Raw genomic sequence first — 63401 nt, 5'->3', positions numbered from 1 at the left:
ATCCGTGTGGTGTGATTTTTGTGGGTGTGGGGAAAGTATCGGCGTAGTGTGTAATTCGAGCGTGTGTGTGAGGCAGCGCGGGTAGTAATTAACGGCTCCCGTGTCCGTGGAGCCGCATGATTTCTGTGTGTGTGGGGAGAGCGTAGGTGTGGTGCGAGTGTGCAGGCGTGTGAAGCGCACGTGTATTCCATCGTAAACGATCGCTGACACTCGCATGCGTGTTTCCACAGGGCATTTTACGCAGTGTGTTTTCGTAGCGACGATTGCATTAACGGTGGGGGCGCGCGTATATTATCATCAATCCGGCCGTCGTTTTGCCCGCGTGCCCGTGTGCTTTGTTTGCACAGCGGATTAAAGCCGACCCAACGGCAGGTGGGGAGGGACGTGTGCATATTCATACGGCTATTTTTTGCGCGAGCCGTGGTGAGCGGGGGTGTGCCCCCGCAGGCACGCGCTAGCATGCAACCACCTCTGGACATTTGGGGTAGTGTACATGGGGAGTGTGAGGGGTAACTCCAGGCGGTAGGGAGCCAGCCACTTTCCATGTTCCACAGACAGGATGCTGGTGCAGGGAGGCCGATCATCCGATCGGCGGCAGCGATCCTCCGCGAGGTGCAATGAGTCAGCCTCGGGCAGGGAGTGAGTGTTTGCGTGTGTGAATGTGCACGCGCGGACGTGTGTGTGTATGTGGAGCTCACAAATCCTTGAAAGATATGGACACATTCCCATCAATGAGCTCCTCCGGCAGGCAAGGCTGCGTTGGCTGGGTCATGTAGCCCGCGTTTTCAGCCACCGCATGTCCAAGCAGCTTCTGTTTGGCCGCATAGAGGGGGCTAAATGGGCACGACACGGGCTAGAGAAGAAATGGAGTGATGTGGTACAGGAGGATGTGGAGCTGAGTGGACTTCCCGACAACTGGTACCAGCGGTGTCAAGATCGGCCTCTGGAGGAGGCACGTGAAGGACGCTGCTACTGGGCATTTGGAGGCAGTCACCCGCCAGCAACAACGGACGGCAGAGGAGCGACGCTCACGAAAACGAGCGGAGCGCCAGGCGGCTATAATACAGCAAGTTGGCACAGAATGGGGTACATCTTGGTGCATCTACCAGTCCTCTCAACCAACCCATGGCACCTGCTGGGTCTGTCCCCATCATCACTCGGCGTCACATAAAGTCAGTCCCCCCCCCTCAAATATAACGTCACAAACCTCTGCCCCCCCCCCCCCAAATATATAAAACATACTTCAAATCGTTTTAAACTATTGTCATTGTCGTGTGTACTTAATGTGCCGCTGCACTCCGATGTTGTCGGAGAAAATATGTATTAAAAAGTATATTTAATTAAGTAGAACGTGTTTATATTTATTTAAAGTTGCGCATTTTGATGTGACGTCGCATTTTGATGTGACATCACATTTCTCAAACCCTCCTCTCGTCACACATCGTCAGAAATGTCTGACCCCCCCAGGTGCGTGGCGTCATGAGGATAATGGGAAAAATTGATGCACAAGTGCGAATTGGGGAACTCGCCTTGATGGGATCCATTTTCGTTTCAAATATGCTCGTGGTTCCATGCCTTGTAGGAACTGTCTTTTTAAAAAATATTGCTGCATAGAAACGCCGTCCGGGACTAAAAGCAACGGAAAAAATGTACTGAGATGGCGTGACAGTGGAGGCATTGGTCAGTGAATACGTGAATGTACCTCCGGGCATGCAAATGCTCATACCGCTAAGGTACCGTAAACGAATAGTCACTACATGCGCCGAGTCTTCGGTTCTAATTGCTCCATCAAATGCAATGACTCGCAGATTGACGTTAGCGGCAGCAGAAAAAGTTGTACAAGCGGACCAGAAGCCGTTCAGGTGTTAAATGTCAGTGAGAGACCAATCACTTGCAGGCAGGAACCGTAATGGCACACATGACACCAGTATCTATCGATACGGAGGTCTCAATAGAAAAGATAGTAGCAGGAGTTACTCGCGAGGTTCCGTCAATGGAAGAAAGTTGGCTAAACCAACTATGTGACGAGAATGCAGAGTTGTCAGAAGTCATACTAAAATAACTACTCCTGCAATTCTCTGATGTATTCATCAGAGGGCAGTATGAAGTAGGGTAGACGAGCATCACATTGACACAGAAGATTCTCCCCCAATTCGGCAAAATTCATATCGTATGAGCCCTGTCGAAAAATCACACGTACAACAGGCAGTGGATGATATATTAGTGGCGTACATACGTTTTCCATCCACCAGCCCTTGGGGTGCTCTCGTGGTGCTTGGAAAAAAGGCAGACGGCAGTTTAAGGTTTTGTGTCGATTTCTGCTGCGTTGGATTTTGGCAACTTCCTTTAGATGAGGCCCAAAACAGCATTCCGCACACCTCAAGGCTTGTACGAATTTAATTGTCTTCCGATCGGGTTAAAATCTGCCCCGGCCACATTCCAAAGGCTCATGGAACTGGTTTTAGTGGGACTAAAGTGGGAGTCATGCCTGATATATTTGGATGACGTCATCGTGTTCACTCGTTTGATTAACAGCTGCAGCGATTGCGCATGGTGTTATCTAGGGTATGCTCAGCAAACTTAAAATTAAATCCGTCTTAATGCCATTTTGATGGAAATGTTGGTGCGATATTTGGATCACGTGGTGAGCGAGTCGGGTGTTGCTACGGATCCCGAGAAAAATGCGTTTGAGTGAAATTGACCAACCCCCAAATATGTGAGTGATGCACGTGTTAACAGCTACAAAACAAAAATGTCATTGAGGGATGGAAGAAGAAATGGCCTTTGTCACGCTGCGCGATCGGCTCACGGATGCTCCACCCTTAGCATAGCCAGAATTATCCCTGCCCTTCATCTTAGACATGGACGCCAGTGATCTAAGTATAGGGGCTGCCCTATCTCAGCTAAATGACGGGGTTGAAGTAGTAATCACTTACGGTAGTCACGTTCTTTCGCCGGCGGAGCAACGTTACTGTGCAACTCGCTGAGAATTTCTGGCAATGGTGAACTTCTTGCAGCAATATAGGCCCTACCTATATGGCAGGAAATGTACAGTTTGTACCGATCACGCCACCCTACAGTACTCCCTGCATATAGACCAGCCGTCTGGTCAGCTGGTGCACTGGCTAGAAAAATTGCAGGAGTATTACTGGTAGGAACCACCTGGTTCCACCAGCCCACAGGGGATTATTGTGTCCGTCCATCTGTCGTGCATCCAAAAATGGGAGGGGTGGGCTGGGTGGAGAGGGTGGAGGGGCTGGGTGGGGAGGGGCTGGGTGGGGAGGGTGGGGCTGGTTGGGGGTTGGTAGGGGTGGGGCTGGGTGGGGAGGGGCTGGTCACCCCGTGGTGCCCTTATTAAACTCAACGTTTAACCTACTCACGCCGGCTTGTGCCCGCCCTCACAGTCGGCCATATTTGCGGAATACACCACGCCGCCGTTGACCCTGGCCATTGACCGAGCAACCCAACGTTCCTACCAACTGCCTCCGCAGGAATGTGTTCGTACACAATTATACACTGTAAGGGTCTGAAACACAGAAATGTTGACGCATTGTCAAGGCGATCTCAAAAGGAACGGTGTACGTGCACATCGGGTGCGGGCAGATGTTAACTAACTGCCCCAGAAATGGCGGCGATGATAACAGTGGTTCAGCCTGCGGAGCCACCATCAAAAGAACTGTACAGGGTCTACGCGCTGGGTCTAACCTATACGGAATGGGGACAGTTGCAAGGTGACGACCATAGCCTGCTACCCTTGCACCACCGAGTGAAGGCTGGACTGTCCGCATCAAACTCTCAAAAATGGACGCACTTCGTGTTGCATGACGGATTGTTGATATGTTGGAATGTGATCGCTCAACGACGATGCCTGGTGGTATACACATCTGACAGCGATGCTCTACCAAGGTGTTAATGAGGCGCAAACCGAATGATATGAATGATATCTTCACATTCCAGGGGTCTTGGCAGCTTATAGACTGGCGCCATATGCCTCCACGGGGGTTTCTCCCTTTTACCTAATTTACGGCAGGGAGCATGAACCTCCCATAGAAACACGGCGTATCAGGCCAGCCCGTGTCCTTACAGGTCATGCTGGACCAACTACATAAGGCGCGGACAGCGGTAATGGCAAACACCTCCAATACCCAGGCCGCAAATGAACGACGCAAAATGCCAGGTAATTGCACACTCCCATGGTCAGTTGGCGATAAGTCGTGGCTGCATTATCCACAGGTCCCACTAAATATCTCCCCTGAATTGCATCGACCATGGCAGGGCTCTGGAAATAATTGAAGTAAAGCAGCCGCAATGTGTACGTGTGCAATTGGGACGTTGCCGTTGGTACATTCACCCGTCGTGCATAAAACCGTATTTCCATCATCACCCAAGCATCTCATCTCCATGCCCTGTTTTGCCGGAGTCTCGGGTATCTGTCAAGCCGCCGCGGCCACCAGCAGCATGATCATGTGCCACCCATAGGGCCGGGTGTGACCCCCAGGACGCATCGGAGCGGGACCCTGCAGCGGATATCAGCCCGGCAACAAGAACCCGTGCAAAATGCACAAGATTGCGCTGACAATGTGTTGTATTGTTTACTTTTAATTTCATGGCTCTTTGGAGACAAATATGGGTCCCCTGCATGCTGGAAATCGGGAAAACTAGTTAACGACGCCAAACCAGAACTAGAATGAGAAGCGGAGATACATAATACAAGAGACATCTATCAGATGCACATGATGAGAATAACCAGAGATGAGGAGGGCCTTGAAGCCATATAATATTTGCTTCTGAGGAATGAACCGAACTCATGTAGCAAAGCAGGAAGACGTTCATGACAGGCCATAGAGAAACAACTCTTGCATGGGCAAGGAGTGACCCAGTGACATTTTTGAGAGAGAAATGTATGCAAGGGAGGACTTACGGCAAAACACCATAAATTCGTTGCCCACCTGAGGGAAAATACAGGGCAAAGAGACAAGATAGTCCCTTGCGATCTATCTCTCAGAATTAAAAAACTTTGGTGCCTGGAAAGTTGAAACGTTAAAATGCCAACCACTGCATATGAATAGTCTTAAACATCATGATATTAAACATTAACTTTTGTGATAGGATGTATTGTTACATGACAATACAGCACATAGTCAGAGGGCTTTGAATACGACTATTTGCATGTTTTATTAACATCCACTTACCCATACACAAGTACCATGAGATCTGGGTTAAGCATATAAACTGTCCCTTCTGCCGACAACCTTGGTGTCCTCTTTGATTCCTCCCTTTCTCTCACCGACACCTGTCGTTTCCACTTTGTCAGCATTAGCAAAATATGCCCTCTCATCACTCAGTCCACCACCAAACTACTAATACACTCTCTCATCTTCCCTCGGTTAGACTATTGCAACTCTCTCTTACTCGGTCTCCCAGCATATGCATTAATTCCACTCCAACAGATCCAAAATGCATCTGCACGTTTCATTTACAACCTACCACACTGCTCCCACACCTCCGCACTTATGCACTGGCTCCCCATCTACTACCGGTGTCTATTCAAGCTCCTTATGCTGGTATTTAAATCTCTTCATGGCCTTGCCCCACCTTACCTCGCTTCTCTTGTCTCGTTTTATGTCCCCTCCTGCCCGCTCCGCTCTCAACCTCTGCTACTCATAACCGTTCCAACCTCTCCTTGTACACAATCCTGTTTCCGCTCCGAATGTTAAAGTGAGAATAATACATCTCTAAGCTAGAATAATTGAGATTATCACGATTGGTGACACCCCTAGACAACGAGAGAGCCTATAATAATCACCACAATAACTGTACACACAAGGAGATCACAAAGACAAAGCTCGCCCGGTTAGCCTCAACAGACTGGAGGGGCACGTGCTGTTAGCGAGCAGCACCTATGAAGGCCGGCACGGCACACGAGAGGGTGGGTGGCCAACACCACGCCCGGCCGCCTTTGTCTCCCCAGTGGCGATGTTTACACATCTCACCAGGTTCTCATTTGAGGCTGAGTCGACCTAGGGGAGGACCCAGGACCGGTTCAGATAATCGTCACCAGTGTTGGCGGGAATCAAACCCGGCTCGCCAGGTTTGTAATGCAGCGCGCCAACCATTACACTATCGCTCCCCAACGAGATCATACATACGCACACACAGTAATATTTTTTTTAACACATTCTGAATTACTCCATACACACATCATAAATTACACTTAATTATGTACATTAACAATTTGTAATACATTTTCACTTTTAATTATTATTTTAGTTTTCATATTTTTAAATCACAATATATACAACAGATGGACTGGTGGGCGTGATAGACCATTGCAACAATTGTTCCCACAATCCTATTTTTATTCTTCATAATTGTGGGAAGTGCAATGTCTGCGCTGCTAGAATTATCCACACCACACGTTGTTAATTACACTTTGCTTATTGCCACACTGTCGACACATGTTGTATATGGTATCACCACGTTCTGTGTTAGTAACCCCTGGGCTACCCGTGCTTTGTACGTCGGTCATTCCTCCCTTAAAGTTAGCCGGGACGGCTCGTTTTATTTCAATGACCCCAAGCCAATGTGCGGCCAAACGTCTCTTCGAAAATAAACTAAGGTCTCCGATTGGCCAAAAGAGGCCTCCACAGGGATTGGTCTGGAGGAAGGCTTTTAAAGTGATTGGAGAAAAGGGTTTAAAGGAGAATAGGTGGGAAGCAAAGTGGAACCCAGATCCATTAGAGGGGAAGTACAGGGATTAGCTAAGGCAAATACAGTGAGGGAACATTCCAGAAAGGGGACTGGAACGATATAAAAGGGCAGAGCACAAGCGGAGGGGATGTTCGAGCGAAAGACAAGCTGAAGACAAGATCTAAGCCTCGGGTCCCATATTGTGTCTGTGTCCCAATAGAGTGTATCTTATTACTTTATCATCAGAGTTGTTACACTGATTATCAGATCTGTCTCCGATAAAAAAAATTGTCTCTGATCAGCCATAGGACAACAAGGCTTGTATTCCCTTGCACTACTCTATTGATAATGATATGTGCGAAAAACACCATTTGAAGATGTCATTACTAATTTTGCAATGAAAAAAATCCCAAAATGTTCAAATCCGGTGTTAATTTCACGTTATGAAAAAAAAAGATTGACATTAACATGACTGCCTCTTTGTATATATGTAGTGCCTGAAAGTACGCGTCACGCGCGGAGGTCGGTGTGCGCGCACGCGGCGTACAGTGGGTGCAAATAAGGACACAGGGCGCTGATTGGCTGGTCGTTGTTGTTGTCCCAAAGGAGGTGACACTTACGACCGTGCAAATCTTTCGGTCGTTTTTTAACCCACTTCCCGTGATCCAATCGAGCTGACATTTTGCACACAGACTCGTTGTGCGTGACAATTTATTTTCGTGAATTTTTTTTCCATAACTTTACACTTTTTAGGAATTTTTTTAAAATATTTAATTACTAATTGCTTAATGGTGGCAGGCAATCATCTGACCCATAGGTGGCAGCCATCTCAAGCCAGAGGACGAGAGGACTCTAGCCGCCACGCATATAAAGGATTTATAGTGAAAAACTTTGTTTTTACGGGTTAATTTTTAAAATCCTTTATATTAAGTTCACTTGCTTGCTTGCACGCTTACGACCGTGCAAATCTTTCGGTCGTTTTTTAACCCACTTCCCGTGATCCAATCGAGCTGACATTTTGCACACAGACTCGTTGTGCGTGACAATTTATTTTCGTGAAAATTTTTTTCCATAACTTTACACTTTTTAGGGAAATAAAAATTATTATATTTAATTACCAATTGCTTAATGGTGGCAGGCAATCATCTGACCCATAGGTGGCAGCCATCTCAAGCTAGAAGACGAGAGGACTCTAGCCGCCACGCATATAAAGGATTTACAGTGAAAAACTTTGTTTTTACGGGTTAACTTTTTAAATCCTTTATATTAAGTTCACTTGCTTGCTTGCTTGCGCGCTTACGACCGTGCAAATCTTTCGGTCGTTTTTTAACCCACTTCCCGTGATCCAATCGAGCTGACATTTTGCACACAGACTCGTTGTGCGTGACAATTTATTTTCGTGAAAATTTTTGTTCCAAAATTTTCCACTTTTTAGGATTTTTTTTTCATATTTCATTTAAAATACCAATGTCATAAAAATGAAACTCTTACTCAAGAAAAACTGAAATGAATAATAAAATAAAACCGATGCCACGCATATAAAGGATTTATAGTGAAAAACTTTGTTTTTATGGGTTAATTTTTTACCCTACCTTTTACCTTACCACAATACAATCACTCTACCCTACCTTTTACCCTTTAGCAGGTAAGGTAAAATGTAAAAAGCAACGAGCCTACCTTTTACCATTACCCCATATAAATTACCCAATTACAGGGTAATTACTAGGGAACTACACATGAACATGGTTTATAACGGTAAATGCTAGGTAGAGCGCTTTAGTCATATAGAATACTCTCGATGATTCCAATTTTACACGCTTGTTGTCGTTGTTGTCGTCGTTGTCATTGTTGTCGTCGTCGTTGTCGTCGTTGTTGTATCCTCAAATCTTGTAACAAAATTTTTACCCACTTCCTAATGTGGTATCGACTGCAAACTTGGTATACTTATGTCATACTGATGGCAACACTATATTCTATCATAAAATCCTTTTTTATATGTTATGTTTCGGCTTGTGTCTAATTGTCCACAGTCAACTGACGTTGATTGTAAATCACCACGGTCTTTTACGTTATGGCCATTACTAGTACATCTCATAAAAGCGTGTTTTTAAAAAAGTTTGTTTTATATATTACTTATTAAATTGAGGCCACGGACTGCGCCACGGAGCTTTTAGTGGTAAACTAGGTACCGTATTTACCGGGTAATACTTCGCGCTACCTTTACCCTACCGGATAATTCTTCCGAGCTACCTTTACCCTACCATTTACCTTACCCCTTGGCATGTCGACATCTTTACCCTTTACCTTTACCCTTTTACCCGGTAAAAAAGGTAAATTACCTTACCTTGCCGAGGCCTAGTGGTAGCATATTAACGTAAGAGCGTAGCCATAGTTGCTACCGCAGCCACACAAATCTAAATGGTTACATGATACGGCAGGGGACAAAGGTACCTTGGGCGAGGGGGTCCCTGTGTTGGCAACGGAGGGACAGGTGGAATGTGGGAGACGTTATTTATGGGTTTCTCTCTGTTGATGCTAGAACAACCATCCCCTACACCTCGGCCAAAGGTTTTTAGGCCAAGTCACTCCAAGTTGGAGGCCTGACTGTTTTCCTAATGTACAAGGTTCAATGTTGATCAAATAGGTTGCAGTACCCAGAATAAGTATGGAAATGGCCGCCCCCAAGCCCGTGGGAACGACCACTTCTTTCTGGGAGTACAGTGATCCCTCGTTTATCGCGGTTAATGGGGACCGGAACCCCTCGCGATAGGTGAAAATCCGTGAAGTAGGATTGGCCCCCTAGGAATTTCCGTATATGTGTGTGTGGATACCAGAATGTTTAAAATATGTATATTTATACTTTATATATATATTTTACTTAAATCTATTTAATTATAAAACCTTAATATTATACATTCACTCTCTCTCTCTCTCATACGATACGTATTATGGTGTTCTACACTCACCAATGACAGTAGTATCTTGAGACTTGACTCCAGTAATGACGACGACGACGATGACAATGACGATGACAATGACGACGATGACAGACCTGTGCAGTTCGATGAATGTGATGATGAATGATGATGGTGTTACTGCACAGGTATAATGAGGCCTTTAAATCAGTTCGAAAAATCCGCGATGCACTGAGGCCGCGAAACTTGAACCGCGAAGTGGCGAGGGATTACTGTAAATCAAAAGTTGATTGACAGCACGCGGTTAAGGGAGGGATGAAACTGGAGAGTCAAGGTCACGTGATTGGCGCTGGCGAATCCCGTAACCATATCGGTCGCGAATCACCGATATCAGTTTCTTGTTTCTGTAGTTTGTGTCGTTTGTGCTGTGACCATCTGGAGGTCATCTCCCCGAGCCGATTTGTGCTGCGGGAAAATTCAAATTTTGCTTAGATTTGACGCTGATCCATCTTTGTGCAGTACCTTAAATTCCCCACGTTATACAGTTATTGTCATTTAGTTTAAATTTCTTCGCTTCATTGCTGTACTTTTTGCTTGCTTGAGTGTGGGGTGGATTCAATTGGTGACGCTGCTCTTCCCGGAATGGGCGCCCAACCCTCTTCCTGTTAGTAACTGCGCTGTGAGGTTTCACTTTCACCCTTCCTGTTTGGATCGTACAGCATTCTGTGATCTCCACACTCGCTGAGACGCTTAAACACTGAGACACTCGCTGATATACTCACTGAAACACTCGCTGAGACACTAACACACTCGCTGAAACACTCGATGAGACGCTAAAACACTCACTGAAACACTCGCCGAGACGAGCAGAACCATGGCTACCCCAGCTGCTGCTGCTGCAGTATCTGATGAGCTCAGCTGCTCCATCTGCTTGGGCGCTTTCCACTGCCCGTCCACGCTGAGCTGCGGCCACTCGTTCTGCCTGCGGTGCCTGGAGAAGGTGTGGAAGGTGGCCGGGCGCTGCTTCTGCCCCCAGTGCCGAGCCAAGTTCGAGCAGAAGCCGCAGCTGAGCAGGAACGTGGCGCTCGCTAACCTCGTGGAGGAGTTCAGCGTGGGGGTGAAAGCGGCTCCGCAGGTTTCCTGTGACAGCTGTCTGGACGGTGAAGTCCCCGCTGTGAGAAGCTGCCTGACGTGCGAGACGTCCCTCTGCGAGTCCCATTGTAAGCGTCACCTGCAGAACGCGAGGTTCAAAGACCATGAGTTGGTGGAGCTGGGTGTCAACATGGAAGCTCGCAAGTGCAAGAAGCACGAGAAGCGTCTCGAGTTCTACTGCACACAGGACGAGTGCCTGGTCTGCACGAGCTGCGCCATCGTGGGGGAGCACGCGGGACACAAGTTCAGCAGCGTGGAGGACGCGCACGAGGCACGGAAGGTGGAGCTACTCAGAGACCGGAGCACAGAGATGGGGTCGCGGCCAACACTGCCCTCTGCAACACTCGCGCGAATTTACAGATCAATTACAATGTATATTGAATCAATAATAGCCATAGTTATTAAGTGTAAAAAAATAAAAGTGAGCCTCATCTTACAATGTCTGCGCTTTGTACGTAGCGATCATCAAATTTAGCTGTCCCGTTTATTCCATGTGATCCGTTGCACCCCCCTTAACACCAGAAGTAAATTCGTGGAAAACGCCACCTTTTAGGTGGTTCGATATTTTGACAGGCGCGGTTTCTTCATTAGGGCGATTGGGCGACGCACCACCAATCTCAGCCGTTACTGTGCCTCTGGATATAGTCCAATCAGCGTCATGTCCGGTTCTGTGGAGTACCGCCTCTTTTTGGGCGATTTCACTCTGGCTGAGAATCGCCCCGTGTGGTCCCATAGACTTACATTCAAAGATGTTTTTTTTCGAAAGGCGGGCGCTGCAATGCATTCTCTATGGCTTCCGGGAGGGCTTGCACTAACGTGCTTACGTCATCATACGTAAGCACGTTTCAGTCAACAATGTTATTTGTCGCCACCTAGTGAAATTTTTAATAAAAGAAACTAAGTGGATTTTTCTTCTTGGTTCTTTCGGTAAAGTCACGTAGAAGGGAAGTAATAAAATAATAAAAATAAAACATAATAAAACAATTCTCACGACGTTTCGGCTACAACGCAAGCAGCCGTCTTCAGGTGAAGAATGAGGCACTGCCAAGCTAGGAGCTTATATATAAGCTGAGTTGGAGGTGGAAGAAGAAGAGAGCCTTAACAAAAGAATGTGCATATCAAGAGGAATTTAGCATATTCATGGGAAATGCGTAGGAGGTGGGCGGGGGGGTTTCAAAGTCATATTATGCCCATGCATTATGCAGGATCAGCAGCACCAAAGGGAGGGGGAGGGGTAGCATTAACAAAGGGAGGGCATGTTAATAGTATGTAGAAGCAATGAAACATGTGAATGGGAAAACGGTGGCAGGAGATCCGCAGCGGAGCAAATAATGCATTCCGTGTGGAGAACACAAGATACACAGTTAATGCCAGTGAGTGGACTGCGGTCTGAAAGTCACCATAAACGTGAACAACAATCAGTTAAGATCCGAAGTGGTTTATTACGTCCTTCCAATGATTGCTGAGCCAGAATCCATCTTCTCGGTTGAAATTGTCTCTGTGTTTGTATATGTGGATCGCCTCATGAACGAATCTCTCATGGTAGCCAGATGGCTTGCAGAGAACCTCTGTCTTGGAGAAGTCAATGTCATGTGAACCCACTGAATTGTAACAGTGATCTGCCACGGCTGAGGTGTTTGTCCTACCGTGTTTCAGGTCAGCTTTATGTTCACGGATGCGGTCCGAGACATGTCGTTTGGTTTCTCCAATGTAACTGCTACCACAGAGGCAACTTAGTTTGTAGACGCCAGGGTACTGTATGTCTGGAACCACGTCTTTTACAGACGGAACCAGATCACGGATTTTATGTACTGTGTTGAATCGTACCTGAATCTTGTGTTTAATCAGGATTTTGGACATCTTTTTTGTGACCCCAGCAATGTAGGGTAAGGTGATGGTTTTGAAAGGCTCCTCAGCAGGATCCTTCTTGACGGTTGGAGTGATGGCCTTGCGGATTGTGTAGTCGGAGGAACCATTACCCTTAAGAGCTTGGCGTACGTGTTTGAGTTCACTGGCAATGTGTTCCTGGTCGGAGATGCATTGGGCTCTATGGTATAGAGTCTTGATGAGGGAGTTCTTCTGGGATGGATGGTGGTGGGAATCCGGTTTTAGGTAGGCATCCGTATGGGTGGCTTTCCTGTAGACAGAATGGCTCATTGAACCATCAGGTCTCCTTTTAATTAGGACATCCAAAAAGGGTAGCTTGCCATCTTTTTGAACTTCCATGGTGAATCTGATGGCTGGGTGTATGGAATTGATGTGGTCGAGAAATTTGTCTAGAGCAGGCCGGCCATGTGGCCAGATGACAAAAGTGTCATCTACGTACCTCTTCCATAAGGTCGGGTGTAGAGTGGCAGTCTGGATGGCGTCAGTCTCAAATTTCTCCATGAAAATGTTGGCTACAACCGGAGATAGGGGGGAGCCCATTGGGTGCCCTCAGTTTGCTTGTAGAAGGTTTCATTCCAGGTGAAGTATGTATTGGTTAAGCAGTGTCTCACCAGGGGGGGTACCCCAGCATTCAGTCCTTGATGAACCAAGTCTTCAATGATTGCGATGGTGTCAGGCACAGGAACCTTGGTGAACAAGGAAACCACATCAAAACTGACAAGCAGGTCGTCTGGGGACAGGGAAATCCCCTTCATTGTCAATAGTAGAGTTTTGTACCACAGAGGTGGTTTTTCCAGTGAAAGGCCGTAGGATTTCAGACAAAAAACGAGCCAGTTTGTAAGTGGGGGAGTTGATAGTAGAGACAACGGGACGAAGAGGTGTATCTTCTTCATGTATCTTTGGCAAGCCGTACAATCTTGGTGGCCTGGCTGCAGAAGGTTTCAACGAGAACTGTTTGGTCTGATCAATGAATGCGGTTGAAGCAGAAATGATTTTGTTGGTTTTGGTGACGAGGCTGTTGGTGGGGTCTCTTTTTAATTTTTGTATAGCTGCCATCGTTGAGTAGTTCTTGAATTTTGTTGTTGTATTCTATTGTGTCCATGATGACAGTGGCATTGCCTTTGTCGGCTGAGAGGATGACAATGTCATCCCTCTTTTTTAATTGAGCTAATTCAAAACGCTCATCTTTGCTGATGTTGCTAGCTGGCATCTTAACGTTTTTGAGGGTTGCAGAGATTTCAGATCTTGCTACGTCTGCAGCGATGTGACTCAAGCCCTTGAGAGCTACATCTACTCGAGCAATTATATCATTAACTGGTATGTGTCTAGGTGTGACTGCAAAGTTTAGTCCTTTAGCTAAAACGGATTTCAGACCTTCAGAAATAGGACTGTTACTGCGATTAATTACGACTTTGTTAACATCTAGCTTTTCAATGCGTGGGTCCGGTTTCTTGTTTGAGAGGCGGTTGAATTTGGAAATCAAGTTGTCCTTACATTTAGTCGACATAGCGGCAGCTGAAGAGGCACTGCCGCTATGTCGACTAAATGTAAGGACAACTTGATTTCCAAATTCAACCGCCTCTCAAACAAGAAACCGGACCCACGCATTGAAAAGCTAGATGTTAACAAAGTCGTAATTAATCGCAGTAACAGTCCTATTTCTGAAGGTCTGAAATCCGTTTTAGCTAAAGGACTAAACTTTGCAGTCACACCTAGACACATACCAGTTAATGATATACTTGCTCGAGTAGATGTAGCTCTCAAGGGCTTGAGTCACATCGCTGCAGACGTAGCAAGATCTGAAATCTCTGCAACCCTCAAAAACGCTAAGATGCCAGCTAGCAACATCAGCAAAGATGAGCGTTTTGAATTAGCTCAATTAAAAAAGAGGGATGACATTGTCATCCTCTCAGCCGACAAAGGCAATGCCACTGTCATCATGGACAAAATTGAATACAACAACAAAATTCAAGAACTACTCAACGATGGCAGCTATACAAAAATAAAAAGAGACCCCACCAACAGCCTCGTCACCAAAACCAACAAAATCATTTCTGCTTCAACCGCATTAATTGATCAGACCAAACAGTTCTCGTAGAAACCTTCTGCAGCCAGGCCACCAAGATTGTACGGCTTGCCAAAGATACATGAAGAAGATACACCTCTTCATCCCATTGTCTCTACTATCAACTCCCCCACTTACAAACTGGCTCGTTTTTTGTCTGAAATCCTACGGCCTTTCACTGGAAAAACCACCTCTGCGGTACAAAACTCTACTGACCTGGTATCGACAATCAAGGGGATTTCCCTGTCCCCAGACGACCTGCTTGTCAGTTTTGATGTGGTTTCCTTGTTCACCAAGGTTCCTGTGCCTGACACCATCGCAATCATTGAAGACTTGGTTCATCAAGAACTAAATGCTGGGGTATCCCCCCTGGTGAGACACTGCTTAACCAATACATACTTCACCTGGAATGAAACCTTCTACAAGCAAACTGAGGGCACCCCAATGGGCTCCCCCCTATCTCCGGTTGTAGCCAACATTTTCATGGATAAATTTGAGACTGACGCCATCCAGACTGCCACTCTACACCCGACCTTATGGAAGAGGTACGTAGATGACACTTTTGTCATCTGGCCACATGGCCGGCCTGCTCTAGACAAATTTCTCAACCACATCAATTCCATACACCCAGCCATCAGATTCACCATGGAAGTCGAAAAAGATGGCAAGCTACCCTTTTCGGATGTCCTAATTAAAAGGAGACCTGATGGTTCAATGAGCCATTCTGTCTACAGGAAAGCCACCCATACGGATGCCTACCTAAAACCGGATTCCCACTACCATCCATCCCAGAAGAACTCCCTCATCAAGACTCTATACCATAGAGCCCAATGCATCTCCGACCAGGAACACATTGCCAGTGAACTCAAACACGTACGCCAAGCTCTTAAGGCTAATGGTTACTCCGACTACACAATCCGCAAGGCCATCACTCCAACCGTCAAGAAGGATCCTGCTGAGGAGCCTTTCAAAACCATCACCTTACCCTACATTGCTGGGGTCACAAAAAAGATCTCCAAAATCCTGATTAAACACAAGATTCAGGTATGATTCAACACAGTACATAAAATCCGTGATCTGGTTCCGTCTGTAAAAGACGTGGTTCCAGACATACAGTACCCTGGCGTCTACAAACTAAGTTGCCTCTGTGGTAGCAGTTACATTGGAGAAACCAAACGACATGTCTGGGACCGCATCCGTGAACATAAAGCTGACCTGAAACACGGTAGGACAAACACCTCAGCCGTGGCAGATCACTGTTACAATTCAGTGGGTTCACATGACATTGACTTCTCCAAGACAGAGGTTCTCTGCAAGCCATCTGGCTACCATGAGAGATTCGTTCATGAGGCGATCCACATATACAAACACAGAGACAATTTCAACCGAGAAGATGGATTCTGGCTCAGCAATCATTGGAAGGACGTAATAAACCACTTCGGATCTTAACTGATTGTTGTTCACGTTTATGGTGACTTTCAGACCGCAGTCCACTCACTGGCATTAACTGTGTATCTTGTGTTCTCCACACGGAATGCATTATTTGCTCCGCTGCGGATCTCCTGCCACCGTTTTCCCATTCACATGTTTCATTGCTTCTACATACTATTAACATGCCCTCCCTTTGTTAATGCTACCCCTCCCCCTCCCTTTGGTGCTGCTGATCCTGCATAATGCATGGGCATAATATGACTTTGAAACCCCCCCGCCCACCTCCTACGCATTTCCCATGAATATGCTAAATTCCTCTTGATATGCACATTCTTTTGTTAAGGCTCTCTTCCTCTTCCACCTCCAACTCAGCTTATATATAAGCTCCTAGCTTGGCAGTGTCTCATTCTTCACCTGAAGACGGCTGCTTGCGTTGTAGCCGAAACGTCGTGAGAATTGTTTTATTATGTTTTATTTTTATTATTTTATTACTTCCCTTCTACGTGACTTTACCGAAAGAACCAAGAAGATGAATCCCTGCAGTCACGAAAGCTTTAAATCGAAATTTAAGTGGATTTTAATAATAGTGAGATAGAAACAAACAAGATGTATTGTAAGAGTCACTTTATTTTTCATTAATATTAAAGAAGTGAAGTTGCCTTTACATGCTTAAGCTGTTAATTTATCCATTGCATGGGTGGACCTTATCCTTATCAATCATCCAGACATTTGCCCCCCCTGAGAGATTTTGCAGGAGCCGCCACTGTATTTTGACATCGAACAACTCTTGGTAGTTTGCAAACCACCCTTTTTTTCAAAATGAGTTTGAGCAGCCCTCTAAAAGAGTTGATGCTGAATCTGGCAGCTGGCAGCATCGGTGGGAACTGCCATGAAGCCACGAGGTTATAATTTCACACCTCGACTGTGTTTAGGACGTGATTATCCAGTGAGAGGGTTGAATCCAAGGTAACACCCGCAATGTCCTGGTGGTTAGACAGATTAATCAGAGAGCAAGTGTTGAGAAGAGTCACAAGGTGTTAGGCCCTGGTGTGACGCTCCCTGTTGCTCAGGTAGAGTTATTCGAATTTTGTGCCATTTAACAAAACCAGGTCCCCAAGTGTGAGATGCAATTGACAAGATTCCGGGGTAAATAGTTGAGAGTGGTTAGCATAGTTGATAAAGCAAATATCTCTCTTGCAGAAATGTTAAGTGCTAATGTTTAACTATGAAATCACGGTAAGCCATGTTTTACAATAATCATTGAATTTAAATGAGAATAGGATGTTTCCCCTTTTTTTCTGGCAACAAAACTGAAAACTTTTTTTTACGAGGAATCATGTCTGCATTAACCACAATACTTGTGGTCAAAATGATAACCCAAAGCACGTATTAAAATGTAAAGCAATGATAACCCAAAGCACGTATTAAAATGTAAAGCATTGTTGAATTTCCAATCATAATAGGGGCTTAACCTTTTCACTAACATTATACAGCCTTTGGAGTACCAACGGTTAACCTGAGGCAATGTATTTAAAAAGAACTGTACACAGGTGATTTTAAACTCGTTTAATTTCAGTTTAACACGTAGGCTTTCGTGACCAATATCATCCATAATATAGTTTTTTTTGGGTTAGATCGCGTAAATATATAAATGTGTCGTTAAGACCCGCCACCACCCGACACAACCAACTAGTAAGGGTTGTCACGTAAACAGACCATGCCAATTTGCCACTAGTACAGCACACCAGTGTGTTGGAGAGTCAAGCCACAAAAATTACAATCTGAGTACGACGTTTCGCCAATAATTACAACTAGCTTCATCAGGCGATCTAACACAAAAAACCTCTATTATGGTTGTTTAATTTTACTGGAAAATTAAGCAGCATTGATTCAATATATGCAAGCTCTGGACCGGGCTTGACATCTTTGGAAAATATAGTGTCTCATCAGCAGAGTTAAGCTAGATTGAACCTAGGCTGATGTGTTGTAGAAAAATATATTTAAAACAATTATTCTTACAGTATTTTTTGTTTTTATAAGTGTATCATATCGTTATCTATGTAATTGCTTACTTGGGCTTAATAACATGGAGTACTTTACAGCGTAATATCTTTAAAGCTCTGCATCAAATGAATGCATTTGATGTGCGTGTCATTGACCCTAAAACTGTAAATAAGACATTGTAAGATTCTAATTTCTACTATATATGTTAACAACAGATTTTATTTACTTGTCTATCGAACAGTGGAGAGGCATTGGCCACTGCGGATGATGCTGATGATGTAGTACTGAGCACGTTTGTTCATCTACCCCACGCAGGAGGAGCTCAGACTCGAGACGACATGGAGAGAAGAAAACAAAAATACGGCAGCGTCACAGACTCAGTCACTCATGGACGACTACCGGCGCGTGCAGGTACAGAGAGAGACGGCAGCTTCACGACTCCTTCTGTAATTCGCTTGTGAATTGTATTCAATTGAATTATTATCATTGATGTGTTACATTTTCCCCATGCTGTCATAATTTAGGTCTACTGCCTCCTTGAACAGAGTATGGAGACAGCGGTGTGGAGATGATGTATGATGTCACGTCGCACCGTGATGAACGATGAGCGATTCTACAATGCGTCATCATATCTCTGCGTAGGAGTCTCTGCGTGGGACCAAGGAGCGGATCAGCCGAGAGTTTGAGCGCAGGAGGGAGCAGCTGAGGGAGGAGGAGAGGGAGGCGCTGGAGCGTGTGGACGAGGAGGGCCGCTCCGTGCTGTCCCGGATCCAGGCGGCCATAACTCGCTATGAGAGCAGAGCACGGGACCTGGAGCAGGAGATCAACCAGCTGCTCGCTGCCCTCACCGTGCAGGACCCACTCTCCTTCCTGCAGGTGGCCCCACCTCTATTCACTCACAGTCTTGGTTTATCAGACGGTTTATCTACAGCTAGTAGAGGGTCACTACTCTGTGAGACATTGACATTGTGGGCAATTTTATTTCAGTATTTTTCGATGCGAGAGGAAAATGTGTTGTCCATAAATAGACGCAGGTTTGCTTAATTGTAACATTCAGACCTGGACTTGTCCAGTGGAACATACCATATTCAAAACTCAAATACATGAGTTGTTCAACATTATTTAAGCATCATGGGACCTCCTTTGCCAGTACCAAAATATGAGAATAGGTTTTCCCCTTTTTTCTGGCAACAAAACATCATATTCTTGGTTCTTTGGTCTAGCACCATTTGAGACGAGGCTCAAAAGAAAGCTCTCTCTGGTGTGAACCAATCAGTTTCAAGGACAATGGATATATTATCAGAGTGTGTGTTTTTGTTTGCATTCTGACCACAAGTATTGTGGTTAAAGCAGACATGATTCCTAGTAAGAAGGTTTCAGTTTTGTTGCCAGAAAAAAGGGGAAAAACCCTATTCATTCTAGATTTGAAGTTTTCGTGACTGCAAGGATCCATACTCTTTGGTTGTTTCGGTAAAGTCAAGTAGATGGAGACGCCGATCAAAACCATCACGTTACCATACATAGCAGGCACTACCAAAAAGATTGCCAAAATCTTAAACAAACACAAGATCTAGGTCCGATTCAGTACAGTACACAAAATCCGTGATCTAATCCCATCTGTGAAGAATGTCATTCCTGACTTGCAATACCCTGGACTCTACAAACTAAGTTCCATCTGTGGTGATTGTTACATTGGGAAAACAAAACGTCATGTCTCTGACCGGATCCGCGAGCATAAGTCAGATCTGAAACACGGCAGAACTAATTCCTCCGCCGTTGCTGATCATTGCTATAATGCTGTGGGCTCGCATGACATTGTTTTCTCCGAGACCAAGGTGCTCTGCAAGGCGTCTGGCTACCATCAGAGATTTGTTCATGAAGCCATCCAGATATATAAACATAGACATAACTTCAACCGAGAAGATGGATACAATTTGAGCAATCATTGGAAAGATGTTATTAACCAAGTAAAATTTAACAGTTCATAGTTCCATCTTATTTACCGGGTTACTAGTCTATTTTACCGAGTTAATTATATCCTCAGCGTTCAGCAGTGCAGCTATTTGTTTTGAGCGCTAGTACCTGTCTTGACGGCAATCATGTAGCCGTTTTGCTCTCCTCTCCGCACCTAACATCGGGTACTTACAGCCCCGCCTACTTCCCCCCCCCCCACCTGCTCAGTCTCAATCACACACACGGTGCTCCTCCTCTCCTCATTTCTCCCCCCACCGCCCTCTCTGACTTATATAAACCCTCTTAACTCCCATTTCAGTAAAAAAAATATTCTTGCTGCGGTTGTCACACCTGATGATTGCTTGTGTTGCAATCGAAACGTCGCGATGTATTTATTTCTATTATATTATTATTTATATTTTCATTTTAGTTTTTATCTTTTTTTCATATACGTGACTTTACCGAAAGAACCAAAGAGTAAGAAAACCCTATTCTTATAGGTCTGTATGTGTCCAGTTAAACCAAACCGTTTTTCACCTTCCTCCATTTACAGGTATTTGTTAATTAACTGATGGAGAATATGTTTTAATCGTCAATGTTAATGTAAAATGTGGGTTTGTGTTTTTCAGGATGCCGTGCATGTGCGTCTCAGGTCAGTATCAATCGAAACTCAAATTCGAGCTCTGTCTGCCACCTGATGGACAAATCAGTAACGGCGTGATGTGCTTTCAAATAAGTGCCATTGTATGTCGCCTGTATTTTATATGTATTACCTCTTGAACCAAATGTGATTCATGCATATCTCGTAATTAACTATTAATAATGCATATCTAATTCATACCATACAACATTGTGTATATTTACATTTTCCACGAATATTAACCATGGCCATGAGTGAATGACTCCAAAATTATTATTAATCCCAGTGTTTGGTCAGAAAAGGACAATTACTGAGGAATTTCTGTGAGGTTTATTGAGCATCCAAGGCTACATGTTCAATAATCGCAGTTTCAATGCAGTGGAGCTAGAACCAGCTGTCTGGAGGAGGGAGCGTACAGAAGGACCATGACTCCGAAAGCACCATCACTCTCTGTGTCCTGTACAGTGTGTAGAGTCATGGATCATTATTAAACTATGTGTGTCTCGTGCTATGTGTTGAGAGACATGGACCCTCATTCGACTCTTTGTCCCATGGTGTGTATAGAGAGATATTGACCTTCATTAGACTTTGTGTGTCCCGTGCTGTGAGTGCAGGCGGTGCTCTGTCTCTCAGGGAACTCAGAATGACCCTGCCCACGTCTCCAGCCGACTGAACCTCGCAAAGGTCATCTCAGTGGGAGGCGTCCAAACGAATCTCCTGGCTTTTGAGTGTAGGTCTCTCTGCTTCACTGATAGCTGTAGGCACTTTCACTGCGGACATAAGATCAGCACGACAAGGCAGGCCTGTGACGTGTATTTAAGCCAGGTGAGAGTTCAAAAGCACTTGCCATCTTGGGAGGGAGAAACCTGAGGTGGATTCAGTGAGAAACGCAGTTACTCAGGTGATGGGTGAAAACTCGGAGAAAACAACGAAAGCCTCAATCATCAAGAGGTGCATCAAGCAGCGGGAAAAGTGTTCCTTGAGAGCAAAATGGTGACCGTCTAAATCAGGGGTCGACAGTCAAAATAACAATAAGATGCAATTTTTTAGAATTCGTTAAAAAACCCCTCAATATTTCAAGAGCCACAATGCACCTGGTCAAGGAGCAGTCCTTAAAGAGCCGCACGCGTCTCCGGAGCCGTGGGTTGCCGATCCGTGGTCTCGGGAGCGCAATCACCGTACAGAGTCACTGCGTTAATGTCGACACCCGTGACTGTAGGGCACCCTCTGGGGAGCATCTGTCACGTAGGCTGGAGTGGGGTGCAGAGGAGGGTGATGGTGCTGGCTGCTAAGTTGGACACAGGATTAACGTGAGCCAAAGACGTCGCATATTGCAGGTGTTCAGAACAAGTTAAAATTATTATTGTCGGGGCACAACTCTCACAGTGCAGAGTGCGTGGTGTTAGAGATGACTGGGATTAAACCACTGAAATAGAAAGAAAAGCAGGGTGGAGACTGAATGTGATAGAATCATCATCACTAATGCAGTCTTCACAACTAGGACTTCAATACATGCATTGGTGGATTCTGGACTTTAATTGGGATGCTACAGTGGCGAGATGTTAATTGCCTCGCCTGGTATACCTGGAGGTCGTGGGTTCGATCCAAATCCCTGATGCCTGCTGTACATTTGGAGTCTGTGTCTCTTTCTCTCCCCGTGGACACGTGGATTTTCTCCGGGTCCTCCGGGTTTTCCCTTTACATTTAGAATCAACATCACACGTTCAGACTACATATTTTGCTACTGCTGTAAATGTCCACATGATAAGCCAATTCGTTGAGCTATCATTTGTGATAGCCAGGCCGTTTCTGCAAAAGAGTTAAATAGCTCAGTGGGCCTTATAGGTAATAGTTTTTGTTTAATTTTAAGAAAGATGCCAAAAGCTCAGAAAGGCACACTGAAGCATAGCTGTGAGTTAAGAGCTAAAACACTATGACATCAAGAGTACACGTGACTAAACTGAGTGTACTCATATGTAGTGTTGTAAATTGAGGCAGACGACTTCTTGTCTTGCCTCCCGGGCCACTTTATTACAATCGGGTTCTACAACACTTGGTTCAGCATGCCGAGATTTCGCCGTCCGTGGCTCGTTCGTGCTCTCACTCGCCGCGTCCCAATCCTACTCCCTACAATTCTTTCCTCATCCCTGTCGGCTGCCGTGTCTCGCTGTCTCAGCGGGTCGATACCACGGCAGCTGCGGCATTAAGTGTGCCGACATACGGACTTCGCTCACGCCCTTAGCGTCTCTACCGCTAGCCTCCGCAAGTCCACACAGGACTACTCCCACCCAGGAATACTCTAGCTAGCCTGGGCTTATATATCCCTCGCGACCCTTCCAGAACATTCTGACCGGAAGATCCCTCTCTGATTGACAGGTACCGGTCTCTTCAATTCCGGTCCACATCCTCCCTTAATTGCCCCACGGTCATCCCTCCCCTGGCTGCTCTCGACGCTCCCCAACCGCCTCCCCCGGTTGCCAAGCGCGGACATGCAGCCGTTATCAAACACGCGCGCGTTGAGCCACTACACATATACCCAGATGGTAATGTACACGTGCCATTATAATCACTGTTGTATACACATTGGGGGAGCGGTGGGACAGGGGTTGATTCACTGCACAACATAGGGTTGATTCCTGGCTAGGCAGGGCTGAGCCTGGTTCGTGCTGGAATGGGTAACAAGCATGCATAGCAGGTGCTATCGGCTGCAGGGTTATAGGGTGGGCAGCAGAAGGCAGTGCAGCATAAACCATTATTGTATTGTAATTATATTCTTCTACGTTTATGATCCCCACCTTCTCAAATGTGCACTGACAAGAGTGGTGAAGTATCGTGAAATAACCCCATAACCTGCACGGCGTGGAGAGGCCCTCATCCAGCAGTAGAGTAACAACATTTCTGTATGTGGATGTTACTGTGTGAGGTTGTGGTGACTATTGTACACATGTCGTGTTTATCTGGAGATGCTACAAGAGTAGCATTAACATCGTGGTGCGGGAAACATCACAATGTACATTACTCCTGGACACACATCCATGGTGATATTAGTATGATTCATTGGTATACATTAGTATTTGTGTACACATACCAATATTTATTAGTATTGTGTACACATACCAGTATTCCATTGAATTTGTGTAGAGATTGTATCATTACCAACGACACTCACCCGACGTGGTGGACATCACGTGACAGGGATAATAAAGAGGTAAAAACAAGCCCTCTGATTGGTACTTAACGGGTATGAAAGATGATTGGTTAGAGGCAGGGAAATTGAAGGGATTGAAGGATAAACACAAATGTAAATGGCAGGAAACGGAGGATGATTGACGGGGCGGAGAGTTGGGATCCGTTATGGAGTGTGGAAGGGGATTGGCTGTAGGGAAAGTGGGTCAAGGAACATTCGAGAAAGGGTCTTGAGGGATTTATAATGGGGAAACGCCGGAGCTCAGGATGCTAGGAGTGAAGGAAACCCTTGAAGACCGTGTCTCGTGCTGAAAGAAATACGTTTGTGCCCACATACTGGTTTTCATTAGTATTAGTGTACACATGAGGATCCGTGAGTATTTCTGTACACATACTAGTATTCGTTAATATTTGTGTACACATTTATAGTATGCATTTGTCATACATGTTTTAATAATTCTGCGTTTGTTACGTATTTATGTATTATTTATTGCATTATTACAATAACCAACATTATTATACAGCAAACAATGTGAGTTTGTACACGGTTCGTGCAATGCGCATGCTGATACTCTGCACGCGTTGTTGTGACTGCTGTGTGACCATCACCGCTGTCGTCACCACAGATGGATGCTCACCGACTTTGGACACAAACTCAGCCCACAACAATCTCCAGATTTCCTTGGATCTCAGGACCGTGACATTGACCAATGTCTCCCAGGGTCGCCGCAAGCACCCACACGAGTTGGCCTATTTACAAGTCCTGTGCTCCGAGAGCTTCTCATCGGGTCAGCACTACTGGGAAGTGGACGTGGGGGATGTGCAGCGGTGTCGGATTGGAGTTGCCTATGGGACGATCCCACGGAAAGGTGATGATGCCAAGTGTTTACTGGGAGGGAGTGACGTCTCCTGGAGTCTAAGGAAACATAACGACAGATACTCAGTGTGGCATGGCGGGGTACAGACCCCACTGTCTGTGCTGGAGCCTCCGCGAAGAGTCGGGGTTCATTTGGACTGGAACGCGGGTCTCCTGTCGTATTACAGCGCTGACTCCATGGTGCTGTTACACTCGGTTCACCACATCTTTACTAAGCCTTTATATCCTGGGCTGCGGGTGGGCGGTCAAGTTGGTAATTTTGCGAGAATTATGGATCTGAGTCATGCGTCCTGAGAGAGATCAACATTAAAAAAAGTATAAATGTACACGTACAAAAAGCGCATTATATTGCTTGTATCATTGATTCTACAATAAAATACAGAGTATAAATAATAATTTCGGTTTATATTGTCATGCATGCTATTTGCATCCCACATCACTGTACATTAATTGAATATGACGACCCAAATCCTACATACAGCCAATATCAAGCACATTTTTATGTATAAATAAAAAAAGAAAACACGTTCGTTCGGAGTGGGCAGGTAGGAACTTGGTTGGACAGCGCATTCGTGCGATCGTGGTGCTGAGCCTGCTGAAGCGCTCTCTGAAATACAAATCGAGGGCGTGGCTATGCACGACAGACAGACATACAAATAATCCCTGGTGGGCAGTGTGGAACTGTTGTTCCTACCTGTATATGTTAACTCTTATCAGCAACAACTTTGATTGGTGTGCTGTTCATTGCTGACCCGATGACATGTTGGGCTTCTGGATCTGTGCTCAGAAACCATAGTGAATGAAAACGAGCAGGCGTTTTGTCCAGGCCATGCATATTTCTTCGAGTAAAATTGGCCACTGGCAAAATGCCACTACGTGGAGATGCCAGGGATTGAACCCGGGGCTTCACACATGCGAAGTATGCACTCTACCACTGAACTGCATCCCCATTCTGGTTCTACTGGGGCGCAGTTCCACCTAGGTACGGGGTGAAACTTCGTCATTGGCTTCTTCCTCTCCCTTGTCACCCCACTCACTCTCCTGTTGGCCCTGGGCCCTGTACATATCGAGTCTGCACAGAGTCCAAGCAAAATGTATTTCTTTGAAAGAAATAGAAAAAAATTTACCCGTAAAAACAAAGTTTTTCACTCTAAATCCTTTATATGCGTGGTGGCTAGAGTCCTCTCGTCCTCTGGCTTGAGATGGCTGCCACCTATGGGTCAGATGATTGTCTGCCAGCATTAAGCAATTGGTAATTAAATATTTTTGTTTTCCTAAACAGTGTAAAATTTAGGAATTTTTTTTTTCACGAAAATTAAGTGTCACGCACAACGAGTCTGTGTGGAAAATGTCAGCTCGATTGGATCACGGGAAGTGGGTTAAAAACGACCGAAAGATTTGCACGGTCGTAAGCAAGCAAGCAAGCACGCCAGCACGCAAGCAAGCAAGCAAGCAAACTTAATATAAAGGATTTAAAAAATTAACCCGTAAAAACAAAGTTTTTCACTATAAATCCTTTTATGTAAGATCACCTCTTGACATGCCCCGTATATTCCCGAGGGCACTAGCTTTGACCCGTTTTACCACTTTCAAGAACCTGGCGGCTTCAATTTAACTGCTCTATAAATAGTCTCCATTGTACAGCGTGGGGGCAGGGATTTCATGCCATGTGGTTAGTCAACATTTGCGTCATCATGAAACGGGCGGCTAGAGTCCTCTCTTCCTCTGGCTTGAGATGGCTGCCACCTATGGGTCAGATGATTGTCTGCCACCATTAAGCAATTGGTAATTAAATATTGAATTTTTTTCCCTAAACAGTGTCAAATTTTGGAAAAAAAATTTCACGAAAATTAATTGTCACGCACAACGAGTCTGTGTGCAAAATGTCAGCTCGATTGGATCACGGGAAGTGGGTTAAAAAACGACCGAAAGATGTGCACGGTCGTAAGCAAGCAAGCAAGCACGCAAGCACGCAAGCAAGCAAGCGAACTTAATATAAAGGATTTTCAAAGAAGAATACATGTGGATAGATTCTATAATGCTTTCCCAATTGTTTATTCCTGGAAATATTTAATTCGGAAATAAAAAAGTGTTTTGGATACTTTTAAGCACTTGTTTTCATCTCCAAATGGTCACTGTGTGCATCGCAAGTTATACAAATAGCAAGTTCCTGAAATCAACACAAATTCATCCTCAGGTATCGTTCATACAGGGTAACATTTACGAGAGTTTATGTGCACCCCGATTTCAGGGACATGGAACACAGCCAATTGATTTTGAAAATCAACCTTTGTTGGAAACATAAATTAAATAAAAGCTTCCAACATGGAGATGCCAGGGATTGAACCCAGGGCCTCACACATGCAAAGCATGTGCTCTACCACTGAGCTACATCCCCACCACGCTGACTGAGTCTGAACCCAGTAACGTGACCTCGTTGTGTAAGGGGGCTATTGGGGTCATGGCCTGAGTTGAATAATCTACTCGGAAATCTCCCAGATCTGTTCCTTTTCCCGGTTGTTAGATAGCGGCACATGGAAGCAAGCATTACCTGGGCTACTTCTGAGGACCATGAAAGTGACATCTCATCCACATTAGGGGTCATCACAAAGAACACAGGGCTAGATGAATATGGCCCAGTGGCCTAATGGATAAGGCACCAGCTTCTGGAGCTGGAGATTGTGGGTTTGAGTCCCATCTGGATCTTTAGTGTTTTGGTAAAAATTCAACGATCATCTTTCTTCTTCAAATCACAATTTGATTTCCCATTCAATTACCTAGGCATAATTTACCTCTACTGTTTTCAAGAAAATTTCCCAAGTATCCTGATATAATTCCACTCGTTGAGTTATCCTTCAGCGATGAGGACTCCAGACTGATTTTCGTCTCACCCACTCCGTTCGACCACCACTCGGCAGGTCACAACACTTTTCTCTCGGCTTCTTCCACGCGCTGCTCGAATTTGGAAGTCCATGCTTCGATATCAAATCTAATAACCTTGCTAATTTCCATAAATATGTAAATTCTTATCGACTACAACTTTGATAGTAGTGCTGTTAATATGACATGTTGGGCTTCTGGATCTGTGCTCAGCAACCGTAACGAATGAAACAAGCAGCCGTCTTGTGCAGGCCATGCATATTCCTTTGAATAAAATTGGCCACTGGCAAAATGTCACTTCGTGGATATGCCAGGGATTGAACCCACGGCCTCACACATGCGAAGCGTGCACTCTACCACTGAGCTACATCCCCATTCTGGTTCTACCTGGGCGCAGTTCCACCTAGGTACGGGGTGAAACTTCGTCATCAGCTTCTTCCTTTCCCTCGTCACCCCACTCACTCTCCTGTTGGCCCTGGGACGTGTCCACATCGAGTCTGCACAGAGTCCAAGCAAAACGTATTTCTTTGAATCAAAAATAAATAACAAGAATACATGTGGATGGATTCTATAAAGCTTTCCCAATTTATTTATTCTTGGAATTATTTAATTCGGAAATAAAAAAGAGTGTTTTGGATTCTTTTAAGCACTTGTTTTCATCTCCAAATGTTTAAGTAAACCATTTAATCACTGTGTGCATCGCCAGTTATACAAATAGCAAGTTCCTGAAATCAACACAAATTAATCCGAAGGTATCGTTCATATAGGGTAATATTTACGAGAGTTCATGTGCACCCCTATTACAGGGACATTGACACAGCCAATTGATTTTGGAATTCAACCTTTGTTGGAAAAATGAATTAAATAAAAGCTTCCGACATGGAGATGCCGGGGATTGAACCCAGGACCTCACACATGCAAAGCGTGCGCTCTGAGCTACATCCCCCACCACGCCGGCAGCCAGCCAGGTAGCCAGCCCCCTTAACTATCGGCCCCTCCTCTTACCGCACCTCCCTCAGGCCCCTCCCTCAGGCCCCTCCCCTTAACCCCTTCCCTTAGGCCCCTCCCCTAACCTCCCCCTCCCTTAGGCCCCTCCCCTGACCCCCCCCCCTCCCTTAGGCCCCTCCCCTGACCCCCCCCCTCCCTTCGGCCCCTACCTTGACCCCCCCCTCCCTTAGATCCCTCCCCTGACCCCCTCCCTTAGGCCCCTCCTCTGACCACCCCCCCCTCAGGCCCCTCTCCGGACTCCCACCTTCCTTAGGCTCCTCCCCTGACCCTCCTCCCTTAGCCACCTCCCCTCTCCGTACCCGGCAGGAGGTCTCCACCAATCAAAGAGCTGTTTATATTATATATTTATGCACGACAGTCAGTCAGACAAAAAATCCCTGGTGGGCAGTGTGGACATTGTTCGTACCTGTATAATTTTCAATTACTCTGTACACGTGGTTCCATCTGTCCTCCCTGCCTCCCAGAACCTGATTTTCCACAACCCCCTTCCCCGATACAGGTGGACTACACCCTCACCATTGTATTTTCCCTTGGGAGTTATTTGTACCATGTGACACATGCTTTTAAAAATGTACATTATTGTATATCTCCCACAATTCATTACACTACCAGTTTATAAACACGTCTCAGAATACGTCTCAGTTTACCATTGCTAATCACTGCACCTGTACACTATAATCACACTCCTCTGGCAGGATGAATACATCCACGGTTGCTTCACAAAGAGTGGATCTTATTTTATCACCCCCTAGAAAGGCTGTGAGGATGTTTTTTTGCTGGAGAAGCACGCACTCCGAACCATTGACACCCATCACCCATTATTATTATTTGTTTCTTTCGGTTAAGTCACGTCTAAAGATAAAATAATAAATAAAATAAAATAATAGAATACGACGTTTCGATTGCAACACAAGCAATCATCATCAGGTATAATGAAATAGTGACATAAAATCTAACCAGAAAACTATAGACAGACATATTAGCAGACAGATATCACCAAGATACATAGAGAGAGCAACACAGGTAACAGAGAGAGGTGGTCGTCTCTGTGGGGTGGCCTTAAATAGACAGAGGAGGGCGGACGCAGAGAGAGGGAGGGGGGTTTAGAGAAAAAATTAGCATATCAATGAGTGGACAACAAAATGTGGTGCTGCAAGTGCGATGACACGGCAAGGAAGCCTGAAAATCAGGAGGACACACTAAAATTAAATAACCTAGTAAAATATCGAAATGTAATGTAATACAACACAGAGGGTCGGTCAACACAATTAACGCATAGCCTGGTTGATTACGTATTTCAAAGATTGCTAAGTTAGAATGTAAGTGTGAACATTCCAAAGAGAGGACACAGGCAGAGAGAACAAGTAGTCAGAGAGAGAGAAAAAATAAGATAAGTTTAAAACTTCCCCGTAGAAGTGATTCAATCTTAATTTTAGAACTTTCGTGACTGCAGGAATTATTATTTGTTTCTTTCGGTTAAGTCACGTCTAAATATATTTAAGGCCACCCCACAGAGACGACCACCTCTCTCTGTTACCTGTGTTGCTCTCTCTATGTATCTTGGTGATATCCATCTGCTAATATGTCTATAGTTTTCTGGTTAGATTTTATGTCGCTATTTCATTATACCTGATGATGATTGCTTGTGTTGCAATCGAAACGTCGTATTCTATTATTTAATTTAATTTATTATTTTATCTTTAGACGTGACTTAACCGAAAGAAACAAATAATAACCCATCACCCAGTCACTGGACTGGCACTGCTGGTAACAGTGCCGATGGTGGCGAGCGCCGTGCTTCATGGTGTCTTCTCTCTACGGTCTTCATGTTCATCTCTCTCAGGACGCACCACTCAGATCCACAATCCTCACCTAGTCACCCACTTTATACCCCACCAGCAGCCCAGGATGTCGGGGCTGAACGAAGGTTTGGTGAAACGAGTGTAACAGCGTCATGGAGTCGGCGCCGTAAAATGACAGGAGCCCCCCGTCCCAGTCCAGATGAACCCCGACTCTCCGTGGAGGCTCTGGCACCGATAGTGAGGTCTCTACCCCGCGATGCCGCACTGAAAATCTGCTGTCATCTTTTTGCAGACTCCAGGAGACGTCACTCCCTCCCAGAAGGCACTCAGCACGCCAACCTCTCCGTGGGATCGTCGCATACGCGACTACCAACCCATGCACCCCATGTCCACCTCCCAGTAATGCTGACCCGACGAGAAGCTCTCACGGCACAGGGCTTGGTCCCAGTAATCAAACCGGTGTGGGTGATGGAGGTGACCCTGGGAAACACGGCTCACCGTCACCGTTCTGAGATCCGAGGAAATCTGGAGGCGGTCGTGGGCTGAGTTTGTGTCCAGAGTCGGTGAGCATCCATCTGTGATGACGACAGCAACGACGCTCGCACATAAGTCACAGCAATGCGTGCCCAGTAGCAGCATGAGCATTGCACGTAGCGTGGACATACACACTGTGTGTTGTATTACCATTGATTGTAATAATGCTGCAATACATAATACATCAATATGTAACAATTTCACTGATTATAACGTGTATGATACTAGTGTGTGTACACAAATACTAATGAATATTAGTATGAGTATACAAATACTAACGAATACTAGTATGTGTACTAATGATTAAAGACACTAATATCACCATGGGGGGGGGGGGGGGTGCAGTGGTAATGAACATCGGTGATGACGCCAGTACCACGATGTTAATGCCACTCTTGTGTCTCTTTATGAACACGACTCGTGTACACTACTGGATGAGGACCTCCCTACACCATGCTGGTCATGGGGATTATTTGACCATATTTCACCGCTCTTGTCAGTGCGCGTTGGTTAAACGAGGGGATCATAAACGTAGAAGCATAGAGGTACAGTACAACAATGGTTTACGCTGCACTGCCCTCTGCTGCCCACCCCGCAAAGATAGTTTAACGTTTTTAATTAAAAATGTGTGATGCCTAAAGCTCTCTGAGTCCTTCGGTTTTTCCTTCCACATTTAGAAACGTGAGTTTAGAGTATTTGGCTGCTACTATAAATATCCACGTGATAATATCAGCCACTTCGTCAAGCTATCATTTGTGATATCCAGGTCGCTTCCGAACAAGAACTACATAGCTCAGTGGGCCTTATACCTGGTAAAATAAACATCGGTTAATTGGTAGGTAAGAGAGTCCCGCAGCCTAAAGTGGCACTGCCTATGCGTGGTGGTCACCCATCCCAGATCTAGCCAGTTTCATCGCTGCTCAGTCAGTAATCAACACCATGCTGTACAATGGATGTTGTAATGTAGTAACTCGGCGGGAGACGACTTCACGGGTAACACACTCTTTATTTTATCAAACTCGTTTACAGGTGACTAACACCTACTTTGTATCTCGGGTGACAAACACCCACTTAGCTATCTCGGGTGACAAACACCCACTTAGTATCTCGGGTGACAAACACCCACTTAGCTACTTGGCGACTAACGCCCACTGAGCTACTCGGATGACCAACATCCACTTAGTATCTCGGGTGACAAACACCCACTTAGCTACTCGGCGACTAACGCCCACTGAGCTACTCGGATGACCAACATCCACTTAGCTACTCGGCGACTAACGCCACTGAGCTACTCGGGACACTCCCTGCCCGGGGTATCCGTCTCGACTGTGGGTCCCCAGCCCGACCCACGGGGGCGTCGGACCCCGGGTCCCACAGCCTCGCCTCCGAGCCACACAGGGCCCCGGTCCCCACAAGGACGGCGGGACTAGGGGTCTCGGGGCACTAGGTCTTCAGCTCCGTCTTCGGGTCTTCAACTGGGTAACTCTCCTCGAGTGCTCTCGCGCGTCCCCCTTTATACCCCACCTGCGGACGTCGCTGCGAGCACCCACTTATTCGACCAATCGCCGGGCGCTGGCTACGATCCTCTTTTCCCACATCTCATCGTGCCTCACCACCCACGCCGCGCCGCCCCGTCATCTGTCACTCCCGGCGCGCGCGTCCACACCACGCCCACAACGCGTGCCCAACCCCGCACCCCGCGCCGCCCCGTGATCCATCACTGTCACAGTCGGCGCACGTCAATACCACCACTACATCACCCCCTACCACATAGCTCGCAGCCGACCCGGCTGCTATAAAAATATACAAACCGCCCTGTGTGCCCCGTAACACAACACAACAACAAGAACAACAACTAACTTAACAACACAACACGACGCGAACACTACCATCCGCAACCCTCAACCAATGCCACCGCGACAATAGAACAATATATACAAACCGGCGAGTGACAATAGCAATGTGTATGCAAAAAGGAAAATAAATGGAATTTTTTTTTTTTTCTTTCGACTCGTGCAGTGTCCCCTTCTTCTTCCGAGCGTCCCTACAACGGGACATTACCCCGGCAGAGGGGAACACCGGGCGAGCTCGGTGTAGAGAAAAAAACGTCTTCATGAAAATTGTTGAGACCTAGCCCGAGTCCGCCTTGCCGGTCCGTCGTACGGCACCAGACGCGGTTGAACGTCCGGTGGTGCCGGCGGTTCAGGAAGACATCGGCCAGGCATCGAGGACCCGTGCGTGCCCCGGGGTTCAGGCTCTCGACGGTCAGCAGCCGTCAAGCCCGAGGCACCTGGGGGTGGGTCAGGTGGAGACACGTGAGGATCAGCCTGCGACACCTCCCTCCCCGAGTCGACGGTCACATCACACGCCCGGTCGTCACGGCACAGAACGGGGTCACACGGTGCCGCATAGGGCTTCAGTCGGGAGGGGTGCACGTACCAACGGCGTTTCCCCCATTTAATCTGTATACTCTGGGGTCGTGCAACCCGCACAATTTCCACCGGTCCCCTCCAAGGTCTCAACAACTTGGGGGACGTAGCCAACGGTGCATGTGGACAATGCAGCCAGGCCTTATCGCCTGGTTTCCAATCATGCGTATGCACCCTCCGCTCATGCAATTTCTCGTTCGCAATTTGCCGCGACCGCGAATTCAACCTTGCCGCCTCCCGCGCTTCAGTCAATTTGGCGATATTAAATTTGATGTGGTCTGCCAATTTAGATTTTGCACGTGGCTGGGAAATCCCCAGTTGGACGTCCATGGCCGGATCGGCCTCCCGCCCATACATAAGAAAAAATGGGGAAAACCCCGTCGCCGCATGAGGGGCCATTCGATAGGCCGCGAGTACCCCCGGCACCTGTAAGTCCCAATCAACCTGATCGTCGCAGACCTGTTGGCACAACATAGACGTAATCGTCCTGTTCAGACGCTCAACCATCCCGTCAGTCTGCGGGTGGTAGGGGGAAGTACGCACTTTCTTTGTACCCAACAGGTCGCACACCTCGCGCAACAAAACGCTCGAAAAATTCTTTCCTTGATCCGTCAGCAAGCGTTCGGGGGCGCCCTTGTCCAAAACATAACCCTGGACAAAGGCGTCCGCCACCGCCGCAGCCGACTGGTTGGCGAGCGGCCATGCCATAGGCCATCGGGTGAAGTATTCCACGCCAACCAGCAGGAACCTATTTCCCCTTGGTGTAGCCGGAAAGGGCCCCAAGATGTCCAACGCTACCAATTCGTTTATACGCGAAACCTGAATGGATTGCAGCGGTGGATTAGCTGCCAATGGTGGCGGTTTCCTTTTGGCGCACCCTACGCATCCCTTAAGAATATTCGCCACGTCGTTACCCATCCCCGGCCAATAATAGTCTCGCTGGATTAGGGCGAGCGTTTTGTGAAAACCCAGATGCATGAGCCGTTCATGAGCTGCCAGAACAACCCTACCCCGCATAGCAACAGGCACAACGAGCACGTGACGCCGGGACATGTTGTCCCACTTCATCAAAAGGCCCTGTCTGCACACCCAGGAACCGACCCGCGCCTCCCCTTCCTCGGGAGCGCCAACTTTCCGACGTAGCGTAAGTAGGGAGCTGTCGGACATCTGGAGGCGGCCCCACTCAATGAGGGGCAACGACAACAGCGAATCCCTCCCCGTGGGGGCGTCCTCTCCCGGGGTGTCAGTGGCGGCGAGCGCAACTCCCGGGGTGCCGGCGACCGGGGGTTTGCACCGCGCCGATCCCAACAAACATGTGCAGTCCGTGCACAGAGGCAACCGCGACAAGGCGTCCGCATTTGAGTGTCGCAACCCCTTGCGGTAAATCGTCGTGAATTGGTAGTCTTGAAGGACCTCCAACCATCGGGACAATTGGCCCGATGGCTGTGCCACGCGCATAGCGTATTGTAGAGCCGCATGGTCCGTACGGACCGTAAAATGACGGCCGTAAAGATACGGCCTGAATTGCTGTGTAAAAAACACAATGGCTAACAATTCACGACGAGTTACGCAATAGCGTTGTTCGGCGGGGGAAAGAACTCTACTACCGTAGGCGACCACCCGTTCAACCCCCCCGACCACCTGTGAGAGCACCCCCCCGATACCCGTATTGCTGGCGTCCGTGTCAAGCAAAAACGGTTGTGTGAAATCGGGGTAACACAAGGGGGGAGCCTGCACCAAGGCGTCACGGAGGGAGCAGAACGCAGCCTCCTCTTCCGCCCCCCAGTGAAACCTCACACCCTTAGCCGTCAAAGCGTGCAGGGGCTTGGCTATGGTGGCAAATTGCTTGACAAAACGACGGTAATAGGAGGCGAAACCAATGAAACTACGAACCTCCGTGACCGAGGTTGGCGTTGGCCATGAGCTGACGCAATGCGTCTTAGCAGGGTCCGTCGAGATCCCTGAACGACTCACGATATGGCCCAAATACCTGACCGATTCCCGAAGCAGAAAACATTTAGCCGGTTTAAATTTAAGCTTAGCGGAACGCATCCTGAGGAACACCGCTCTCAGTCGCTGGAGGTGCTCCTCGAAAGTCTGACTAAAGACGATGATATCGTCGAGATAAATCAAACAGGTATCCCATTGGAGGCCCGACAAAACCAATTCCATGAGTCTCTGGAACGTGGCGGGAGCGGAATGTAAGCCCATGGGCAAACGGTTGAATTCAAATAGGCCCCCAGGTGTCCGGAAAGCAGTTTTAGGTTTAGACTCGTTATCGAGTGGCAATTGCCAAAATCCAGAAAGCAGATCGAGTGTGGAAAAAAACTGCGCTCCCGCCAAGGCATCCAGCGACTCATCCATCCTGGGGAGCGGATACGCATCCGCCATCGAGATTTTGTTTAAGCGGCGGAAATCGACACAAAACCGCAAGGACCCGTCCTGTTTCTTTACTAGGACAATAGGAGCACCCCACGGACTAGAAGAGGGCGAAATGATATCGGCCGCCAACATATCATTAACCGCCGATTGCACATGTTCCTTCTCGGCTGGGCTGAGCCGGAAGGGATTCTGACGAATAGGGGCCGCGTCCCCTGTAGCTATGTGGTGGCGCAACAGGTCAGTGCAGCCGATATCGTACTTATGTTTGCTGAACACGTCAGCAAACTCGATTAGCAAACCCCTCAATGCTCCCAATTGCACCCCGGACAAGTTAGCAGAACCGGCACACAACGAGTCCAACCACTCAGTCCCCTCATCACTTGGAGGATGCGACTTAACAGTGAAATCGGCTTGAGCCACGAGCCGTTCCTCAACGGGTAGCGGCGCGGCGTGAGCCAGCACCGTTCCCTGCGCAATTACGGCCGGCCGCGACCCCGTATTCAGGACCATTACGAACGGCTCACTGTCCCCTCTCACCATGGTTTGAGCAACCGCTAAGTCGAGGCCCCTACTGGCTCTGTTAGACGGCCCCAACAGCACCCCCTGTGCCTCCGCACCCACCTCAAGTGGCTTCCTGAACCGAAGGGGTACTAACATTTGCGATCCCGGGGGCACCCGTACAGTGTGAGTCGCCAGCGCCTGCACCGTCGCACAAACCGTGCGCACTTTGGTAGGGCTCGACAAGAACGCAACCCGCCGACCTGACGGAAGCTCTATGCAGGCCTGATCTATAAGAATTTTGATGGGCATTTTGGACAAAAAGTCCGTACCTAGCAAACAGGGAACGGCCAGCGATGATGATACAAAAATAGGGCCCGCCAATTTGATGTCACCAATGCAAATAGTCGCCCGCATAAAATGGCACGTCTACTGGCAGAAGGGGTCTACTTTGGACGGGAAGAATGTTATAAATAAGGTCCGAGATGATGGTGGCCGACGCACCCGTGTCAACAAGCACCCGGACCTCAACCCCGTCAATGAACCCCGTTACCACGGACGACCCGGCCGACGCAGCCACGATCCTGTGGGCCAATTCGGACCACTCGACTGCTTGCAGGCCGCGTACGGACCCCCTTCGCCGAAATGAACCCCCGGCACCCAGCCGCGAACCCCCCACCGCGAAGCGGCGACCCGAATGTGCCGTGTTTTGTGGACCGAACGTGTGAGGTGCCGCGACTTGCCGGGTTTTGTTTGGATGACTTGTGGCCCTGGTCGTCGTCCCGACGTGGTCCTGTGGCGCGCTGACGCGGGGCCCGGCACCCGGCTGCGACGTGACCCCGAAGGCCGCAGTTGTAGCAGACGACGGACGTCGTAGGTTTCGGTTGCTCCAGCTTGCGGGGCGAACGTGTGGGCGAACGACCTCCCGTTCTCCACTCCCCCGGACGTGATGCAGCGAAGGCCTGCTCCTGCACCGCAGCTGGCTGAGGTTCGGCGATCGTGGCGGCCAGTGCCGCGTTCCCCGCCCATTTGCAGACGACCCCCGGCTTGCGTTTGAGGACCTCGTACGCGTGAATGCTCGTGGCGATCGCCAGGGAGCATATATCCATCTCGTCCGCCACGTTGATGGGGACCCCCAACTCGTGGGCCAACACCAGCAGCTGCTCCGTCACCATGGCGTCCTTCCCCTCCTTATCCATGCGGGGAAAAGCTGCGTCCGCCAAGGCGAGTAGTGCCGTGCGATAGGCGAGCGTCGTTTCTCCAGCCACCTTCCGCCGATCGTAGAACTGGTGGCGACACGTGGAGGGCGGCCCGAACACCTTCGCCATCAGGTGTAGTGCAGCCTGGAGCGTAGAGCGGGACGACCTTGCAGCAGATGTGAAGGCTGCAAGCGCGTCGTCGTCAAGCATCGCTGGCAACGCACGCAGGGCAGTGGTGTCGGACCACCCCGACATCTCCTGATGAGCGAGGAACCTTCGTTGGAAGGCTCCCCAGTCGCCCCCATCCGCCTTGAACGCCGACAGCGCGGGCAATCTTTGCTGGAGGACCCGATCGTCGTCGACGTCGGAGAGATTTTCCCGCGCTCCGCTGTAGTTGTGTAAAATGTCGGCTCGGTTGTCAGGCGCAAAATGGAGGGCTCCGGCGCGCGCTGATGACGTGGGCTGCGCTGCGCGGAGGTGTCCGGCCACGTGGCGTCCGTCTTTCCCGCCAATCGGTGGCGGCCCCCCAAAAACGGCGGCAACTTCCAGACTTTTGGCGCGAAGCGCCTTTTGGCGGGAATCCTCCACCGTCGCTTCCTCCACGACCCCCGCAGCCGTTTTTCCGCTCGCCGGAACGGAGATGTCGGCCAAGACAGCGGCGGCGGCGAGTAGCAACTCCGCCAACCGGGCGTGCGCGTCCTGGAGGCTGGTGTCGGAGGCAAGCGGAGCGTCGGCCATCACCGCGAAGTGCTGCATCGGCGGCAACTCCTCGTCCTCTACTCCCGAGGTCGGTGTCCCCGGTACGCCGTCGTCGTCCCGACCTCGCTCGTGGGTACGGGTAGTCTTCCTCGTGTCCATACTCCTTGAAGACAGGTTTACTTCTGACGCCAGTTGTAATGTAGTAACTCGGCGGGAGACGACTTCACGGGTAACACACTCTTTATTTTATCAAACTCGTTTACAGGTGACTAACACCTACTTTGTATCTCGGGTGACAAACACCCACTTAGCTATCTCGGGTGACAAACACCCACTTAGTATCTCGGGTGACAAACACCCACTTAGCTACTTGGCGACTAACGCCCACTGAGCTACTCGGATGACCAACATCCACTTAGTATCTCGGGTGACAAACACCCACTTAGCTACTCGGCGACTAACGCCCACTGAGCTACTCGGATGACCAACATCCACTTAGCAACTCGGCGACTAACGCCACTGAGCTACTCGGGACACTCCCTGCCCGGGGTATCCGTCTCGACTGTGGGTCCCCAGCCCGACCCACGGGGGCGTCGGACCCCGGGTCCCACAGCCTCGCCTCCGAGCCACACAGGGCCCCGGTCCCCACAAGGACGGCGGGACTAGGGGTCTCGGGGCACTAGGTCTTCAGCTCCGTCTTCGGGTCTTCAACTGGGTAACTCTCCTCGAGTGCTCTCGCGCGTCCCCCTTTATACCCCACCTGCGGACGTCGCTGCGAGCACCCACTTATTCGACCAATCACCGGGCGCTGGCTACGATCCTCTTTTCCCACATCTCATCGTGCCTCACCACCCACGCCGCGCCGCCCCGTCATCTGTCACTCCCGGCGCGCGCGTCCACACCACGCCCACAACGCGTGCCCAACCCCGCACCCCGCGCCGCCCCGTGATCCATCACTGTCACAGTCGGCGCACGTCAATACCACCACTACACATCAACCGCTGTCCCACCACACCATCTGGGTGTATACTATTAAACTAAACTTTTTTTTTATTACACGCTTTTATTTAACTCACTGTGTCTGTTGTCATCGTATTCTCAAACCTTGTAACTCAATTTTAAGCCACTTCCCAATGTGGTATGGACTGCAAACTTGGTATACTTGTCATACTGATGACAATACTATATTCTATCATTAATTTTTTTTTATTTTAAAACATTATTATTACACGCTTTCTATTAACTCACTTTGTCGTTGTCGTATCCTCAAATCTTGTAGCTCAATTTTAACCCACTTCCCAATGTGGTATCGACTACAAACTTGGTATACTTATGTCAAACTGATGAGAATACTATATTCTACCATTAAAAAAAAATGTATTTTTAAACATTTTTCTTTTATGTTATGTTTCGGCTTGGGTCTAATTGTCCACACTCAACTGACGTTGGCTGTAAATCACCACGGCCCCTTACGTTATGGCAAGCTTTGCGGGCACTTCCTGGAGTCGTGGAGTTCTGCCATTACGAGTACGTTACATTTCATTAAAGCGTGTTTAAAAAAAAATATTTATAAATATTACTTATTATAACATATAACATTCTTTGCACATATACTAACAAAAACTGATAAATCGCTAGCACACTATTACACACTAATGATAACTTTCTATTCTTTGTTGACGCACTGTTTATCTGTTTACTGCACATATTAATTATGAGGGCATGGGTACTGTACTTGCACTGTACTGCTGTCATATTCACATGCATCTTTAAGTTTTTGTTATACAATGTATATGTACAGTATCATTTTGTTGCTGTTTTATTACAAATATATGCTCTATTTTCACCATTGATTACACATTTGTTATCATACATTCATGACATTTAATAATGGTTTTACCTTTCATTACTCATTTACTATTGTTTCTTGACACTGTGTGTTTGTTTATTGGACATTTGAATCATGAGGGCATGGGTACTGTAGTTGCACTCTACAGCTGTCATATGCACATGTATCTTTTTGTTTTTGTTATCCTATGTATATGTACAGTATCATTTTGTTGCTATGTTTTATTACAAATATATGTTCCATTTTCACCATTTATTACACTTATTTGTTATCATACATTTTGTTTGACATTAAATAATGGTTTTCACATTAATATCTCAGTTGCTGTCCTTAATGATCCACCTCAAATAATTTCCTAAACATAATAATATCACGTTGTTAGCACATTTACCAAAAATATGCAACATTTTATGTTACATTCATTTATTACAAATTTGTTTTCATACTATGTTACATGTAATAATCGTTTTCACTTTCATATCTAATTTACTGTCGTTAATGATCCACTTCCAACACTTTTCTAACATAACAAAATAATATCAAGTTCTTTTCACATTCACAAAAAATATGCTACATGCTATGTTAGATTTTGAAATAGATACAATGCAAGCTTGTGGCGGTACGCGAGGGTACCATAGTACCCCGACTCTCGCATAATTTCCGTGATTCTTAAATTTTGTTGAAGCTTTCATATTTTGCTCACTCTGTTGTTGTTATATTTATTCTTGTTGTATCATCAAGTCTTGTTACTCCATAATAGCCCACTTATCAATGTCCTATTCACTTGCAACTTGGTATAGGCTTCGGGCACACTTCATTGCGGCACGTGGGTCCTTGGGTCCAATTACTGCAGTCGACGAATAAAGAACTCGTCGATGGTGACGCTTCTCTGCCTCTTCAGCTTCATATAACAAGGCAGAGCGTTGTTATATATGTAATAATACTCTTGGAGACGGCTTGTGGAATCGGTCCTTTTATTTACTTATTTCAGTTCACAAGCACTCCCCGTTGCTGGCAGGCAACGGGAAGTGGGCAGACAGATCGCAAGAGATGCACCGCCACGTGGCACTCAGAGCCCCGCTCGCGCGTGGCCCCTCTCCCTCTTCGTTCCTCGTCTGACCACGTGTCCCTCGGCTCTTCCCTTATTTAATGCCTGGGTCACGTGGTACGCTCCAGCCAATCCTTAATAGCCTGCGCTGAATGTTCCAGATTCCCCATCAACTCCCGGGACCACGCCCCTGACTTGTCTTCCCATTGGCTGAGGCCAAGACCAGCAGAACCAATCATCCTAGCTGACATCCCTCGATCACGCCAGGGCCATGCTTCCAGGCTCTCCCCCCATTGGCTGTAGAGCAGGACCGGCAGAGCCGATCACCACGTGAGCCAGACATAGGCTCTCATTACATATACACCAAAACAAGCGTTCGTGGCAAATTGAAATGGAATTTGTAACCAATACTTCTACATGTGTCACTTCGGCCACCACTAATGCTGAACGTACAACGGACAAAGGCAACGCACAGCGAAAGGAAACTGCTACGCAACGGAAAAGACGTTTGCAGAAGGCTCAAGATAAATACCAAGACAAGAGTTCAAATGAGGATCAAGAGACAAAACGTGAAAGACTTTAAAAGCAACCACAACCAAGTGAGCAGCGTGAGGCACGATTGGTACAAATGACACACTACTCATCACAAATGAAAGCTAAAGAGACACAGGACCAACATGAGGAGACACTTCAAATCTTGAGAGATAGACGAGCTGCACAATTACAGGAGAAACATGAGAGACTTCAAATATTGAGAGATGAGCTGCAGAATCACAGGAGCAACATGAGGAATGGCAACAACAAGATCGTGAACATCAATCGCAAATGCGAGCAGCAGTGAATGCAGGTGTCGCAACGTTCGACAACGCTATCAACACCTTCAGTGACAGCACATGTGAGATCTGCAGCAAGCGGTGCTATCCTAATCAAGTATCGATGTGTCGAGTCACTTCAATAGCCACCGTTTACTTGCCTTATGATTTGTCCAAGAGAGTGTCACTACTCCTGTGTCATCGATGCAAGACACATATCAACAGCACAAAGAAAACACCACCATCAAAGGCTTATTAGAACAATCTCGATCCTGGACCCATTCCTCAAGAGATTAATGTACTGTCACAATCAGAGCAACGACTACTTTCGAGTATTATGACATATGTGAAAGTTGTGAAGTTCAACGGAGTCTTTGGTCAGTATGGCTTCCGTGGACAGGCTGTCCTCTTCGCTCAAGACATCTTTGAAGTCACTGAGAAGCTACCCAAAATGCTGCCAAGATCTACGGAGAACGCAGGAATAGTAGTCATCACCGAACATCTGGAAAATCTCAATATGACAAGATAGTTCTCAATATCACGTGATAGACTACACAGCGCCTTACAATGGCTGGTTGCAAACAATCCTCTGTATAAAGACGTGGTGATTGATGACAAAGCATGCATCCAAAACATGGACATTGTAAGACATCATCAACAGCCAGACAGAAAGCTGCCAATCAACCACAAGAACAAGAGGTATCGGCCTACATAGAAATAAGGGATGTGTCAAGAATTGTGCGAGCATCGTGGCATCAAGACAACGAAGAGATCTTCACAAGGGGTTATGCTGGAGTCCAGTGCTGTGTAATGGTACTCGTGAACGTGGTGAGAGCTACCATTCTACTGCCACGACAATGGACAACCACTATACTGGACATGAACATAATTGAAGGAGACAGAATGTACGAGACAATATGCTTGTTGAGTACAAACATTGTCGCAGCTCATCCTATACCACCAAGCGGTTACTTGGAGATCAACAACATCGACATCATAAGACGAGACTTCGTCATCTACGACGAAGCGTTCAGCATTGCATACGACGTTGACACAAATCTATTCGGAAGCCTGCAAGATGCACGGAATCGAGACAACATTGCCTTGACCTTAATGGAAGCTTTGCAGACACTGTTCACTAGCCATAATGCAGGAGTCTTATATCACAAGGAAAAGCACTTGCAGTAATGCATTATGACGACAAGTACTACTTCACGGACTCACACTCGTGTGGTCGGAAAGGAGCAACAGCCGCAAATGGTACAGCGTGCATTATCGAATGTGACACCATAGTCGAACTACATAGAGTGTGCAAATGTTCAATGGGCCCCCGCAACATACGGTACACGATTAACGACATCGATGTTCATCCGAAGCATGACATAGGTGTGAAATCCATAGGATGATGATTGCTTGTGTTGCAGTCGAAACGTCGTGAGAATTTTTATTGTTTTATATTTATATTATTTTATTATTTCCCTTCTACATGACTTTACCGAAAGGACCAAGAATATGAATCCCTGCAGTCACGAAAGCTTTAAATCAAAATGAACGAGATTGTGCGCAAGACAAAAGGCAACATCGTCAACGAGGCTCACGAATTGAAGGCATAAGAGTTCGCATGGTTCTACCTCTTCCCCTATGGAATCAACAGACTGAGACAAAAGAGAGATGTGACCATTCCACCACTGGACTATTTCCAACATAGAGTACTGGGCCGCGACTTGAGATTTCAGCGCAATGACTACTTGTTTTACGCAACATCCATGTTCGAGTACCTCAGACTAAAATCCACCATAGCAGTGTGTGGAAAGAAGGTGCAAGGACAAGATGGAATGGTTGACGATGTCCACCTCTATATCAAGAACTTGAGAGGATCGGCAGAATACTAGAGAACAGCTCATAATGAGTTAATAGCTCACATTAGATGCTTTGGACCACCAACATACTTCGTCACCTTCAGCTGCAACGACTTAAACTGGCTGAACATGCGCAAGGCCCTGCTCATAGCGGATAGAAAACCAAAAGAAGACCCTTCTAGACTCGACATATATGCAACAATATCCGGAAGTTGTAAGCCGTCACTTCATGATACGAGTTAAGGTACTCATCAAATACATATTTACAAATCATGAGTTGTTCAACGGCCGTGTAATGGATTACTGGTGGCGCATCGAGTTCCAAAATCGCGGTAGTCCACACCTTCATATGGTGATATGGGTCGAGAATCATCCATCCTTTCACACTGAAGGAGGAATACGACTTGCATCGTATATGCAAGTGTGAGATGCCTTAGTAGAAGATTATACAGAATTACACGACCTGGTAAAAAAAAGTAAATTGCATCATCACACTCACACTTGCAAGAAAAACAATACAGACACTGTCTGTCGATTTGGATTTCCATGAAGAGAGTGTACCAAGACACGCATTGTAGACCACTCATCAGATGAGTTCATAAGAAATGCAGGAAGATTATGTCTGCTCAAAACACGCACAGAAGACCGATGGGTTAACAACTACCATCCCAACACTACTATGCCTATGGAAAGGCAACATGGATATACAGCCGTGTGGAACAAACGAATCGAGAGCCTTCTACATTGCCAAGTACATCGGCAAGTCAGAACCAACCCAACTTGACTCAAGTATTGCTCAGGCCATTCAACAGATATGTTGCGAGGAAAGCAACATCTCCCAAAAGCTGTTCAAGATCTGTATGCGAATCATGAAGGAACGGCAGGTCTCAGCATGTGAATGTCTGTTCCGGCTATGCCATCTTAACTTGCGAGAGAGCTCTAGAAAGTGTGTGTTCCTTAACACTCGTAAGGAAGAACAACTATACAAAGTACTCAAGTTCGACGAGTCAGGCCGTGCAACAGGATATTGTGCTAACATTTTCGAGCGATATGTGAAGCGTCCAACTCAACACCCAGACTATGACTTCAACAACATGAGTCTCATCGAGTTTGCGATGTTTTTCGAGCCATACTATGACAAAAAGCAAGATCATACCTAGGAGAACATGCCATACCGATTATTTTGCAAGAACATACCAATGCAAGAGAGGCATTTATGGCATGTGAAGAACGCTTGAAACATGGATCAATATCGACAACGTGACAAACTACTTGAGAATGCCTTCATACAAGTACATGCATTTAATGTTCTCGATCAGCCAGAAGCACTTGATGTCATGCAAGAAGAGGTTGAAGAGACGGACCATGCAATGCCTGATGAACAATTTGAGTCGGCACAGCACGCCTTAAATGTTGGCCAACGAGAAATCTTCATCAACATCACCCGCAGCATTCATGAGCAGCTACATTGATGTATGCATCGACAGAGACTGTTCATCACTGGTGGTGCAGGAACTGGCAAAACATTTGTGTTACATTTGCTTAAAAATCAAATCAACCGATGTTATGCCAAGCCTACAGTAAAGGTTTGTGCACTAACTGGAGTCGCAGCACGACTCGTTGGCGGTTCAACACTACATACCTGAAGTTACCTGTACAGAACTGCGACCAAGTATTCGGACGTATAAACATCCTAGTCTTCGGAGATTTAATGCAGCTGCCACCGATACGAGGATATCAAGTATTCGATCAGCCTGAACATATGATACCAGCAACCCACCTATGGCGACTCTTCACACTCGTAGAATTGAGGGACAACATGAGACAACAAGGAGACATGACCTTCGTGGACATCCTGAATGCCTTGAGAGTCGGTGCACTTAAGCCACAACACCGAGTCGTGCTCATGTTGAAGGTCACTAGAGAATCGACTGGAGAATTCGCCATAGAAAAGTCACTTAGAATCTACCCTACAAATCAGCAAGTCCACAATCATAACCAGTTAGTGCTACAGCACTTCCGAGACAATGGTGCTGAGATATTAAAGATCAGGGCTCAGGGTCAATTGCTTGATCCGACACGCAACACTGAGAATGTAAATATAGATAATATAATCCCAAACGATATCAACAAGACTGGTGGACTTGCAAAAGATTCGGAGATTTTTGTAGGTGCTAAGGTGATGCTACGATCAAACATCGACGTATCGAAAGGACTAGTCAACGGTAACATTGAATTAATTACCGAAGTAATATGGCCACACTTTCGGCGTGCACAACTCTACGAAACGGACATACCAACGGTCCGTGTGCGCTTTGGTGGAGACGGCATTCACAAAATCGACCCAATATCCATACAATTCCCTGCCAAAAATAACTTCGGCAAAGCTCAACGAACAATGTTACCGTTGGTGTCGAGCTGGGCCTCTACAGTGCACAAGATGCAGGGCAGCACTGTAGGCTATGCAGTTGTCAACCTAGGAACAAGCATCTTCGCTGAAGGACAGGCATACGTTGCACTGAGCCGTGCGCGATCACTTGACGGCTTACAAATCGAAGAGTTAGAAAACGCCAAGCTCACGGGAAAGAAGCCCTGCAACACTGCTGCCCTAGAAGAAATGGGACGAATGAGAAACTACGACAAGAGAACAATTAGCCTTCATAGAAATGCATTAATACTTATAAATGTATTAACTTTTCTATATAATACATAAAAGATCATTTGGTAACAATATTTTATGCCACTAAAAAGTACTAAATAAAAAATATATTAAAAAACTTTTTTGAAAACACGCTTTTATGAAATGTACTAAAAAAATAATTATTTTCTGTTCAAGTACTTTGCATTATACATGTTTCATATACTTTTGTTGTAACTGACTCTAAATAAAACCGTGGAGCGCTCATATTAACACCTTTAAAACTTTCGGTAACAATTACAACATATGAGCTGTTACTTCCCATTGTCAATGCACACATATTCCCCCAAATAAACGGCTTTAAAACAAAACATTTTAATGACAACATGTTAACAACATATGACCAGTTACTTTCCATTGCCAATGCAGACATATTCACAAAAATAAACGGCATAAACACTTAACATTTACATTTGAACATATTTTTTCCAACATATGAGCAGTTTCCATTGGCAATGCAGACATTCACTAAAAGAAACGGCTGAAATACTAAACTTTCAAATTAGAACATATTAACAGTTACTTTCCATTGCCAATGCAGACATATTCATATAAATAAACGCCATAAAAATTTTACGTGTAAATTAAAACATTACCAACATATGAGCAGTTACTTTGCATTGCCAATACAGACTGAAATAAAGGGCTTAAACATGTTACCTTTACATTAGAACATATACAAACAACATATGAGCAGTTACTTTCCATTGTCAATGCAGACATTCACAAACATAAACGGCTTAAAAACTTACACGTTTAAATTACAACATATGACCAACATATCACTAGTTACTTGCGATTGTCAATCGAGACATTCACAAACATCAACACATGAAAAATTGTACGTTAGAATTATAAGATATTTACTACATGTGAACAGTTACTTTGTATTCTCAATGCAGACATTCCCAAAAATAAACGGCTTAAAACTTTCACGTTAAAATTACTACATATTAACAAGATTTGAACACTTCCCATTGTGAATACAGACATATTTGCTCAAAAATAGTACACACGCCCCACGCTTTTATTTAGACTCAGTTACACAAGAGTATATGAAACATATAATGCAAAGTACTTGAACAGAAAATTATTATTTAAACTTTTTGGTACATTTCATAAAAGCGTGTTTAAAAAAAAGTAAAAAAATGCATTATTTTAGCAGGTAAGACTCACATTTTCAGAAGCGACCTGGTCACACGTAATGATAGCTCAACGAATTGGTTCATCACATGGAAATGTATCGCAGCCAAATACTATAAAAGCACATTTTATAATGTGGAAGGAAAAACCGGAGGTCCTGGAGAACATCTACGCAACATCCAAACCGGAGGACATCCACGTGATGACGGGAAGAGAGAACATGCAAACTCCAAATATACAGGCGTCAGGGTCAAGATCAAACGAACGGACCTCCTGTATACAAGGCGAGTTCGTTAATATCTCGCCAGCGTAGAGTATACAACTGTGCTTGTATTGGAGCATATATATTACTATCTGGGGGTATGAGTACACAATTTCGTCATGCGTACTCTTGATGTCATCGGCTATGCTTCTGTGTGGTTCTCTGAGCTTTGGGCATACTTTTTACTTTAATCATGATTTATGAATGCAGATTCAAAGGCACAAAACGCTGAGCGTCCAGCAACAAGCAGCATAAGACAATTTGCAATAGATAAGAATACTTTTGTTGACTTTGGCGTTGTTAACGTAGGAGCTTGGGAGACGAGAGGAGGGGATTCCCAAGTGGAGAAGAACGAGGGAAGACGCAGAAATAGAAGTGAGGTGACGTGCAGTGTGGTGAGTGGGTGAATGGGAGGGTGCGTGGGTGAAGAAGGAAGAGTTTGAGTGGTTGAGTGGGTGGGTGAGAAAAACTTTTAATGGGTGGGTGAGTGGGTGAGTTGGGGAGAAAGTGGGTAGGTGAGTGAGGTAGTAAGAGTGTGAGTGTTTTTATATTGTTGGGGTCTTTCGGTAAAGTCACGTAGATAGGTTCAAAGAAAATAACAAAAAATAACAAAAAAACAACGTTTCGATTGCAACACAAGCGTTCGTCATCAGGAAGATAACAAACACTTGTGTTGCGATCGAACCTATCTATGTGACTTTACCAAAAGAATATGAATCCGTGCAGTCACGAAAGCATTAAGTCAAGTGGCTAACACCTTTGCTATAGGTAACTTTCCAGTCGAGCTGCTTCCATAAATGCAAGGGCACAAGTGTGATGCCACAGCAACGAAGCAGCTCTGCCGGCGCTGCTTTCCCCTCGCAACCTCTCACACGAACGCACACACATAACCCCACAAAGGACCTCGTGGGGAAGTCACCTGACATACTCTTAGGTTTTTTCGGTAAAGTCACGTAGGTAAAAAATAAGTAATAAAACATGAATAATAAAAATAGAAGAAATTATAGAAATAAAATAATAAATCACGATTGCTGTACTTGATAAAGCAATCGTGCTGTGACGGTTCCACCTGAAGACGGAAGCTTGTGTTGCCTCCGAAACGTCGTGATTTATTATTTTATTTCTATTATTTCTTCTAATATTTTTTATTATTTATCTTTTATCATTTATTTTTACCTACGTGACTTTACCGAAAAAACCTAAGCGTATGAATCCTTGCAGTCACGAAAGCTTCAAATCTAGAATTAAGTCACCTGACCTTTGGGTTTTCAATCGGGGGCCCCTCGTGGGAATGCTCCAACGGTTTCCCGGGGTCAGGAAATCTGGGAAAGCGGCCGATTGGCTGCGTGGATTAGGGTGATAAGAGGACTGAATGGGCACCAGGGAAAGCACTCTGATTGGCCGAAAAGACCACCCGGATTAGCCGGGGGGTCGCTTTGATGTAGACAAGGATAAAAGGGAAGGGGAGAGAACGACGAGTAGTTCGTGTTCTTCTCAAGTCAGCGATCGGGGCAGTCAACTTTCCGGCCACTCGAGCATCCGTGCGACGCGTCACAGCGCAGCCAGGACCCGTTCCCAGCAGGAGCTGCGTGCAGCCTCGGTTCCCCCTGACTTCCCGCACGTCTGTGCCGAACCGTGAGTACGTGAGAAAGGTGGGGATTAGCGTGAGGACTCCTTGGGAAATTGACTCGAAATAGACAGGGCGGATTGGGTTTAGACCGTCGGGAGACAGAGTAGTTTCCTCACTGATTTAGGTTCTGGGTCACGTAGTGATTAACCTCAGTCACGCCGGGAATAAACCTCGAGCAATAAATAACAGCGCCGTGTGGTTTCTGTGAGTGCGGGGAGAGCGCAGGGTGGCGTGTGTACGCGCGTCAGTGTGGTGATCGGCGCGCATTCAATAATAAATGATCGCGGGCGTCCGGTACGGGCGTGATTGACGAGGGAAATACGCGAGGTAACCTCGAGTCGATTGTCGTTGCGTTTGAGCTACGCTAACCACGCGCATTTGAGCAATAGGTTGACGCCCGAGTTTCGTCGGTAACAGCTCGTCGTAGTGCGGGGAATTGGCGCGTGAATAACTACATCGGTACGACCATTGTGCCCGAGTTTCTACGTGCGAATCCTGACGACTACGCCCGAATCTCGTCGACGTTCCTCCGTCGTTGTGCCCGGGTTTTGCGTGTGAATCCTGTCGCCAGTTATTCATCGGTTAAAGCACTTCCTTAATTCACCAATGCACAGCAACACTCGTTCTAAAACCAACCCCGAACACCCGTCCCACAGCCCTTTAACCCATCTCCAATACACATTCCCGTCTGGCCCGCCTTGGTCTGGGTGACGTCACTGCCCTTTGCCCCCTGACCCCCGTCCCGCACGTGTGATTGGTGCGTGTTTTCGTGAGAGCAGATACGTCGTGTTTGCGTGGGGCATGTGCGTGAGGGTGGCTCGCAGATCCCTTACAATTGCACCCACGTGTTTGTGCTCGCCCACGCGGGTTTGCCAGGGATTAGCGCACGGGAATTGTTATCAGTGGGGTGCCGTTGCCCTGGGAATTAACACTCAAACCCTACTATCATTAATTTGGTGCTGCTGCTGGTGGTGGTAGGTGTGGTGGTGGTTATTACGGTGGTCGTACTGCGAGTGGGGCTCGTGCTGCGCCGCGGCTGCACGTATTCATACGGCTATTTTTAGCGCGTGCACGTGGCGGCCAACAGGTGCGCGTGCCCGAGTGTGGGCTCGGCTTGCACGGACCCGCACGTGCGAGGAGTCTTCTCCGAATATTTGGGGGAGTGTACGCGGGGAGTGAGTGTGTGGATAACCCCAGGTGGCCGAACTCCAGCCCAGAGCCATGCCTCACAGGGAGGACACAGAGGCCGCAAGGCCAAAGACTCGGGCGGCAATGGCGCGGAGGGAGGAAGGGGAGGAGACAGGGGGAGAGGAGTCGGGGAGCAGCAGCCCTCACACGAGTGAGGAGTCGGGGGCAGCAGCCCCCACGAGGTCAGCCCTCACACGAGTGAGGAGCCGGGGGGCAGCAGCCCGCACACAAGCATCTGTGCACCGGGGGAAATTTTAATGGTCTCTCTCACCAGGGCTTGAACTGTAGCGTTAGCAGTATACAGTCGGGTCGCGGAAGACAAAAACGCCAATCGATGGCACACAGGATTCCGGCATTTAACACCCCTGGAGCTACTGGTTGAGCCGACCGGATGCCAATCGAGCGGCCGGCACCCACTCCTGTTATTTATTTTTCTCGGGAGGGGTCACACCCATTAGGCCATCTACAAGTCATCCCCAGGACCCCTGGAGAACCCACTCCCACCCCGCCTGCGGGTTCGGCGACGAGGACCCATTCGAAGTCCGTCTATTATAAATGACCCTCCTCCAGCGTCATATTTATCCTAATGCTGTATGTCGGTGGTCGCATCCACGAGCCGGATTGTGTTACCAGTTGAACTGGGTTCTTCTTGTGCTCGTGGGTTGTGACACACTTATGGGTGTTGGGTGGTGTACATTGTTCGCAGAAGTTTTCTTTTTTGCAAATCTTCTGTAAGTGTGTATATTCTTGTCGATGGTTGCTGTTGGTTTTATTCTTATATTGAAAACTGTGGATGGAGGCAGATCGGTTGTTAATTGATTTGAGTGGGGGAGCTCTTGGATTGGTTAGTGGGTCTCACCAGATCTGTGCCCAGATCTGCGGTGAAATGTGGTGATGGATGAACCTGTCAAACAGCTGTTCAGATGTTGGTCGAGTGACGACAACTTCCTACTTCTGAAGCCAATAGGCGTCGGGCAGTCTCTAACCATCTCCAGGTGTTTCCAACCAGCCAATAGGGTGAACAGGTGCATCTAATTAGTTTTTTGGGGATTTCGCTATGGTATTTCTGATGTGGAGATACTTAAGAAATTGGGATTGGAGGATATAAGTGGCTGGCACCCCTTCGACCGACCGTACCCTCCCATCTACTGACAAAAGATCATTCAACTTGTCCAGGCCAGATTATTTCCAGCTGTTCCATCTTATGAAGTTGACACCACTTTTTGTGATGGGTTATCCCATAGCGTTGGCCCTCTGTTTAGAGAAGTCTGGAGGGAAGACTCGCGGTTTTTTCAACATGCCAGAGTCGATGTGACTCTCGATGATTAATGCCTGTAACCCATGTGCCCTATTTTTATTCATGGCCAGAGCAAACCTCTCCAGAGAAAAGGTTTAACGAACTCTTCCTCCCAGTTCTGATTTGGATTCATTTTGAGTTCCGGAATCCCCCCCACCTCTTTCCAACCAACAGAATAAATGGATTCCCCAAAGTTAGTCATTTGGCAGGTCGTGTGCGGTGGGGTAAAGTGTGGGTACTTCATCCTCTTCCAGGATGTCTGACCAACGTGAAAGAGGACAAAATTCCCGTTCGAGAGGCTCTCCAGAGCTCCTATTCTGGAGCCCCTTCCGCCAGCTGTGAGTGAGACATTTATAGTTCCAAAAAGGTTGATGCAGGTAGCATGTATTTATATTATTTAACTAACTAAGGCCAACTGAACTGTATAGCAACCTAGCCAAACATGATAGTTCAACGAAGTGGCTTATCATGTGGAAATGTATAGCAGCAGCCAAATAATCTTAATACGTATTTCTACAGATTAATAGAGATTCATAAGGATCCATAGAGATCCAGAGACACGTATATAACCATGGAGACCACAGAGACCCGCAGAAACCTACAGAGACTCATAGAGACCCAGACTCAACGAGACTCAGACAGAAACTGCACTGTGTTATTCACCAGGTAAGCCCACAGAGATCTATAGCTCTTGTTTAGAATCGACCATACCACAAATGATAACCTAACGAAGTGGCTTATCAAGTGTATATTGCAGCAGCCAAATAACCTCAACGAGTGATAAACTGACATTCAGCGCCCACGACAACAAAATCAACTTCGCGTGACATCATCCGTGTCGACTACTTGACTCTGTAAACTTCTCTGCGGGAGGGGGGTAAATTCACTTGGACATCGCCCTCCAGCCAGAGAGCGCGTGTGGACTCTGCTGTCAACAATGATCCTGCCAGTGCGAGTGTGTGCGTGAGTGGTGCACTCAGAGTGCAGTGTTGGGCGAGGTTGTCGCTGCCTCGTGCACACGAATTGTTCAGCGTGAACCGCATCAGGACGCAATGTAAGTGGCCATGAAACAGATTTTTTCCCTTTTGATGCAACTTTATTTGATATTTTTTCACCATGCAATAATAATTTTAAAGTATTAGATATAAATGTAACAATGCGTACATTTTTGTTACATGTACAATATATACAGTACATACAAATACATATTTTGTTCCTAGGTACTAACAAATAAAAAAAAGAACGGGTTTAAAGGACTGTCCATACATGCGTGCACCACAACCACCCAGCATGAGAGAATAAAGTTGCAGTTAAAACAAGTTTTAGTGTGCGCCTTTATCCATTATTTGTGTGTGAGTGTGTGTCTGAGTGTGTGGGGAGCGGTAGTATAGCGGTTAGTGCTACGAACCTGGCGACCCGGGTTCGATTCCCGCTCACGGGCAACACCAGTGACGATTATCTGAACCGCTCCTGCGCCTCCCCTAGGTCGACTCAGCTTCAAATGAGTACCTGGTGCGATGTGTAAACATCGCCACTAGGGAGACAAAGGCGGCCGGGCGTGGTGTTGGCCACCCACCCCCTCGTGTGCCGTGCCGGCCTTTATAGGTGCTCGCTAACAGCACTTGACCCTATAGTCTGTGAAGGCTATAGAGCGGTGGCGCTGTGGTTAGCGCAGTGTTATGGACCCGGCCACCCGAGTTCGATTCCCACTCATAAACAATAACAGTTACGAATATTGGTACTCGTCTTACGACTCTCTTTGGTCAACTCAGCCTCATTTGAGTTAAATTTCGATTTAAAGCTTTCGTGACTGCAGGGATTCATCTTATTGGTTCTTTCGGTAAAGTCACGTAGAAGGGAAGTAATAAAATGATAAAAATAAACATAATAATATAATTCTCACGACGTTTCGGCCACAACGCAAGCAGCCGTCTTCAGGTGAAAACCAGGTCTGTCGAGGCGACAGCGTCTGAATGAAACAGCACCATGCTTGGAGCATATATTTAAGCTGGGTTGGAAGGGGGGGAAAGAGCGCCTTGACAAAATAATTTGCATACCAAGAGGAATTTAGCATATTTATGGGAAATGCAGGTATGTGATTAGTACTACTTATGCCCGTGCATTATGCAGGATTAGCAGCATCAAAGGGAGGGGATATGGGAAATGCAGGTATGTGATTTGTACTACTTATGCATTGTGCAAACAGCAGTGGGAAGATAAAGAGGGTCAAGCGTGCCATTGTCCAACAACTGCTTCACGTGCTATGCTGGCCTTCATTGGTTCTAGCTCATATCACTTGCCCAACAGTCTGCTTAAGGCTGTTGTATATATTACCTTTTCCAAAAACATATTAGCAGTGATATTGCCTATTTTTAATGTAATAGATTTTCCAATATATGGATAGCTTTACTACCCGGCTTTGTCCGGGACTCGGATTCTTGTACTGGATTAATTTCATATTCCCTTATATTTCACTGAAAAACCCTGAAAAAATGTATGCTTGCAAGAAAGAAAAAAGCGGAAACAAATACATTGAACTAATTCAATCATCACAAATTATTTATTCATAGTGTGATTATTTCAACACTTGGCCGTGCACAACATTTTTGGTTTCTGTTTTTTCATCAGTGACAATGTGTAATACATCCCTTTCAGACGACGTCTTGACTTCAGAGTTGTGTATTCGTTTCCCGTTCACAGCCTTCCACCACACTCACTCAGTCGTCACAAATTATTTATTCACAGTGTGATTATTTCAACACTTGGCCGTGCACAACATTTTTGGTTTCTGTTTCTTCATCGGTGACAATGCATAATTATGTTCGACAGAATATTGTGAGTAATGCGTCACGTGGTAACACTGTGGGGGTATTATGAGTAATGTGTCACGTGGTAACACTGGGGGTATTGTGAGTAATGTATCACGTGGTAACACTGGGGGTATTGTGAGTAATGAGTCACGTGGTAACACTGTGGGGGTATTATGAGTAATGTATCACGTGCTAATATTGTCGTGGTATTATGAGTAATGAATCATGTAGTAAGACTAGGGGTATTGTGAGTAATGTATCACGTGGTAACACTGTGGGGGTATTATGAGTAATGCGTCATGTGGAAACACCGTGGGAGTATTGTGAGTGGTAACACTGTGGGGGCCTTAACCCACTTATACGTAAGGTCGATTTTGGCAACTCAGGAAGGGAATGACGTAGCGAGCTGAAAATAGTCGCGTTGACTTAGAAATTCCAGACAGCATTAGCTGTGCAAATTTCATGACGCCAGAGCTCAGCGTTCGAGAGTTTTTACTGCTTCACACAAACAAACAGATGTATTTTCTGGGAGAGTCATCTAGCGGTAATAATTTGAAATTCTATGCCCCGCCCTTTCAAGTGGTAAGAGATTAATTCATGGGCGGTTCGCAGAGGCGTAGCTAGGGGGGGCAGGGGGGTACATATGTCCCCGGGCGCCAAGGTAAAGGGGCGCCAAAATGAGGCTTACAACGTTACATATTAACTTATTGCGGCGGGTGCGGCAGCCTGAAACTACTGCACAAATCTACACCTCAACCTAAAAGTTTATATATCCCGCCACACACAGCCTACATGTCATGTAATTATATTTTGGTACGCGCGCTTATTAAGAACTTACATGGGAGAACGTCCCAAACAGACAGGCGCAGTCTTTCAGCCTTAGTCACTGGCCTGTTTTTTGGTGGCGGAAACTACGACGCGTTATGAAGAGCGTATTTTATCGACTTCAACAGATGTCAACACGGTTTTTACGACTAAAAGACTTGAACACAAAATTTGGATTTCTGCTGGACGTCAAAACTCTTCTATCCGACACAGATGTCGATGCAATTCGTCGAAAATGCACAGATTTTGGAAATTTCTATGACACCGACATCAATGGCCACGATCTTTTCACAGAAATTGGAGATTGCAAAATGCTGCCCAGTAACCGGAATGAAGTTCTACCAGAAACTCCTTTGGATCTTCTTGGTTTTATTGTGTTTTATGGAGACGACATATTTCCGAATTTGCGAATTTCACTGCAAATTTTATTAACAATAGCAGTTTCAATTGCAAGCTGTGAGCGGTCGTTCAGAAAATTGAAACTTATTTTGTCGTATTTGCGTGCTGAAAGAGAAACATTGGAAAAAACAGATTTTGATTACGTGATTGACCAGTTTGCGACAGTGAAATCAAGAAAAATTTATTATTTGTAGACTATGTCAACCAGTCTACGACAGTGACTGAGTGAGCCATGTAATATAATTTCTATAAATTTGCTTCTTTAAATACAATGTTTCATTAAAATTTTAATTGTTATTCATTATCCGATGTAAGAGTAAAATGTGATTAAATGGGGGAGAGGGGGGCGCCAATTTTATAGTTCGTCCCCGGGCGCAAAATATCCAAGCTACGCCTCTGGCGGTTCGTGGTTGCAGAGATATAGCGATTTCAAATCGGGTCCATTATTTTAAAACACCCTGTATATGGATTCAGCGAGTTCCAATAAAAGATGCAGTGACGCATACTTGCGAACTCCTCCCTCGAGACAACAAAAGCCAGAAAGGAACACCCCACCCCTGCCTCGCCCACACAAGATATCTGGAGGTTAATTACTGAAGAAAGTTTTAAAACTGGAATAACTACACTGAGGGACAATTAAGAGTATCTGTGTCCTCCACAGGCCATCAGATGACTGAAGGAAGGGGAGAGGGGGGCCAGGCCTTGATGTCACTTAGGAAATTACTTAAATAAATTAGAACAGACAGACACACATACACACACACGTACACCAGACAAATGGTCACAATCAAAAGGACAGTTGTTCCGTCGTAAGAGGAAAGTGACCAATCACAGGCCGAGAAGCGAAATCAAAGGAATTCTGGTCCTTTGTGAGAAGACGAGACGGAGGCAAAAGATTTTGGATAGAACAAAGAAGCCGAACTACCCACGCCGACCCCTGCGCCCCTGCTGGGGACTTGAGGTATTTTCGGTACGAGGACCGCTGCACCGCGGAAGCCACTGATTCGTCAGAACCACAGTTAGCAGGAATAGTAGGTGGACAACTCAAACCATTCTGCCCTCTATAATTATTGGACCTCGTGGTGACTGCCCTCACACACACACAACACGCATATCGGTGCGAATAAGATTGTTACACGTTTCTAACAGGGTTCCCATCTCAAGGTGGTATGTTAACTATTAGCTGATCGTGAAAACATTGTCCTGTCCCTTGAGTTGCATGAATACGGTCGTTGAGAAGTATTTTAGTCATTCGTTTTATTTATCGCGCAACCTTACCAATAAATACATTGATGACACACTAAACATTTAGAAGAATCTATGTTATGAATCTACACACTCACATGAACACTATTGTTTTGAGATATTGCCCGCGAATTCATTGATGTCCCATTCTACAATTGATAAGCATCTGTTAGCCAAACCTACACACCCGCACGTACACTATTGTTTAGGGACATTATGTTAATTGCATAATCTTCCGAATGAATTCATTGATGTCCACTTTTGCCATTGGGCACATGTTTCTTGAGCACGGTTACGTCATTTTAGTACTTTTCCTATCGTCGTGTATTGTCGTGCTACTCTGAGGAGCTAGCCTATTGTTCTATTGCTAAATTTTAACAACGTAACCATTGAGGGTTAATTGTATGGATCGATGAGTAGGATCTTTACAGGAGTACTGTGGTGGCAATTCCGATCATTAAGTGTGTTCGGAAATTAGATTGTTTTTAAATCTTAAAGTTTCTTAACACAGAATAGTCTGAGTGGTTCTATCCTAATTTCATGCATAATAATCTTACACCGAGACAATGAAGCCGAGCCTAATTTACATAATTTGAATATATTTGCATACTTCAGTAACTATTTTTTTTCATAAAATTACACATTTTTAATGTAATTTTTATTTTTTATTATTATTTTTCAAAACAATATATACAACAAGGCTGTAGGGGGACCTTTGTCTTCATCTCCGTGTCCGTGTGTGGGTGTCTCCTTGACTGTCTCCATGTCTATCTCCGTATCTCTCTGTGTCTCGTGATGAGAGCAAATGCCCAGTCGGATGCACCTGAAGAGTTTAACTCAGTGGTGGGCCTCAACCATCACTCGGCCCCACGAAAACAAAGCACCCGTATGGGTATTTTATGGGGAAGGTTGTTGATGTTTTTGTGTGTAAGTGTGCGTGACTTTTTAAACATGTAATTTTAAAGCTAAATTATTCCTAAAATTGCCCCCATCAAAAATTTATAAAAGTTTTTTTGAACCAAGAAAATTAGAATTGTTTCTTCTTGGCCATGGGGGTGCTTTTGGTGGCATTGATAACGATGGTAGCAGTGGTGGTGGCGGTGGCGGTGATTGCTTTGGCATTGGTGTCGGTGCTTTGGCATTGGTGTCGGTGTTGGCGGAGGTGGCGTTGGTAACGGCGGTGGCGGTGGCAGTGGCGAGACGAAGCGTCTCAATCTCCTGAAGGAGCGTCTCCTTCTTTCGAAGCAGCGTCACGTTCTCCAAATGCAGCCTCTCATTTCCTCCACGCAGCATCTCATGTTGCCACATCGCTCGCTCTTGTAACATCGTCTCCGCGTGCATCGCCACAAACTCCTGACGAGTCACCTCCATCCCTGTACGCAGCGTCGTGTTTTCCTCATGCAGCTTCGCTCTTCTTCGCTCCAGATTCTCGTTTTGCTCTCGAACCATCGCGTTGTGTACTTTAAACGTTGACAAGGCTGAAAAGTGTGAAACAGGGATCATTATTAGGAAAGAGACTGGAATAGAAAATGTACTTTCTCTGCAATGTAGTGATAACTTTACTTGCAACTGTATAGTATTTGACATATCTCCACGTCTGTTTACAGACCAGTGCAAACATTCTTTAGATATTTTAAGTCTCTTGAGTTATCAGTGGGTAAAATAGAATATAACTTGACAATTAAAGCATGTAATGGGTAACGTAGCCAAGCACATTATGAGATGTGTTCATAGCTATGCTCACCTTTTTTCAACTCTGCTTATTACAAATTTATTTTTAATCAACGAAGGAAACGTGATGAAAAAATAAAAGCACGAAACTTCAGATACACACGCACTTTCAGACTCCCATCGAAACCCAGATTCACATCAAGACCCATACACCCACACCGTATGTTTCTACTTACCATGTTTCCAATGACGCCGCTTCATGACCTGAATAAAAACCATGATGACCATCAACCCAATCATGAGCAAGACCAAAGTCCAAGCCATTGAATCCGTGCCAGGGTTCGGGCATGGTGGCTTGGGGATGAGATGTGCGGAATTGCATCTGTTGCCCACGAAGAGGGAGAAGAGGAACCGGACAAATCCGATGCAGAACTGCAACAGCAGCAGCAGTAGCATCAGCATCTTGCCGCTCGTGTTGTCAAAGTCCGCGTGTGAGTGCCAAGTGCGAGCGTGCGTGCTGAGACCACTCCCAGTGGTGACGTCATCAGTTCCGGCCGTGACGCATTGTTACAGATATCCTGTCATGACACGTGGTTAGAAAAGTCCCTGTGACGTCACAAGCACCACTGCACAGTAATTATTTCGTTTAGGGGAAGAAAACATTTACACTAATGTACACTAGATTTCATCAACGTAACCTCTACATTGCAAATTTGATTTGATAATCATTAAAACAATGGGCACATTTATTTTAGACTGGATTCAAATGTTTGTTTATATTCTGTTTAACATGTAGGCTTTCGTGACCAATGTTTTCTATAATAGAGGTTGTTGGGTTAGATCTCTTGAATATAATTGCGTCGTTAAACTCGCCACCACTATCGATTAAGGCTGCTCCATCATCATTTAAACTACCATCTCTTGCTGTTCACGTTACCCTTATGCGTTTAGTTTATATGGCTGCTATAAATTTAAACGTGAAAAGCTTCTACGTTGAGCTATCATTTGTCACCTGGTCGGTGTTCCATAGTAAAGGCAATAGTTTAGTTTAAACGTTTCATTATTCAACATCAGTGTTAACCTTTATCATGCAACATTTACAATTTACAATGTGTCGTTAGTTGTAAATGTTGTGGGCTATATAGGAGCCTAAACCCACAACAAGTGTAAATGTATTTTTGTGTTACTATATGTGCCATACTCTTTGGTTCTTTCGGTAAAGTCACGTATAAAGATAAAATAAATTTCAAAAATAGCATATTTAATTTATTATTTTAAGAACCAAAGAGTAATTCCTGCAGTCACGAAAGCTCCAAATTAAGATTATATGTGCCATATTCAATTTGATCATTTTTCATGGAAAGTTGTTTCATGTTAAGTAAATAAATTGTACTGAAATAATTTCGGCAGTACGAAAATAATTATCACCATCATCATGGCTTGGCTTCGCGAACGAAGTTCTAGGAAGGACATCCACGTCTTCTGCAGGCACGCTGGTGGCTGAAGAGGCCTATGCTGGACAAGCAGGTCATGCCACAACAGCTGCAAGTATAGGTCTGATCTGGGATGGGTGCTGAGGGATCATAGTTCTTCCTCCTTCTCCTTTTGTCCTCCATACGGGCCCTGCGGGTATCTTCGAAGAAGGAGGTGGCCTGGTGGACTGTGTGCCGCCAGTAGTTGCGATCAGCTGCTTGTGTTGCCCACTGACGGTGATCGATGCAGCAAGCTGTGAGGGACTTTTTCAGGGAGTCTTTGTATCGCTTTCGTGGTGCCCCTATGTCGCGATAGCCAGAGGACAGTTCCCCATACAGCACAATCTAAGGTAAGCGGTGGTTCTCCATCCTGGCGATGTGCCCTGCCCAACGAAGCTGTATCTTGAGGACCATGGCCTCGATGCTGATGACCTCCGCTGACTCGAGGACTTCAGTGTTGGCGACAAAGTCACTCCAGTGAATATTGAAGATTGTGCGGAGGCAGCGCTGATGGAAACGCTCGAGGAGACTCAGGTGACGACGGTACGTGACCCAGGACTCAGCGCCATACAGGAGAGTGGTCAGCACAATAGCTTTGTAGACGTTGACCTTCGCGTCTCTTTTAAGATTGCTGTTGTTCTAGACACGATTGTATAGTCTGCCGAATGCACTGTTTGCCTTGGCCAGCCTGTTGTCGACTTCGTTGTCGATCTTGACTTCAAGACCGAAGATCTGAGCTGTTTTCGCGAAACAGGACGTATTTCGCTGCATAGCTGCCTCTGTGTGAGCAAGGAGGGCGGCATCGTCAGCAAACAGCAGCTCCCTGATCAGTTGCTCCATGGTCTTTGTGTGGGCCTGCAAACGCCTGAGGTTGAACACGCTCCCGTCGAAACGAAAACGGATGTATATGCCATCAGCGTCGTCGAGGTCCTCTGTGGCCTGCTGGAGCATCATGCTGAACAAAATGGTGAACAGCGTGGGAGCAAGAACACAGCCCTGTTTCACGCCGTTTGCAATAGGGGAGGGCTGCGAGAGATTGTTGCTATGTCTGACTTATCCAAGTTGGTCTTCATAAAGCTGGACGATCATAGTGAGGAACTTCGGTGGGCAGCCTAGCTTTTCCAGGATTTTCCAAAGTCCCTGCCTGCTCACGGTGTCAAACGCTTTTGTCAGGTCCACAAAGGTGACGTACAGCGCTTTGTTTTGCTCCCGGCACTTCTCCTGAATCTGCCTCAGGACAAACACCATGTCTGTGGTTCCCCGGTTGGCTCTGAAACCACACTGGGTCTCTGGGAGGTGATCTTCAGCTATTGCGGGTACCAGTCTATTCAGCAGTACTCTTGCGAGGATTTTGCCGGCGACGGACAGAAGTGTTATGCCACGATAATTGGAACAGTCTGATTTCTCCCCTTTGTTCTTGTACAGGGTGATGATGACTGCATCTTTGAGCTCTTGAGGGAGTTTACCCTGCTCCCAGCAGCAGACGAATAATTCATGGAGTTTGGTGTGCAGTGCTGGGCCTCCGTTCTTCCATACTTCAGGAGGGATGCCATCAACTCCTGCAGCTTTACCACTGTTCAGCTGTTTAATTGCTTCCTCAGTCTCTTGTAATGTTGGTGCCACATCCAGTTCGGGTTTCACTGGTTGTTGTGGGATGCGGTCAATCGCTGATTCTTGGACTGAGCGGGTAGCATTGAAGAGCATGTAGAAGTGCTCAGACCAGCGGTTCAGGATTGAGTCCTTTTCCGTGAGCAGTTCTTTCCCATTTGCACTCCGCAGGGGGTTCAGGATTTGGTACGAGGGGACATATACCGCTTTTAGAGCTCCGTAGAATCACCTGTAGTCGCCGGTATCAGCGCAAACCTGAGTTTTTACTGCGAGGTTGGTCCACCAATCGTTTTGAATTTCTCGAAGCTTGCGCTGGAGGGTGCTGCATTCCAGGCGGAAGGCTGCTTTTTTGTGTGGGCAGGATGGTTGGGCCAGGTGAGCCTGGTGTGCTGATCTCTTCTTTGACAGCAGCTCCTGGACTTCTAAGTTGTTCTCATCGAACCAATCTCTGTTTTTCTTCGTGGAGAATCCGAGGGTATTTTCAGATGTTTGCAGAACAACAGTTTTGATGCGGTCCCACAGCACTTCAGGAACCGGAGGCGAGTCTGCTAGACAGCTCGGTTCCTCTAGCCTAGATCGTAGGCTTTTCTGGAAAGCTGCTTTGACCGCGGCAGACTGAAGGCTGCAGACTTTGAGCTTCTTCCTCGGGGCGCCTCCTTTCCTTGGTCTGGGCTTAAAGTGGAAGCTGCGTTTGCAGCGGACAAGACGGTGGTCTGTGTGACACTCGGCGCTGGGCATTACCCTGGTGTGAAAGACATCTTTTAGGTCACGCTGGCGCACTAGGATGTAGTCTATGAGATGCCAATGTTTTGACCGAGGGTGCATCCAGGTTGTCTTCAGACTGTCTTTCTGCTGGAAGATGGTGTTGGTAATGGAAAGCTGCTGTTCCGCGCAGAATTCCAGTAACAAGCGTCCATTGTCGTTGCAGCTGCCCACACCGTGCCTTCCAAGTACGCCTTTCCAGGTTTCCGAGTCTCTGCCCACTCTGGCGTTGAAGTAGCCAAGGATGACAATCTTGTCGTCAGCTGGGATATCCTGCAGAAGGCTGCGTAGGTCTGAGTAAAACTTTTCTTTGTCAGCGGGATCTGCCTGGAGAGTTGAAGCGTACACACTGAACAGTGTTACGTGTTGCTGGTCACGAAGTGGTAGACGCATTGAGATGATGCGGTCAGAGTGGCCAGTTGGCAGGCTTGCAAGCTTGGTAGCGATAGAGTCCCTGATCATGAAGCCGACACCTGAACGGCGTCTCTCTGTCGCTGGTTTGCCTGACCAGTAGAGAGTGTAACCTGCGCCATGCTCCCTCAGACTGCCTTCCTCTGAAAAACGGATTTCGCTGAGGGCGGCGATGTCAACA

The 63401-nt window shown here is 46.4% G+C and overlaps 2 protein-coding genes and 1 non-coding gene across 4 annotated transcripts; 1 reads left to right on the top strand and 2 right to left on the bottom strand.

Annotated features, from left to right (window-relative positions):
- Window positions 1-10002: 10002 nt before the first annotated feature.
- Window positions 10003-25196, top strand: LOC144732984 (E3 ubiquitin/ISG15 ligase TRIM25-like). Of its 2 annotated transcripts, XM_078614658.1 has the most exons (7): window positions 10003-11037; window positions 18460-18555; window positions 18787-19020; window positions 20727-20749; window positions 21352-21467; window positions 23114-23280; window positions 24550-24746. In XM_078614658.1, exons 1-7 carry the CDS (start codon window positions 10480-10482, stop codon window positions 24622-24624), a joined length of 1269 nt encoding a protein of 422 aa, XP_078470784.1. In that variant the 5' UTR covers window positions 10003-10479; the 3' UTR covers window positions 24625-24746. The 2 variants fall into 2 exon arrangements, with proteins under 2 accessions (XP_078470784.1, XP_078470782.1); XM_078614656.1 differs by lacking the exon at window positions 23114-23280 and having other exon boundaries at window positions 10013-11037; window positions 24550-25196.
- A 1930-nt stretch (window positions 25197-27126) lies between these two features.
- On the bottom strand, window positions 27127-27198 carry TRNAA-UGC (transfer RNA alanine (anticodon UGC)). Its single transcript has one exon. It is a non-coding gene; the product is annotated as a tRNA-Ala (tRNA).
- Window positions 27199-30399: 3201 nt separating this feature from the next.
- LOC144733186 (tripartite motif-containing protein 14-like) lies at window positions 30400-31917 on the bottom strand. Its single transcript, XM_078614978.1, has 3 exons — window positions 31914-31917; window positions 30865-31065; window positions 30400-30715 (listed from the first exon to the last, which is right to left on the bottom strand). Exons 1-3 carry the CDS (start codon window positions 31915-31917, stop codon window positions 30561-30563), a joined length of 360 nt encoding a protein of 119 aa, XP_078471104.1. The 3' UTR covers window positions 30400-30560.
- Window positions 31918-63401: the final 31484 nt, after the last annotated feature.

This window comes from Lampetra planeri, chromosome 45 (genome assembly GCF_965212315.1).
Source record: "Lampetra planeri chromosome 45, kcLamPlan1.2.h2, whole genome shotgun sequence".
NCBI classification, from domain to species: domain Eukaryota; kingdom Metazoa; phylum Chordata; class Hyperoartia; order Petromyzontiformes; family Petromyzontidae; genus Lampetra; species Lampetra planeri.
This window is presented reverse-complemented; position numbering and strand designations above follow the sequence as displayed.

What these genes read in the sequence shown, in the direction of transcription:
- LOC144732984 (XM_078614656.1), top strand. Translation starts at nt 10,480, where the DNA reads ATGGCTACCCCAGCTGCTGCTGCTGCAGTATCTGATGAGCTCAGCTGC. An exon ending in ACGACTACCGGCGCGTGCAG is followed by an intron (nt 18,556 to 18,786) that starts GTACAGAGAGAG and finishes ATCTCTGCGTAG; the next exon opens with GAGTCTCTGCGTGGGACCAA. An exon ending in ACCCACTCTCCTTCCTGCAG is followed by an intron (nt 19,021 to 20,726) that starts GTGGCCCCACCT and finishes TGTGTTTTTCAG; the next exon opens with GATGCCGTGCATGTGCGTCT.
- LOC144733186 (XM_078614978.1), bottom strand. An exon ending in GGTGGACATGGGGTGCATGG is followed by an intron (nt 30,716 to 30,864) that starts GTTGGTAGTCGC and finishes TATCGGTGCCAG; the next exon opens with AGCCTCCACGGAGAGTCGGG.